The 60,948-nt window shown below is 31.1% G+C and overlaps 1 protein-coding gene across 1 annotated transcript; it reads left to right on the plus strand.

The window, feature by feature from the left end:
- The first annotated feature begins 29,086 nt into the window (after positions 1 to 29,086).
- On the plus strand, positions 29,087 to 54,255 carry REPTOR (repressed by TOR). The gene is made up of 7 exons (XM_088275315.1): positions 29,087 to 30,557; positions 40,153 to 40,333; positions 47,984 to 48,197; positions 49,785 to 50,035; positions 50,637 to 50,750; positions 51,435 to 51,578; positions 53,092 to 54,255. Exons 1-6 carry the CDS (start codon positions 29,793 to 29,795, stop codon positions 51,527 to 51,529), a joined length of 1,620 nt encoding a protein of 539 aa, XP_088131441.1. The 5' UTR covers positions 29,087 to 29,792; the 3' UTR covers positions 51,530 to 51,578; positions 53,092 to 54,255.
- The last annotated feature ends 6,693 nt before the right edge of the window (positions 54,256 to 60,948 follow it).

Here is a 60,948-nt window from a genome sequence, read left to right on the forward strand (position 1 = left end):
AAATCCGGGTTGTCCCTTATTCAAATTCGTGAATTCATACATTACGTAGGTTGTGTGTACATAGCATGTCTTTTTGGTAGGCAAACAATATAAATTATGTTAAATATGAGGTTTTTGTAAGAGTCTCCGAGTCGCGATATAAAATAAAACTTTTATTTTTCAAGATAACAAATTGTAAATCGAAAATATCATTTAAATGGAGATTACAAGATATATTATTTGTTGATTCGGCATTTACTTTGTGGAATGACATGTTGATTATTTTTTTTTAATTAAACACTTTTTAATTTTTACCAGAAGATGAAAACATCTGCAAGTTTTCGAAACTAGTCGTAAATATAAATAAAACTCATTAAAGTGGTATATTCAAGTGTTTGAGATTACAAGAAGTTCAATAATGTGTAATATCTATCTCTATTTGTTCAATAATGTGTAATATCTATCTCTATTTGAATGATATTACAGATAAGTACGAATAATTGAGTATGTTGAGTAACAATTTAACTACCTTATTATTAGATTAAAACCAATATTTTTAGCTTTTCCACTTTTTTATTTGACCAGCGACCGGGTTTCGTAGTTACCGACATCATCAGACTGGTGAGAGGCTATACAAATTGTTATGTTATATATAAAAGAAGGCAGGAGTTGATAACTTCTTTTATATATAACATAACAATTTGTATAGCCTCTCACCAGTCTGATGATGTCGGTAACGACGAAACCCGGTTGCTGGTCAAATAAAAAAGTGGAAAAGCTAAAAATATTGGTTTTAATCTAATAATAAATTAAAAATGCAATTCTATCACGAAGTGTCAGTGGATAATATAAATCTATTTAACTACCTATTATCGAAAGAAAATATGATTAGAAAAAAAACAAAAGAAGACCTAGGAATACTCGGCACGTTCAAGTATTTCGAATATTTGAGCGTGGTCAAGTCAGAAGTCAGAATAATCAACGGGTATTTATGAGGAGACGCATTAATGTGGAAGAGGCGATTATCATTTGAATATACTAATTTTTGTAGTGTTCTTTTCTCTCTGACTACTCCTGCGGGAAGCGACGTGGTTCTTAGTTAGTTAAGGCTATTTTCATTAATTGATTTGGCAGCCACTTTGCGGTAATATTTATCCATTTTAAATTTTACTTGATTTACCAAGTTTAACATGCCTACATTTTATTTAAAAATTATGCATACGGTGTTTTGAATACATTGAAACACGTGTCACAATGGATTTTAAGAAATAGTGGAAATTACCCAGTAAAACTTTTAAAAATAATATTTTCTTTAATATCAAATACATATGTATATTTTTGATAATGCTTTATTTTTGATAATATAATATTGTTTTTAAAGCGTTTTGTATTTTTAATGTTGATAAAAGTGTTCAGAATTTCAAAACATATAAAAACAACTTTTTTTAAATCAGTTAAACAAAGTTATTAAACTAAGAATCGTTAAGTTTTTTCTTCAAATACCTAGGAAAAGTTTTTATTTTGTAATATTATTTTTATAAAATTATAAGATTGTCAATTTTGTTCGCGAACAAATCGAGAGCGCCTGTGTTTTCGACTGAAATTTTAAAACAAAAATAATCTCCACTCGGTAGACAAGACGCAAACGGTAAAGTTAAGGGATATTTTGTTTCGGAAGTTATCCTGAATACATAGATTACCACCCCCATCCGAAAAGAAAAAGGGAGACATTTATCTTTCTACATTGAAATTGCTTAACCATGCAGTTTAATTTCTCAGACAGACTCGAGCAAAAAGAAAACTAGAAAGTAAAACTTAACTTGCGGCCAAGGGTAGTTGGGAGCTATTTCCGAGGGCGGAAAAAGAAAAACAAATGAACATATGGCAAGAATCACAATGGTAAACTAACTTAATTATTTCCCAAAGAAATGTTCTTGTTTTTCCCCGTTTTTAATTATTTCTTAACAAATTTTGTTATTTAAAAAAAATATATATGGTTATATTTTTTACTACAATTTAATACAGTTTCTGTACTTTTATGTGTATATATGGCAAACTTATAATTTTAGTTTCACTGTGCCTCCCAAATAAAAGAGACTGAGCTCTTGTGCTTGGAGAGGGACTTACACTCAAGGTTTATTTTTTTATTTGATTAATAGTTTAAAACAATACTTATTTTATCATATTTATTATATATATATATTACACTCATAGGTTATTTTTACTGTTTTGGTTGACAGTAATATTTTTGAAATCAATATTTATGTTATTTATAGTTTCGTTTAATGAGAGGCACAACATATCAACTGGTGATTGACACCTTTATATCTTAATTTAAGTAATGTGTAGAAATAAAAAATACATAGAAAAGAACATATTCCCGTTTCTGCAAAACCTTGTATTAAAATTGTTAACAGAATTTTTTTTTAAATATGTTATTGAATATATTTGTTCATTTAATTATTGTTTATATCTTATCTACCGTATATTTACACCCTATTCATCTAAATCTATTTAACTGTAAAAAAAAAAATCGGTGCGATGTTAATATGATCGTGTATTACACGAAACTAAGGTGATCAATCCTGCGTAGAGTTTAGGTACCAGTGTAGAATAATAAGAAATATACATATATTGTAGTGAAAAAACACTCATATTTATTATGACCTTACTGGTAATTGAACTCATGTACCTAATGTGACTTTGTATAAATTTGTATAATGTGGATTTTCTCTGTATAAAGTGTGAAATATGCTTCTTTTATTTTCTACATTAATATTATATTTGTGTTTATATTATACCATATGGTTACACGAATATTTTTTTATTTATTTTATTTTCGTAGGTCTACTATAAATGGCTTGATATTAAAAATACGCATCAAATGAGTGCGATCGAACCTGAAAACTACAGCTGAAAGCAGAACCCGTTTGTATAATCAAGCATTATCGAACATTAATTTAATGTAACATTCAAACATAGAAAATGCATGTGTATGTTTTGATTTCTTGTTATTTTCAAATATCGCTCACTCCTTTCAACAACGTCATATATCAAAAATCGGCCATTTTCAGCTGTGCATGTTTTCGGAATGCCCAGAAAATTTACTATATCCCAGCAAAAGCGGCATATTTTTAACTTAATATTTACCCGCTATAGGGCAGAGAGTGTTGTTTTTGCATTTTGAAGAAAAGTTATTGTTTAATTAATTTTTTTTTGAGTAAATATTTTTCAAATGGAGAAAAAAAATCAATTTTTACCTAAAAAGATCTGTTACACAGTAAAAAGTTCAATAAGTGACTTGATATTTATTTTAAATATATTGTATTATATTTTTAAACTTTAAAAATTTTCTCCTGAGAAATCAAGTTTTTTTTATTATTTATGACGTTCTTGAAAGGAGAGAGCAATAAGTGGCTTAATATTTTTTTAAATACATTTTATTATATTCTTCAACTTTAAAAACGATCTTCTGAAAAATCAAGTTTTTTGATTTATGACGTTGTTGAAAGGAGTGAGCAATATGGCGAATACAATGTTTAGTCTTGTAACGTTCAAAGGTCATTATCAAAGGTCACATTGAAATAAAGCTTTCTCATCGAAAGATCTCTAAAATACGTTAATTTTATGATTTTAAATTTTTACATGCAATAAATATAAGGGATTTCCATAGATTGAAAAAGTTTGCAATAACTTTTTCCCAGAATGTATTTTAAAATTTCAAGTACGATAAAAGCAATGTTTTATAATTAAATTTATACACTTTTGAGCGACCTTTTAGCGAGAGTGCTGGCACCATAGGGTTTTTTATCGAATAAAAATTTCCTTTTACACTGTTCTATTTAGTTTTTTTTTATTTGGAAAAAGTTTTTAAAGAACATCAAATTATTTGATTTTTGCTTTTATTAATTTACGACTTTCTATTTCTATTTCAAGTAAATTCATAACTTCTGTTCGAATACTAAAGTGCAATGATAGGGCTTCAAAAAACTGGTTTTAACCATCCTCGGAAAAACACAATATTTATTTGAAAAAAATAAAATATTCATATAAAAAAATATATTATTATAATTATTATTTTTAATATATATGAAAATTATATATATATTATATATATAATTTTTTTTCGTAAAATACTTTTTTAATTAATTAATCCCACTTGTTCACTCCACATACCCAAACCATTCAAACACACTTTTCTTAATTTTATCGGTTATGGTTATCTCAGCCTTATACTCGTATAAACATTACAATAAGTACCTACGTGTATTTACATATAAATCCATCTAGTATTCTATCCACTAAGCTAAGAAATCTAGTGTGTACAGTGAAGATAAAAACAATTAAATTCTTTTTCTTCTTCTAACCCTTTTCCACGCCAAATGGCGCATAGGGTACTGCATCACATCGACGCGTTATCACATTGATCGTCAATTACATGAAGGCAGCATGATCAGTATTGCGCTTCAGGTTCCAGTCCAGGGTGATACTAAATAAATAGAGTTAAAAAACTCTAATTTATGTTTATCCCCCCGGGAATCGAACCCGTGACCTCCATCATGGAAAATAAATACGCTTACCATTGCAATACGCCGATAGACTCTTTAACGTTTTTACTTTTTGACATTTATCTCTCAATTTTAAATTACAAATATGTCAAAATATATCTTGATGCATTTTTAATTTTCGCTTTATTCTTTTAAAATGGTTTTCTTTTAAATACAAGATCGAAATATTTTTCTCTATTTAAAAATTCAGGTATTCATATTTATTTTACCCTGAAAAATTACGAATTATGGTATATATTAAATAATGTACTCACGTTATTTTAAGCCAAGAGTGATGGGATTTCTAAAAAAATTCCTATTTTTGAGAGAAATTCTCCAAAATAACATTTTTCGTATATTTTTAACGGAAAAAATCAAATCAGGGTGCGGTGTAAATACATTTCTAGAATAAATATGATTTTTCTAAAAATAAATATATTCCGATGTTTTTCTCGATTTGGATTTTTCGATAATACGCGTTTGGACAATTTTAACCATGTCCAACATTTGGAAAATACAAGCCAAAAAGTTAATTGTAATCTCTAAAGATTTGTTTTGTTTCAGTGGTTTTCATTTGAAAAATTCAATTAATTTTTCATTATTTGTATTTTTTTTCGTAAATTTATCAAACGCCTAACAGAAGTGAACATAAACTTCTATTATTTTTTGACATCTCATCAAAGATGAAGAAGAATATGGAAGTCTGGGTATTTACGGAGCTTACGACCGTCATAGGCTGGTTTAAGTGATCACTTTACACGTGTAACATTCACCAATTCTACCCATTATTGACAACCACACTACTCAAATTCTTGGAAGTTCTATATATATGAACCAATTTAGAAACCTTGTTCATGAATCTTTACATCTCACCAATAGATGTCTCTAGTGAAGTTTTAGTGATTCATGAACAAGGTTTCTAAATTGGTTCATATATATAGAACTTCCAAGAATTTGAGTAGTGTGGTTGTCAATAATGGGTAGAATTGGTGAATGTTACACGTGTGTAAAGTGATCACTTAAACCAGCCTATGACGGTCGTAAGCCCCGTAAATACCCAGACTTCCATATTCTTCTTCATCTTTGATGAGATGTCAAAAAATAATATGAAAATAACTCCTGTAATTGGAGATAATCCAGATTTTGTGAACAAGTATTTGGACACACTCAAAATGTTGTAAATAAACCTCTATGCCTGTAAATTATAATCAATCTAGTGCATGTTGGTCTTCGGATCGACCAAAATCGCATGTGATAAACATTTTGTGTAGTTTTTAGTGTGTAAATAGTGCTGTGGTTGTGACGGGTAGTAGTGTTTGCATGCTGTGGTAGTAATTGTCCTGACGAAGAGACGGGTACGTTTCGAAACTGGTAGACATAAAAATCTCGGTGAGTGGTTATATAGTAATTTTACTAACATTTTTGTAAAAAAAATGTATAAAAGTTAAAATGCCTAACACAGTAAATGCTTTAAATATTAAAAAAATTGAGAATATTATAATAAATCTTTTTGTTTAAGATGTTGCTAAAGCTGGATATTTTGAAATATTCCGAAAACGGTATTCTTGAAAAATCCACTCACTGCAAATACATTCTTAAGATATTCTTATAACATTTTTTTGTGGAATAACCCGCAAAGCCTATATTTTTAGGGGATTGTCTGCAGGTAGGATAGAAAGGATACGGAAGGTAAATGTGAAAAATACATCACAAATACACCCAGACCAATTGAAAAAAACATAAATCTCTCTTGAATTCATTTTGCGATTGGCGGGAATCGAACCCACGACGTTAGTTTCGCAGTCGAGCGTCTACCCAACTAAGCCACGGCGCCTGCCAATATAATACATATATTTTTGCCATCTTTATATTTTTTTACTAGACTTAAAACGTTCATTGGATGTGTTATTTTTCCACACAGGTTAGCGATGACATTGCATACAGAAACAGCTGTCAATAATTAAAATAAATAAAAAAAAACTAGATTGACCTACCCCGTCTAAAGAGGAGGATTGGATAACCTCTTTAAACAAAGTTCAATGAATACTTGATAATTATTCAAGCAATTTAATTAATATTTTTTTGTAATTTTATTAAGAATATTTAAGAAAACATTGTGCTTTAAGATTTTTAAAAACTTGTGATCTTTAATTTATTGTTTTAATAAACATTCGCGCGATCGACTGTCAAATCCATCTATACTTGATCCAATGGTCGAATGGACAGTGTTACCATGATTTTTTTATGTTAATCTCAGAAATTTTATTTATTTCACACTAACTACTGCGCGCCACAACTGTGCGGAATCGAGACAGCAATTATGAACTGCATTCTTCCGATCATTCACGCCACAATTTGCGCAGTCGATCTGTAAGCATGATACGGCTTTCACATCGTTTGTCGCAAGTTATTATTATTACATGCAATATTTCAAATAACCCCCTCAGGATCAAGCGTAATTTTTAGATACTTCAGTTGAGTAAGGTTCATATGTTATTACTAATTGATATTTTTAAGAATTCATTACGAAATTTTTTGAAGTAAGCGTAAATTTACTAAATATTTTAATGTTATCTAGGGGTAGGATACTCTATTTTGAAAATACCACAAATTATTTTGAAAAACTATATATTCGAAGATATTTATTTTTCTAATTATTTAATTTTGCGATATAACGCAAAAAGAAATGGGCATACTTCACAAATTTTAGAAAACAATACTCAAATCAGTGGTAAAAGTTTTTTTCAGGGTTTCTTTGCGTTAACAACTTAAATCTTCGGTTTTTTTTTATGAAAATGCCCGCATTTTTTCAATTGTTCGAAAATAAAAATGCCTACCTGAAAAAGTCCAAAACTAGTTCAAATAAAAAAAAATATACTCTTAAAAACAATCTTAAGTCGTTGTGTCAATTGTTTATAAGTTTACAAAAATATTTTTGAAAAATAACCAAATAATACATATTATTTAAATATGTACATATAATTCCAAATGTTTTTTTATTTATTTATTTTCAATTTGTTTCTTAATACAAGACCTTTTCAATCAGAATAATAAAAATAGAGTCCGTATTTTTCATTTAGAAATTCTAATCCCCGTTTTCAATTAAGGCTAAATCTGTTTTTGTTTTTATAAATAGTTTCCTAATCTCCGAGTTATTAAAATAGCCCAGGTAGAAGCAAAATATAGCCTTGGAAACTTCCTGTAAATCTTTATGAATATTTATTATTATTACTAACTAACTAACCATCACGCCGCTTCCCCGCAGGGGTAGGCAGAGAGATTCGAACGCCACACCACTCTGTCTTACCAAACATTCTTTGCCTCTTCTACATTCATGCATCTCCTCATACATACCCGACGATTATTACGACTCCTGACCCGGCCGCTTTCAAGTATTTGACATACCAGATTGTGCCAAGTTTTCCTCGGTCGTCCTCTGCTTCTTTTTCCAACTACATTCGCCTCATAAATTTGTTTAACCGTTTTTTCTTCACTCATACGTTCCACATGTCCAGAACCATCTCAACACACCTTTCTTAATTTGATCGATAATGCTTATCACAGCCTTACATTCTTTCCTTATTTCATCATTCGAGCATCTATCAAACATCGTTTTGCCACACATTCATCTGAGGGATCGCATTTCGACTGCATTCAGTCTGCTTTCATCCTTCTTTTCCCAACTCCATGCTTCGTTTCCATACATAAGGGTTGGAACCAGAACTCCATTGTGTACTGCCAGTTTAGCTTCCGCTGATAGATTTTTATTTGCTAAAACTGATTTTAGTGCACCATTCACTCTGTTCCCAGCATTCATATTTATTATTATCATTATTAAATAAGTGTAGTGAATTGCACCATACATAATCTTAACAATATAATTGTGTAATTTACCATATAGTAACGTAAAATTATATTTCTCGCGTGGGCTTGCCTCTTTTATTTGAGAATGAAAACACTCAGATTTCAGAACAACGAGTTTTCTTAAATTGTGAAAAGAAAGGTTTCATGTATAATTAAACGTAATTATGAAATTATTTGTAAACTTTTTATGTCTTCTGTAATTTGATAACTTTTGTTTGATTGGAATTTTTTTTCCTAAAAGCACTTTTTAGGTTTGCACAATTTTCGATTTATTTAAAGGTGCTCTGTTTTTCAAAAACTTGTAGGAATATTTTATTCAGTCTTTAAATAGTATCTAAAACTGGAAAATATATTTTTCTTTCTTTGATATATTTTCAACTTATTTCAATACCTTTCTACAATTCTTTTTATAGTTAAATTACCATTTTCGAATGCTTTTCATAAAATCTAATTATTTCAATTACAAATAGTTTTTCAACGTTAAATGTGTTTTAATTTTAAAGATACCAATAAAACCCAGGAATATGATGAAATTCATGAATAAAATTGTGTTAACGTACACACATGAGAATAAATTAACGTTGATGACTTCTACCACATATCATGTACCATATATCTATATTATGTGCCTACATACGTGAACTACATAGGTGCATAGTTCGCATAAAATTAAATAACATAATTAAAAATGTACTGACATTTTATAGTTTTCGAGTTAAAAAAAAGAGTATGTTTATTGACAAAAAATATTAATTTGAAGTTTTGAAAACATTAAAAATCAATGGAGCAACAATACGATCGAAAACACTGATAACTCTATGTGACAGCAGCTGTCAAGAAGCACGGTGTCCGCCATGAGTAATGTTTGGTACCGCATTAGTTACTGTTACGTTTAACAGAGGGCGTTGCCAATGCAGTAAAAAAAACTGTTTTTTAATAATTTTTCGAACCCTTATCCACACCACAATGGTGCATAGGACATTGCGTCATATAAATGCAGTGTTATCTTGATCGTAAACACATGAAGGAAAGGTGATCAGCCCTCCGCTTCAGGTACCAGTTCAGGGTAATATTGAATAAATATTAGAGAGAAAAAATCACAAATATTTATTTGATTTATCGAATCTGGAACCTCCCGAACGATAACCGAGCGTAGTGACCATTACACTACGGAGGATTTTAATTATAAAAAACATAATTTTATTTGTCCCAGACAAAAACACCCGTCACAGATATAATAAAACATGCGTGTGTTTGACTCCAGCACTGTGTGAACATATCTGGTAGAAACCAAAGAAGATTTTAGATTTTGAACGAACAAACATTTTCATTTTTATAAATAAGTCAGAATTCAACTCAAATGTGATTTGAATGCAGATAACCAACGTTCGTATCGAGGAATTATTCTAGCACTAACAATTAATCTCTTCTTCTTCATCATCTTGATGTAGGCCTTGTGGCCTGTTTTTAAGATTAGCCTCCTGCGATGTCGATTCCCAGCTTTCAACCAATTAATTTAAATTAATTATCAATTCATTTTAATTCCTTTATTGGACAGCAAAATATATGAATCAACAGAACTAAATACATTACCAAGTTTATGTCATCTTTGAATCAGCGAATTAATACTCCTATGATTATGAGTATTGTCATACACTTACAACTGTCATAGGCTGGTTCAAGTGATCACATTATACACGTGTAACATTCACCAATTCTACCCATTACATTACAACCACACTACTCAATTTCTTAGAACTTCTATATATATTGTTCAATTTTGAATCATAGTACTTGAATCACCAGAATTTTACTAGAGACATCTATGGTGAGATGAAATAATCTTTTTCTGAGTAGAAACTCTTTCATAGAAGTTAATCATTAGTGAAATGGTGAACGTTATACATCGTATAACGCGATCTTTTATACCAGCCAATGACAGGACGTTACCCCTGAAAATATCTAGATGACCATATTTCCACCTCTTTTAACTTTTAATCGAATTTTAAAAGCTTAAGATTGCTTTAAATACAATTTTAAGTGCGTCAATTTTTTAATGATTATATATATATATATATATATATATATATATATATATATATATATATATATATATATATATATTTATATTTATATATATATATATATATATATATATATATATATATATATATATATATATATATATATATATATATATACATATATATATATATATATATATATATATATATATATATATATATATATATATATTTTAATTTACTTAATTGCGACTTGCCAAAAGCATGTTGAAATGAACCCACCAAGTTCTTATACTCGACCCTTCAATTGATTTATGTACTAAATACACGAAGTTAATTAGTGAATACCATAATATAATTAAACTTAAAACCGGTACGTTTGAAGACTGTTTTCTTTCTTGAAAGTATAATATATTTAAAAAAAAATATTTTATATAACAAATATTTTGTATATTTTTTTTAAATCTTGTATATATTAGATTTAAACGTTTATTGAAAATGTCAGTACATAATGTATTGAATATACATTAATACAAATTATCAACAAAAAAATTCCTTTCTATTTATATGCTTTCTGTGTCTTGATTTAATAAAAATAAAATAAACAAGTTTGTATTTATAATTTATATTTGATAATTAAATTTAATTAAAATGTAACTTCGTTATAAAATCACTATAAATATTTTATTTTAACTTAATTATGATGTCTACCGGTAGGCTTCGAAACCAGTAGACATTATAATTAAGTTTTTAAAAAATATTTAAAGTGATTTTAAAATAACGTTAGATTTCAATTAAAAGTTTGTATTTTTTTACTCATTATATCGTACACCGGATTATTCACCCTACAGATAATATGTCAATATAAAATATACAGAGGTTTTTCTTGAATGTTTTTTGCATATACTTTGTGGCACATTTTATACACATTATAAAATAAAAGAACATAATTTATATTTGAACCACTTACTTTGTGTTTTCCATTTTATAATTAAAATGTAACTTGTTTTTTTTTTTAAAAAAGAGAAATATTTGCGTTTTTATTATTCACACAAATATTTCAATTTCATACTATTTCTGTGAGCCTAGCGGGATCATTATAAGAAATAAGTATCAAATTTTATTTAAAAAATAAATTTATTAAATACATTAATAAAAATAAAATATTAAATGAGATCTTTATAAAAATAAAATTATCTACTTAGGATTGGAACCCGAGTATTTGTGTATAAAACATTGTCTGTTTTTTGACGAAAATATACACCAAAAATTGAAATAGGTTCTTCACTGACTTCGGTACACACAAGGTACATTTTTCTGGATTTCTAATGTTCAACCGAGTCTTTTGAAATCGTTGACGTGAAAAATAATGTATATTTCAGATTACGTTTGCGCTTACAAAATACCAAACAATCCGTCCTCTGGGACGAGGTTGTTCTTTAGACCCAAACAAAAATATTTTGCGAGGAGGAAGCATTCAACGTCGCCACGAGAGCTTTTTCTATGGATAAAAAGGAATATTCAGTCAGGCGAATTTTATTTTTATTCGGGTCTATTTTCGTGTTCTTGACAATATTGTGAATACGGTGTAAAATTAGAGATGACATAAAAATGCTTCTATTCTTCAAATCGGTTCAACGATTATTTCTCGACGAAATACAGACCTCTCAACACTCTCCTTGCGTCATTCGATATCTTTTCGTATGTGTTGTAAGGAACTGTCAATTATTTATGCCTTAGCGATTTTATGTTATTTTTTATTAAGCCATATCCACTCTCTATATGAAAACTTGGCATGTTTAAGTATTTAAAATATTTTAAAGTGGTCTAGTCAGGACTAATGATAATCAGCGGGTATTTGTGACGAGATGCATGCATGTGGAAGAGGCCAATAATGTTCGCCAAGACAGGGTTGTATGGCGTTGTATTCTTTCTCCCTACCCCTGCGGGATGTGGCGTGACGGTTAGTTTCTAATTATGTGAAATATTTTATGAAATAAATCTTATAATTTACAGTGAAAATAAGATGTTGTCATTATCAACTGACATTTTGCTCGAAAATGTTCCCAAGGAAGGATATTCGTTAAAAAGTCTTCAAACAAAACGTCACTGTCAGTTACAGCGCGACTCGTTTTAGCTTCAAGTAAAGAAGGGTTACTAAAAACGGTTATTTCCAAAAGCACCCAGTAGGTAAAATTCCCGGTGGATTTAGTAAAGTCGCCTCTCCAAGCTTAATACGAAATTGCGTAAATCTTCAAAGAGCGCTTTTTGCTAGGTACTTTTACACGGTGTGCGTAATTATATTACATGATTTTAATTACTGCGAAATCATGACTTGATTCCAAATAAGGAACCCATTCTCATGAATGAATGATACTAAGATAAACTTTATAAAATTAAACAACTTTGTTTTAACCACTTTTTTTAATTATAAGTACACTTTAACCTACCGGTTTTGACAAAAACCTTTTCATCATCATTTTTCCAATTTCTGTTACTAAAAATTCCGTACAGTAGGTTTTTGTGTGTGCCACTTTACGTTTGCGTGCGCGGCTTCATACTGTTTTTGAGTGATTCCATTAGTTGTTATTTGAGGTTGCTACGCAATGCATAGTAAAAATAACATTTAGAATTTTTTACGGAGTGTGTGGAAGTTTTTGGTATGGTAATGAAATTAATTATGAGTATTTTAATGTTTTTAATGTTTTAGAATTTAATAAACCCTGATGATGACAAGGTTCTTGTCGAAACCCGTAGGTTAAAGTGTACTAATAATAAAAAAGTGGTTTAAACAAAGTTGTTTAATTTTATAAAATTTTTAAAATGTGCCACAAAGTATCTGCGAAAAACATTCAAGAAATGATACTAAGATATGCCATATATCACGAGGCCCTGTAGAATCGTCTTACTACGATCAACCTTAAAAAATCGTTGTTTGCTTCTTAAATCAGTTCAGTTCACAACATTTTGAGTGTGTTTAAATACTAATTCACAAATCTTAAAAATAAAAGTGTCTCTGCCATAACAAAGCTTTTCTCAATCCAACAAAGATGGCTGCTGTGAATTCAAATACACAGTGTCATGAGATGAATAATGTATTTGGGAGTTCCAAAAACTTGAGTAGTGTGGTTGATAATCATGTTTCATATGTTAGGATATTGCATACATCCAAATAAAAGGGTCTGTGCTAAATAAAAGCTTTTGTTAATCCTAAATATATGTTTGTTGTGAATTCATGTGTACTGTGTCATGAGATCGATCAATCTAGGAGTTCCAAAATTTTGAGTAGTGTGGTTGTCAATCATGGGTACAATGGTGAATGTTGCATGTGTGTAAAGTAATCACTTAACTTTGACTGGTCATAAGTCCTGTAAATATCAGACTTCAATATTCTTTTTTATCTATGTTGACATGTCAAAAAGCAGTTCAGTTCAGTTTAGTGCTGAAAATCAACATTTATTACAAGTAATAATTTGAAAAAACTAACTAACTAACCATCACGCCGCATCTCCGCAGGGATAGGCAGAGAGAATATAACGCCACACCACTCTGTCTTTGCAAACATTTTTCGCTTCTTCCACATTCATGCATCTCCTTATACATACCTCATACATATTTATATAGCAATTTTTCGTAAAATATTACCTCAAGTGTGCTTCCATATGAATAATTTGGGGAAAGGAAAAAAGTGGAAATTATTTAATAGACAAATGAATTTTCAGTTTTTTTTCTATACCTCATCACATTCTCACTATTTCTAACTACTGGTGGAAGAGAATTCCACGCCATCGGTCCCGCAACACAAGAGACAATTTAAAAAATGTTATTGTTTACTTTTAATGGAGTTTTGTCCGCCTCGGTAGTGTAATGGTCAGCACGCTCGGCTACCATTCAGGAGTTCCCGGGTCGCTTCCCAGGGGGGATCAAATAAGCATATGTGATTTTTTCACTCTAGTACTTATTAAATATTACCCTGGACTGGTACCTGAAGCGGAGGACTGATCACCTTTCTTTCATGTGTTAACGATCAAGATAACACTGCGTTTATATTATGCAGTGCCCTATGCACCATTGTCGTGCGGATAAGGGTTTGAATGAAATAAATGAGTTTGTATTAATGATTTCAAGTATTAACATTTTTGAAAATTTGTTTCTGTTGTATGTGTGAATGACGGCGAAGCGTAAAGCTCAATTCTTGCGATGTATATATATATATTTTTTTTAAAAACCCTTATCCGCACCCCAATGGTGCATAGGGCACTGCGTCATATAAACGCAGTGTTATCTTGATGGTTTACACATGAAGGAAAGGTGATCAGCCCTCCGCTTCAGGTACCAGTCCAGGGTAATATTGAATAAATATGACAGTGAAAAAATAAATAATAAATAAATAAAATAAATAAAATATAAAAAAGTATATAATACTTCTCATATATTACGTTTCTCCATTTTCTCGGAGATGGTTAGTTGTTCGCACCCCGAGTACGTACTTTGGCTGTGTAATGGCGCACGGTCGAGATACCTTCCTTAGTCTGATGGAGCTCCCCACTCGAGTCGACACATTCAACACTTTTCACCCCGCTGACTCGAAGGGTGGGCGCTCCGTCGCTGGACCCTGACTTAACGTAATTATGGACTTGACTCGATTTAAACGAATCAAATAAAATGCTGTTTTTAACCTTTCCGGGAGTACAAAAATTGATGTCCGACTTTCTCTGAGGAGTGGGTGGCTTTTTATATAAAAAGATCTTTTTTTCATTAATTCGATGAATTATGTAGATAGAAATTATGAAATTATTGAGGCAGACCTCCGGAAAGATGGAAAGACAGCTGGGAGTCGACATTCCAAGAGTGACATGCGGAGGCACAAACAGATCACTAGGATCTACAAAAAGAAGAAGAAGAAGAAGAAATTATGTTAAAATATTTTTTTTTAAAACACACCTATTCGAAATATTTTTCAATTATGACAAAATTACACACAAATATCCACAGATGCCGTGAATATACAAGTTACATCCTACTAACTCGGCTGTGCAAACTCAAAACATAGTAAGGGATATTTTTTTTATAGTACGTTTTTTTGCATTTTTGGACTAACTAGATTCTACTTAAGTCCAAAAATGGATGAAAAACGTACTACAAAAAAGTGTCCCTTACTGTGTTTTAAGTTTGGACAGCCGAACTGAGAGACGGACTTTGACGTTCATTAACGTCGATACTCCTTTGAGGAAAATTCGCACTGACGTTCATTTACGTCCATACTCCCGGACAGGTTAAAGAGGAGTGGAGGAGTTATTCCGGACGACGCAGGATTGCGAAACATTTGTCACCTGATAGGGCAAAGTAGAAGAAGAAAAATTATATTTTGTCGTTACTATGAGCAAGTGGCATTGACTGATGAAAAACCTTTGATTTGGGCAGGCAAAATAGATTCTACATTATGATTTTTTTAGATAGGATTTGCATTATTCATTTTTAATTAAATTTTTACTTGGTAAATACCACTTTTTCTTAAAATCTACTGTGACACGTGTTTCGATGCATTCCGAATCATTTTCAAATATTTGAAAATGATGCGGAATGCATCGAAACACATGTCACAGTAGATTTTAAGAAATAGTGGTATTTACTAAGGAAAACTGTAATAAAAAATGGATACATTTTACCACAAAGTGACTGCCGGATCAATTAATAAATTTTACATTTATTATTTGACTAACTAACTAACCATCACACCGCTTCACCGCAGGGGTAGGCAGAAAAAATCGAACGCCACACCACTCTGTCTTTGCAAACATTCTTCGCCTCTTCTACATTCATGCATCTCCTCATACATACTCGACGATTATTACGACTCCTGACCTGGTTCATTTTTCAAATACATTCGCCTCATAAGTTTGTTTAACCGTTCTTTCCTCACTCATACTTTCCACATGTCCAAACCATCTAAACACACCTTTCTTAATTTTATTGATAATTTAATATGTATTAGGTTTATAGTTCCATTGGTGGATTTTGGTAAATTTCAAATTAAAATAGTTTATATATTTATTTTGTTTTTAAAAAAGGGATAATCTAGTGTGGGCAAATCAGGATTTTCTCGAGTTTGCTCATTTTTGGAGAGAAACAACGTAAAACTCCTCAGTAGAAGCTGGACTGTTGACAGTCGTCAACAAGCCTTCCATTCCACAAGAAGGTTTGGCATTTTGTGTCCTACAGTCCGACAGTCAACAGTCCGGCTACCCCTGAGGAGTTTAACGTGGTTTTTCTTCCAGTAATGATCAAATGCTGAGAAATTCCGAACTAGCCTAAACTAGATTATCCCTCCTGTTCCCGACACAGTTTAAAATAAATCTTTTTTTAAGTTAGAAGAAACAAAAATTAGTTTAATGATCTATAAATCTTGTACATAATAATCAAGGTAAATAATAAATGCAACTCCCATCTAAAAACAACGGTTTTTCTACCCTACTTTCATATTATCAATTTCATTCATACCGCGGGTCTCCAACTCCAAAATGGCGGTAATGAAATATGTTCAGGTGTGCGCGGGAAAAATCTCCCGCTTTGTAACGATAAAACGTAGACATGACTACAATGGAAATATTTTTGCATAAATTGGAAAGAGAACAACGTTGATTTCGTTCGTAATGTGACCTTTTCCGAAATTGTAAGAAAAATATACGCCGGCTTGATGTTTATTTTAAGTAAAACGATTTCAGCTCGAATGCCGAGATAAAAGTAATTTAATAGAACTCAACCGCCAAACCAGTGCGAAATTGTGTAAAATAAACTATTCCGGCCTTTAAGAGCGATGTAATTAGCCACGGTACATTCCCACAGGCTGTGTATTGGGCAGAATCGGGCCTGTAGGCGAATATAAATATTTATGAAGACTCATTACTAAACACACAAAAAAGTACGCACAGTTTATTTAATTTAAAATGGTTAGTCGAAATGTTAGCAGCCCCGAAAAAATGTACTGGAATAAAAGCGGAATGTTTTATTGTTTTTCAATTTAATACAAGTATATTTGAAACTGATTGCACGATATTGTCAAAGGTATTAACCCAATTTTATGAACGAATTCATATAGGTCTTCGAAATACTGTCTCAAGGTCGCTACTTTATACAAATTATACGATTTAAAAAAATCAAGAAATATTTACGTTATCATTGATTGGTGTTTCAATTGGTAATGGTTTGCTATAACTACGCAAAATATGAAATATACTTTATGTCCGTTATTCAATGTTTTCGAAATAACGAGTAAAAATGCATCTATTGTAGTCTGATTTTTTCTTGTTGATTTATAAGATGTGTTAAAACACAATAATAAATATACTTACGCAACGCGTAGTACGTCACTGTTCATATATAGCATCTGACGTGAACATCTACAACGCGCGAATGCGCGACACTGTATTATTCTATCATTGGTTATACGTCGCTCTCTTTTGCTCTACTCCCGTGGAGTCGGAATGTATAGTTTTCTTTCACCTTCACTCTACGTTTTATCTTTCTTCTGTCTCATGTAACGAAATGTTCTTTAAAAATGTGACGCGTCCTTGAATTATACTCTTAATTCTCGTCAAATTATCGATTGTCGAATCGCTGCCTAACATTTTTTCCGTTTCATTTCAAATAGGGATTATTCTCGATATATCAAAAACACAATTCAAAAAAGTAAAATCATGTTAACATAAAAATTCAATATCAGCATTGACTGTGAAAATAAAATCTCAACAATATATTGTAGAAAGTAAACACGTTTTAAGAATAACACGTTACGGCGACTGTAAAAATATTTCTATAAATAAATAATGCCAGTGGAAAAACTTCGAATTTCTTATTTTCACTTATTTTCCATTTCACCTGTAGTTCGCATTTTACTATAGTATCATGATATTGGGTACGAGGAAATCTTTTATGTTTTTATGACTGCAGCCATCCAGAGTGATCCAGCAACTGATTCTCTCACTTCGCCCGAATTTATGTCGTCAACTGCGGGGGAAGCTTTTATTTCACAATAAAACGACATTTACGCTGACTAGATATGTCAGTGACCTCAGAAGAGGATCGTTGCTTTGGAAAGCAAACTGCACCCTAAACCCTCCAACGAACGCGACGTATTTATGAAATTTAGCAAATAAAATGGCGAGCCATCGTATGCACTCAAACCCCAGATTTGTCAATTTGTTCACAACATTTTTGGGTGTTGGATAATCATGATTAAAAACTTGAGTTTCTTCACTCGCGAATAAAATAATCTGATCAAATTATATTATTATTTATTAAAACCCTTATCCGCACCCCAATGGTGCATAGGGCACTGCGTCATATAAACGCAGTGTTATCTTGATCGTTTACACATGAAGGAAAGGTGATCAGCCCTCCGCTTCAGGTACCAGTCCAGGGTAATAATATTGAATAAATATTACAGTGAAAAAAATTACTTATATTTATTTTACCCCCCTTGGGAATCGAACCCGGGACCTCCAGAACGGTAGCCGAGCATGCTAACCATTACACTACGGAGGCGGACAAAAATCAAATTATAAGCAGCATAAAATTTTTAAATCGTGTTTTGAGGCGTCTCTCAGTATGTAAAATAATCCGGTTGGGATATTGAATAAATCGTAGTCGTACAGGAGAAAGTGACCAACTGACAAAAGTAAAATGTTAAGGAGGGCCAATGAAGTCACTCTTGCTTGGCAAGAAAATAACCATCAATGCATTTAGTTATTTTTAACAAGTCAATATATTATACTTCCAAGTTTAAAATCCTTTAGGGTTTTTCAGGGCTATATTAAGCTAGTAAGATATCAAATAGTCAATGATCACATTTTTGTAAAAATTGCACTTGCTCACTTTAACCTGTATGACTACGACATCTTTATTTTTTTTAAGTCTGCTAAATAAAAAGTTTTCTCAAACCAACCATAGATGGGACCAGTGAACTCACACGTAAAGCATCTAGACATTTATGATACATGTAGGAGTTTCGAAAATTTCGGTAGTGATGTTGTCAATCATGGGTAATTTTATCGAGAGCACAGTGATTAACCAGCCCATGACAGGTCATATGTAAGCCCTGTATATACCTAGACTTCCATATTCTTCTTCATCTTTGTTGAGATGACAAAATATTGTCAATTTGTAATTACACATCATCATTGGAACATCTATCAATCATCTTTTTGCCGTACATTCATCTAAGAGATCGCACTTCATTCAGTCTACATTCATATTTTTCTTTCTTTTCTTTTTACTTATATCTTCTCCTTATTTTCGAAAACTGTGTGTGTATAATGTACAAATTGTGGGGAAGCGTTTAGTTTGTAAGTTTTTTTATTATATGAAAAAGGTGAATGCATTTTTTAGATATATTACGCTTTTGCATTTCACTTTTGAGTATTGAGACCATCGGAGGGTTAAAATTCGTGGATAGAACAGTCCTTTGTGACCACAAAACGAGTTGTTTACGTGACTCGGTCTGTCTGCTCGATTTGAAAAATTAATTCCCTCAACTCTTAAAATCTATGCAAACTCGCGTGCTTAAAAAAATGACAAACTAAGAATCGTTTCGTCGAATGGAAATAGCTGAGGAATAAACATTTTTCTGAAATATTTAACGGTCATATTTCAAATAAATACAAAAAAAAAAGTTCTGGTAATATTTTTGGTGTACTTGATATTAAAAAAACTCATTAACTAACTTAACCTAACCATCATACCGCTTCGCCGCAGGGGTAGGCAGAGAGAATAGAACGCCACACCAATCAGTATTTGCAAACAATCTTCACTTCTTCCGCATCTCTGCATTCATACATCTAACCATTACGTCGCTTCGGCGCAAGGGTAGGCAGAGAGAAAAGAACGCTACACCAATCTGTTTTTGCAAACAATCTTCGCTTCAGTAGTGGTCAGCACGTTTGGCTACCTAACTGGAGGATCCTGGTTCGATTCCGAATGTATAAATAAATGTTAATAAAGGATAGAATGCCACATAAATCCATCTTTGCAAACAATCTTCGCCTCTTCCACATTGATGCATTTCATACATACACGGCGATTGTTCCGACTCCTGACCTGACCACTTTTCAGTTTTCGAAATACTTGATGGTGCCAAGTATTCCTCGGTCTTCCTCTGCTCCTACATTCAACTTCATTCACCTCATTTTTTTTTTCTTTCTCTCATTCGATTTACATACCCAAACTATTTTAACACACTTTGCAAGAATACAAAACCTTGTATTCTTCCTTTATTTCACCACTCGAATGAAATTTTTTTATTTGCTTCAAAATGACCAAAAAGATTAAAAGATAACGAGATTTATTTTCTATCTGCTTCTATATAATAGCTTCTTAATATTGAACATATCTAGTACCTAAACAGCAGGGTTGATCACCTTTCCTTCATATATCTAACGGTCAAGATAACACTACTTATATACGATGCCGTTCCCTATGCACCATCGGGTGCGGACAAGGGTAGATGAAAATATTTATTTCATAGAATATATATATATATATATATATATATATATATATATATATATATATATATATATATATATATATATATATATATGTGTATATATATATATATATATATATATATATATATATATATATATATATATATATATATATATATATGTATATATGTATATATTAATTATTTATTTTAAACATTAATAAATCGTGCCTTTGAAATGCATTATCATATTTGTAATATGGTAATATAACATTCTCCTTATCATTTATCGTTGCATTTATCGGTAGTCGTAAAGTAGAATAGTATTGCACGTTGTGCAATACTATTCTATTTTACGACTACCGGTTTCGCAATAACCCTTCCTTCATCAGATCAACTGTAGTCTATAATCAACTATAGTTATTACACGAAGTGAACAATGAATGTAAAGGAGAGGATTACATGAAAAATATTCACTTACCTAACTTCTAGCATACTGATTGATGTTACACAATATGCTCCACACGCGTGATGATTGCCCACAATTTCACAACGCAAACACAATTTACAAAGGAATACAAACACTGCACACATAATAATTGAAATTATTTAAATAAAAACATAAATTTTTCCACAGATCTCTACTTCAATCTCGCGTGTAACTTTTCCGAAATAAAAACCGAACCGATATTTAATCGGACCCGTAAATTTCCAACGCTCGCGCTAAGCGAATTAGCGCATAATGAAGTGGTAGGAGTCTCACCACAGACAGGTGAATTCAAAATTCATAAAGGTCAAAATGGTTTCCAAGAAAATTAATAAACAAGTTGCCATAATGAATCGAAAAATTCTTAATCTAAATAATTTAAAAATACATTAATTTACATATTTTTAAAAATTCTTTGACCGTTGATTAAGTTCCTACCGGTATTTCTTCGGCGTAATATTTTTTCTCCATTTAACGCTTTGTTATAATTAATTAAGTATTTCAAGTACTTGTGCATGGGAATAAAGTATATTATAGTATTTTAAAACAAAGTTACATTTAAATTATAAAATTATTTTTTCTTTATACAGAAAAGTTGATCAGCATTCATGCAACTCGCAATCTCTCTATATTTATGTAACATGCAAAAATAGTGGGATTCATCTGTAATTTTATTTGATGTATTTAAACACGAAGTTTTTGTACACCATATTTAAAAAAATAATACAATTCACCCTTAAATAACCGAGTTACGAATTTACAGTCACCTTTGTATATTTTGGGAACTTCTTGACTGAACTTCGTTTGTCGCATGAAATTAGTGTTTAACTTGACTTTCACCAGTGACGGCTATGGGAATTATGTAGGTTTAACAAGTCAAGATTTGCGTAGGGCTAAGGTACTTAAATATGACATAAACCCGTTAAATTATTAATTCATTATTAAATTATACGTAGGTACGTAATATGTACCGTGATATGTTATACTATGCATGCGCTAATATTGAAATACAAAATTTATTATATAATTGCCAGATGTTATATCGCTCACTCCTTTCAAGAATATCATAAATCAAAAAACTAAATCAAAAAGCAAAAGATTTTTCAGGAAAATGTTTTTAAAGTTTAAAAATATAATACAATGTATTAAAAATGAATATCAAGCCACTTATTGAACTTTTTACTGTACAACAGATCTTTTTAGGTAAAACCTGAATGTTTTTTTCTCCATATGAAAAATATTTAGTTTATTTAAAAAAATAATTAAAAAATACATTTTTTTCAAAATACAAAAAGAAAACTTTCTGCCCTGTAGCGGGTAAATATAAAGTAAAAAATATGCCGCTTTTGCCGAGATAGAGTACATTTTCTGGGCATTCCGAAAACATGCACAACTGAAAATTGACGATTTTTTATTTATGACGTTCTTGAAAGGAGTGAGCGATATGTATGTCTCTACATTTTGATATTCTTAACAATCTTTGGAGTTTTTGACTATGTATCACCTTCTCGCACTGAATTAAAATGGCTACATATCAATTACCGCTTACACCTTCAATCTCACCCTTCTTTGAAATATTGTTTACATCCCCAATGCACCTAAATATAAAATATTGTTGAAATTTTAACAAACCTTTCAGATAATGGCCTACTTCTTCATTCTTCTCAGGAGAGGACACATTCCATTCCTCATCATAGCACATCATTCTTCAATAGTTCTTGTACTATATTTTGAATCAAAATAAAAAATTTCCCTTACTGTCCAAGCAGTCATACTTTGGAATTATATACCTCTTCATGTTTTTTAATAAATCTCTATCTTACAAACTTTTAAAGAAAAACAACTGAAATGCAAAATTCACGTAACTCTAGATTTCCTAATAATTTAATATTGCACAGATGTAAAACAACAGCAGCGTTAAATCATTATAAGTATGTGGGTAAAAAAAAACATTCATAAACTTCCGGAAAACTAAAAATCTATCATATGATATTAAGGAAATTAATACAGATTTCATTCAGCGTCCGGCAACGCTAGAAGCCGCACTTCACATTTTCATTTCATACCCAAGTGTTTTCAGAATATATATTGGATTTTTGTTTTTGTTTTTAAGAATATATATTGAAAAAATATTTTATACGTTTTTTACTCCTTACCTTTCAATAACTCTTTTCTTTTCAAAACCATACATTTATCACGAATATTTTTTTTTCAATACGAAAAAGATGTTTTAAGTAAATAATTCAATTACGTCAAATGTTACTTGCGTTTAAAGAAAGTAAAGTTGCTATTTAACGTATGTAGGGCCTAAAACATTTAAATTTACTTGATAATATTGTCCGCCTCCGTAGTGTAATGGTCAGTGAGCTCGCCTAGCGTACCGGAGGTCCCGGGTTCGATTCCCAGGTGGGGTTAAATACATATAAGTGATTTTTTCGCTGTAATATTTTTTCAATACTACCCTGGACTGGTACCTGAGGCGGAAGGCTGATCACCTTTCCTTCATGTGTTAACGATCAAAATAACACTGCATTTATATGATGCAGTGCCCTATGCACCACTGAGGTGCGGGTAAGGGTTTGAAGTGAAGTGATAATATTGTTTTAAGAATAAAGAAAATTAATTATTATATTTGCCCGTTCTACCTCTGGGCAATCTAACATCACCTAAAAGATTAGGTCTACAAAACTTTTTTCACTCCGAAATAAACCAATGTAATATTCAACATTCCTGAAAGTTTACCTAAATACATTTATAACATCCCACTTTCTCGTCCTTCCCGAATCCAATAAAGAAAAAGGGCAGAACTATTCTTTTCCGTACTTTGACATAAACTTCTAATAGATTCTCTAATCACACGCACCTCAGTCTAAGTTTGCTAGCAACGTAAAAGTAGCAAGTGAAATAGAAGGCATTTTCGTGTATTTTCGCAACCCTTTGTCGTACGTTGGTCAGACCGAGAAAAAAAATAGGGTATTCTCTGTAGAAGGGGTTACTGGATTATCTATTTTTGTATATCCACTTTAATGCTCTTGTGGTCTTGTCGGGTAATTAATTGGATACGTAAAATTTACATATTACCATATGAATATATATATATATATATATATATATATATATATATATATATATATATATATATATATATATATATATATATATATATGTATATATATATATATACACATATATGTATATATATATATATATATATATATATATATATATATATATATATATATATATATGTGTGTGTGTGTATATATATATTACTACCGTCTGTCTACTCAGAAAGAAATCTCTGATGACGTATTTAGGATACTGCGTACAACAGAGTTGAGAGCGAATTGCTTGGCTGAAGTGGAAATGGGCCGGTCACATAGCCAGAATGACAGACGACAGATGGACGAAACGCGTTCTGGTGTGGAGACTGAGGAACCAGAGGTCTCAAGGACGTCCACCGATGAGATGGGTGGACGACATCAGGAAGTTTGCTGGAAGACAGTGGATGGGGACGGCGCAGAATCGGGAGGAGTGGAGGCGGAAGGGGAGGCCTATGTCCAGCAGTGGACCTCAACGGGCTGATATGATGATGTACAACAAAGTACGCCTCCATAGTGTAGTGGTTAGCGCGCAAGGCTGCCATGCTGGAGATCACAGATTCGGTTCCTATGAGAGTCAAAATAAATATTACTAATATTTCACGATAATATTTATTCAATATTACCCTGGCTGTTCATCTTTTTTTCATGTGTTAACGATCAAGATAACACTGCGTTTATATTATGCAGTGCCCTATGCACCATCGGGTGCTGAAGAGGGTTTAAAGAAGATGTAATATAATTGTCACGAATCTAAAAAAAAATCATTCGTGCTATGTCGTTAATATGTGGGATGTGATAAAATCCTAAGTTATTTTTTTATATAATTTATATTTGAAGCACTAACTTTGTGATTTTCCATTTTATAATTATAATATATTTTTTTTTAATCTCTGTAAATATTTTATTGTAACTTAATTATAATGTATGTATGTATCAAAATATTTTGAATTTTTTTATATAAATAGTGTTTTAGTATTAATCAGTCTTGATATAGAAGCGGTTAGCTTCGAAATCGGTAGACATTATATTTAAGTTTAAATAAAATATTTATAGTGATTTTAAAACAAAGTTACATCATAATTATATTTTTTATATTTGAATTAAAATACTTGCCTAGAAAAGGTTAAAAAGAGAACAATGAAAAAGACAAATATTTATTTTAGCACTAAAATCCTCGAGAGATTGTTTCGTCATCCAAGAAAAGGTGGGTTTTTCTTTTTTATACCTGGAATATTTTCTCGTTTTTAGACAAATGTCAAATATTATTAGGGGATTTTTCCTAATGGAAAAACCATTTCAGACATTATTTGCTCGGATATCTCGGGGGAAAATTATTTATCTACTGAAGAAACCCTCCCATTCACAGTCTTAAGCCAAACGCTTTCGACGAAATGTCGCATGAATATTTTTTCCTTGTCCACGAAATAAAATTGTTAATTAATTAAATACAACAAGAAATTTGCAATTTGTTTATTAATATTTTTCTCCTCTTCATTGTTTTCATTTTTAGACTTTTGAGATTCGAAATTCACGTCAGCCTGGTTTCAGCGGGGGTAGAATTAACGCTGGTCTATTTTTAAATTTTCAGGAACTTTCAGCAAATCTAAATTTCTTGACGATGAGACGGGAGAATTTTCGTTACTTTATCTTCAAGTTTTCATAACAATATTTCATAAATTTTTCGGTAATAATTTATAACCGAGGGTAAAGACGCGGTTATTATCACTTTTAGTGGATTGGTTCAGTAAATATTGATTTACTACTAAACCATAAATCAATTCAATGTGATTTATTATTTCACAATATTTTTTTAATGTATCCAAATATTTGTTTTTAAAAATCTGGGTTTCTCCACTCAGGTATTGTTTTTACGTTTTTGACATATCAGCATAGATGAAGAAGAAAATGGATGTCTGGTTTTTCACAGGGCTTTACCCTCACTTCATTGAAAATAAAAATGTTTTTTGTCAAAGTTTATTCAAAATATTAATTTTAACTGTTATAGTTAAAATATTATTTTTAAATCAATATTTATGTTATTTATTGTGAGTTTTATTAAGTTAAAGGTACAACAAACCTACTAGTAACACACCTTTATATCTTAGTTAAGATAGTGTATAGCAATAAAAATTAAAATCAATTTTCACAATTTTGCACCGAACGCATATTCAAAAAGAATAATAAAAAAAAATCAAAATAAAAAATACATGTGTGTGTATGTGTAAAGAATATTTAAAACAATTGTATATCGGAAGTACTTGGCAGTTGCAATCAAACATTCATTATACTGAATTAAACATTTATTATACTTTGTGTCACATCGTCACAACAATTATTCGTGAGAACAATGTCCCAACTCAAAATTTGGGATTTTTCAAGAGATTTATTAGATGGAATGAAGTATTGGCAATACGTTAATGTACAAAAGGGCTTAACGCATAGATATGATTTTCTCCCTAACACTTTTTAAAAGGCAACTTTAACATAGATTTAAGTTCTCTACTAAAATTCCTTGGTATAACTTCATTTGATAGAATTACATTAGAATTATATAGTTTTTTCTAATTTATAAATGTGGAAAAAACATAATGGTTGTAACCTTACTTTAATGTCTAAATTTGAATAGTTCATGATGAAATGTTTTAAGGGAAAAACAAGTTAATTCGAGTACAAAAATATATAAATTTAAGAGATTTTGCCTTGAAACCTTTACTGAACATTAATTCCACATTTTATTAAATTGTTTAATCATTTAATAAAACAAAGTAAGCGAGTACTTTAGTGGCTAATAAATACTTTAATAAACCACTTTTAAATGAAATGTTTCTTAACGCATTTGCTAATTTCAAATGATGCTTATAACTTATAACACAATGTTAGCTATTGGCCATTTACCAAATGCAGTTTCGTAAACAGCGACGTGTTACGACATGTTCTTCCTATTTATATCGGCACTTATTTGTAAAATATCGATTCGAAAAGACGTTTGTTTTATATGTAATGTCATGCCATTCATGTACATACGAGAGTATCATTTACGACGCAGGGGCGTTACGTTTTCACCCATCCAAATTTGAGAAAACAACGACTTTAATGAAATAAAAGACTTTTGCACAGTTTAACTTAATTACCCACCTTTTCCTCGTCCGCCATTTTAAAATTAATGATAGCATTCGGCGATATTTTCATTTCAAAGAATCTTGATTTTTGTATTCCGTGTTCTTTTCACTTATTACAAATGAAAAGCTATATAAAATTTAACTTAGTTAACTCCACCCAGTTTTTTTTATCATACATCATCATATTTTTTAACGTTTTGTTTTCCAACTTTTTAGATTTCTTATATCTCGTGTTACTTTTCTATTTAACCTATAAACTGTCCTCACCCATATGGTGAGGATAGTTTATAGGTTAAATAAAAGAATTGTTTGACGGGATCCCGGTGAGTTAGGTGAAGGAGCTCATGGTGCAGGATATTACTACCATATAGGAAATAGTTAAATGAGGATTGAAAAAGAAGTAGAGAAATAAATGGCACTCAGTGTTACATACCTGTACTCACAACAAAAAGGGATTTTCGCAATCTTTTTAAGAAACATTACCTGAAAAATACAAGTTCTTTCGCTAACGATTCTCGAACTATTAAGATATATTAAATTAAAACGGTTAGTAGGTACTATTTTCCAAGCCAACATGTTTAAAAATAATAATAATTTTTAAATAAAAGGATTTGCTTTGAATCGGGATTTAACATTGATCCCGGGATTTTTGGATTTTTCTAATAATTTTAGCAACTTGGTTCATAAAATAAATTTGCTTTGCAAAAGAGGTCTGTTGGGAAGTCTAGATGCTTCTGTATCAGATTCGAGGATAGGACGGTTGGGACAGCTTTCAATGATCCCGGGATTTGCATGCGCACCTAGCGGATTTCGTACGAACTTGTCAAGAAAATTCCTACTTCGTACTATGGAAAATTTTAAAATGAAAATGGTGACTGCCACCTAGCGGTGTTTCTAAAAACTTTTTAATGTCTACATTATTCTTACAAATTATTAAAATCAAAATTGTAATAGCGATGTATACTTTATAAAATATTAATTTTAAAAAAATAATCCTCTCCAAGCATTTTTTTATATTGAAGATAATCGTAATTAAAATTTTGCAAACAAAGGATTCCATAAACTCTTTAAAAATTCAATAGATGGCAATGGTATGTACGTAATTTCATTGAAAACAGTGTCCAGGCAAAACAAATTATTGACTACATATTTTTATAATATCGTGTATGTGTGAGACGACCATAATAAATTGAAACAAATTTAATACAAGTACTGTATTCGATATTTATTCTGAATAATATTTCAAAATACAAAATACCCGCTCTGGCGTGTATAGCAGAATGGTGAAAATTCTATTTTTATACCGTAGTAATAAAGTAATGATTTTCTTGGATCGTGTAAACTAAAATAAATCTTTATATTTTAGAATTCAGTGCTGCCATATGAAAACATTCCAATTTTGCAAAATATTATGGGCCCCTCACCTTGATTGGTTGATTTATAATGCCTGTTCCTAGTAAATACTAAATACGGGTTTCTATTGGCGGAAATGTGGTCGATAAGTATACAACTCGTTCATGTGACCTTTGGTATGTGTTTACCAGTGTTCCCAGTGTTTACTTCGGACAGTTTCCGCGAGCAGTGTTTTGTAGTTTCGCGTCAAGATTTTTCTCCAGATTGATGAAAAATTTCTCGAATAGTCATTGACATGTTACCTATCGATTACTCTGTGTGCATTTGATATTATATTGAACACTCCCAATGCTGTCGATGTTTATACGCTCGCAATTTTAATATTGAAAGTCACGTTCGTGAATTTTTCGCCATACTGATTGTTTTTGTCTTGTGTTTACACTCGCGAGTATGGAAGTTCCAATATGACATTTATTATTCTAAACGCCCAACATTTCAGCGTGTACGTCACGGAACGTGTAGTGACGATCAATAGCTGTTGTAATTAAACGAATTAGTTCGCACAATTCGATCACATGTAAGATTGTCACCATTGTTTTTGTTTTGATCTGGTGTAACAGTGTGTTTTTATTGCTTCACGTGGGTGCATTTATATATCTCGGTTGTTACATCAGTCATTCCGAACGGTGTCGTTCGGTGGAGTTCTAAAATTATATCCGGAACCCGAAAAATGTGATAATAACCCGCGTCCGAAGAAAAAACCCGTTCAAGGTCATTGTTGTTTTGGTACTTTGTTATTGTTATGAGTGTCGGGTTTGTATTTGTATAAATCATGTCGGACCCCACATATGGAAGTGACTATTTCTTAGATTCGGGAGTGGAAGTGAAACAGGAGACATTGGACGGTAACTCGTTCAGCGCTTCCGTGCCCATCCCAGCGCGGAGGCCCACGGAGCTGTCAGATTTGCGCGATTTCAATCTGGAATTCGAGTTATGCGGACAGGAAGGCATGTCATCCATTTACCAGACGATATCGCATCCCTCTATTTATAATAAATTCAATCTCGATATGGACTCGAATAGCAAATGCGAGCCTTTTAAGATGGACGACGACGATATTTTTCAAGTGGACAAAGCGGACTTGATACAGGGGCCGACGTTGGCAGAGTTGAACGCTAACGACAATACTTTACTAGAGGATCTCAATTTCGACGATTTGTTGTTGCCCGAGGAGAACAGTTATTACTTGCACATCGGCGGGTCCATGCTGCAAGCCTTGAAGAGTTCCACTCCGGTTTTGGAAGTGCAACCCGTCACTCCGCAGCCGTCGCCCGTGAGTTTCACCTACCAGAACAGCTATCGGGAGAACGAGACTTGCAGTCCGCTGGGGTACGGGCGGGACAACACGGGGGCCTTCTCTCCGGGCAGCGGGCGCAGCAGCAGCGTGCACAGCAGCGTGCACGGGTCCCCCTGCCTGGGGCTGCAGGAGCTGCTCAGCAGTCCCCCGGCGCCCCTCATGACGCTCCCTCCCCACCACGGCAGCCTGGCAGCCGCCCGCCTCTCCTCATCAGCCCCCACACACCTCAGCCTCGAGCAGGTACTTGATTACATTACTAATAAAGATGTCTCAAAGCTGTAAAGGAATATAGAAGTCCCCATTTTATCTTCTTCTTTTTTGTGGCTTTTCATCTTTCTAAAGTGTTTTGGCCAGTGTGGAGTTATTTTTTATTTACACTTTTTATTATATATTTTTTATTTTATTTTATTTTATTTGTTCGGGAATTGTACAGCTTTACATATAAAAAAAAGTATGTAATAAACAATAGTTACATTAACAATAATAAACATTACATTAGTAAAAAGTTACATTAAAAAAAATAAAGCCAATTAAACAATTCCACATTTATGTTATAATAACTATTAAAAAACATTCAGAGATTTAAAAAAAGGGTATGGTATAAAAAAAATTAATTTTGCAGGAAGGAGAAGGAAAGGAGAGGAAACTCTTTTTACATTTGATTCAAAATAGTATTCCAGTGAGTGGGGTTAGTTTTATAAGTAATATTAGTTTGTTTAGTGAGTTAATTTACATTTATTGTACACCGTTACAAATTTACACAATTAATTTTAAGAAAATTACAAATTATTTTACATTCAAGTTTGTTAGCAGAGGTTAGTAAGGTTGAGATATTAGTGGGAAATGGAATGTTAATGCTGGAGAAGTCTGAAAGGAAGCTCGGGTAACAGTCATTCAACTTGCATCCAAAGTACATGTGATCTAGGTCCAGCTCTTCGAGACATTTTTTAACAACGTCCTACATACAACCTATTATTGGCTTCCTAAATAGCCAATTATTAATGGTAGAAATCCTTCAATGGACCCATTATTTGTGAAAAAGTGTTGTATAACAACTTTAATTTTAACACTATTTTATTATATCATTAAAATTAAAAGCTTGAATATGCCAATTTAATGAGTATTTTTTATATATATACGACTAGTTTCGAAAACTTTCAGATGTTTTCATCTTCTGGTACAAATTAAAACAGAAGATTAAAACATCTGTAAGTTTTCGAAACTAGTCATTTATATGAATAAAACTCATTATAGTGGTATATTCAAGGGCTTCCTTTTAATAAAATAATCATGTCATTTCACAAAGTTAATGCCGAATCAATAAATAATATATTTTATTGTATTTTATAGTTTCGATTGATTTGATTTAAATACCAAAAAATATTTGCATTCCTTTCTTTCAAAATATTATTGCTGAAACACTGTTTCCAAAGGAAATATAACTTCTTTTGTATTGCACAACACATTGCAATAATGAGTGTGCTGTCTGAGTATTGATCCATCCAGTCACCGCTTTAAGCCAAAATGTATTTTTAGTAGGAAAACAGTCTTTTGATCATCATTTTTATTTCATTCTATTATGTAACTGGATTCTGTCAAGTAATCAAGATTTCCAAAGTATTTTTTTTGTATGGCTCAGATAAAATTACTATTACTTCATTCTTTATGCAAATATTATTAAAAAATAATAAAATTAAGGCCCAGTATTCGTCTAGTCGCAAATTAATTTTCTCATAACGCTGTTTTTGCATTGAAAAGTAAGTTTTTCTTCAAAATAATTATATGGTTATGGAAAGAAATATTTATTGAAAGGAAAGGAGTTTGAAAAAATGTATATTTTTTTTTCATTATACAAGATTATTCTAAATAACAAAAAATATCCCATATACAAATTTATTATATAATACAAATTTATTGTATAATATGAGCTATATAATTTAATCACAAAGTAAGTGCTTCAAATATTTTTTCTTTTTAGAAAATTTTCAGTATTCCTGCAACCCGCAATGAAAGAAATCCAAGCACCACCATTCTTTATATCTAATATTTTTTTATTTTATTTTAAAGATAGAAATATTTGTGTTTTTATTATACACATCAGCCTACGTAGTGTAACAATGGTCAGCTCGCTCGGCTACCGCACTGGAGGTCCCGGGTTCCCATTACCCTTATCTGTACCCAATGGTGCGTTGGGCACCACATCATACAAACGCAGTGTTATCTTGATCGTTAACACGTGAAGGAAAGGTGATCAACCCTTCGCTTCCGGTACCAGCCCAGGGTAATAATGAATAAATATTAGAGTGAAAAAAAGAAGAAGAAAAATACTTTTATTTATATTTTCACATTTTAGAGAATATATGAACCCATAAGCTCCAACTAAGAGGCTACTATACAGGACCACAACCCGACCGTTAATGTTTCATCTAGAAAATTCAGATCATTGACCTTATTACAGTGATTTCTAACAATTTTTACATGACACCAAATAGATATCGTACGACGGAGTAGTCACAGTTGTGCCAGACAGGGGTTACTTCATTATTTGAGGTCCCTTCTGACCCGCTTATCTCGCAGCGATACCAATACGTTATTCTTATCGGAAATACTTGCGTACAGAATTTTATTAGAAAGGATCTTTTATTTGGATACTGAGCTGTCCATATGAATTACTTCACATTATTATGTAATGTTTCTTTCAAGGTATTCAACTTTTTGCCTGTGAAATATTTCCTCAAGAATGTTCGGTGGTCTTTTATTTCACTTCCTGTTTGAAATAAATTAAAAATGCCTAATTCTCTTTAATATCTAATGAATGAATAAAATTACTATGTAGAATTCACTTTTTGTTGTTATTAAGTTGATAATTCGAATGCAATTTTAATTCAGTAAAACCTCGATATAAGTAATACAGTAAATACAAATCAATACAGTAAAAGCTCTGTTTAACGAACTTTGGATATTAGACGAAAAATCCAGTCAAAAAATATTTTACGCATTTTCGTTATTTAAGAGAGTTTATAAAAAATCACCAAACTTCAAAAGTGCAAACAAAACTTGAGTCCCTTTACAAATCAGGATTACTGAACGTAAGCATGTCAATGTTAAATAGCAATGTCACTTCATGACGAGTGTCCGAAGACAATATGTAAATAGAAATTTAATTGTTGTTTGCATTGTTTATTTATATCTAAAAACAGTGTTCATATTTTCAAGGAAAAGTTTTATTTATTTATTTTAAACCTATTTTTATATGACGGACTTTCGGGTTTAAGGGACACTACCCTCCCCCTAATAACTCTGTGTTTGATTTAAAAATTAGTACATGAATTAAAATGAAGTTCTACAAATTAAACGCCAAATTGAAAATGCCATAACTAGGCTAAACAACTGTCACAATATTAATTTTTATGTTTTTTTTTTTTTAGTAAAATACAACCTAGTAGACTCAAAAAATCTGTGTTTGATTTAAAGATTAATAATAATAATAATAATAAAACCCTTATCCGCACCCCAATGGTGCATAGGGCACTGCGTCATATAAACGCAGTGTTATCTTGATCGTTTACATATGAAGGAAAGGTGATCAGCCCTCCGCTTCAAGTACCAGTCCAGGGTAATATTGAATAAATATTACACTGAAAAAATCACTCATATTTATTCTTACCCCCCTGGGAATCGAACCCGGGTCCTCCAGAACGGTAGCCGAGCGTGCTGACCATTACACTACGGAGGCGGACAATTAATACATGAATTAAACTGGAGTTCTACAAATTAAACGGCAAATCAATAAATAAGTAATAATTTTCATTCATTCAGCTTACATAATATGCATATTTGTGATGGAAATATTCTAAGCCATATTTGTAAGCATTAAAACATACTATGGCATGTTGAATCATCCTCCACTTAAAGGTTATGTAAATTTTATGACCGATTTTGCATAAATATTTTAGCGTAGGGCTATTATGAATCAGGTAATAAACATAGGGAAAATAATATTATTATTGTTTTTTTGCTTTAATTTTATTACTTGTCTTTGTCATGTTTTGTGAGCACGATTTTTCCTATCGTTTGACATTGCTTGTATTTAATTGTACCTAGGTACTTTATCATAGTTTTTATTTATTTTTTACTAAACTAAGCATTTTACTAGAAAATTTGAACAGGAAATATGAAGAAGATTTTATATCTTCTTTTTTTATTAACATACTAAGGACGTGAAAGATATTTCTACCCGTTCAGTCGATTGATGCTTAAAGATGGAAAGGGTATTTTTACCTTCTGCATTTACCTCATTTCAAAGTAAAAAATTAAGGAATTGTTTAATATTTTCATATGAATTTAATGTATCAGTCTCTTTTTTAAGGTCTTAACTATATGTGCATAATTATAAAATCCCGTTGCCAGCGGTCCCCAGGCGTAAAAAATACCCATCCGCAATGTGTTAATGTATATATATTTTTTTATAAATGCAGTCTTTGAAAACAATTGCATGTAAATTACAAATATTATTTAGAAACCCAATGTGAAATTAGTAACCAAAAATCTTTGTGTTTTGTTAAAAAATCTTTATTAGTTTCAACTAAAATCCATAAATTACATCACATTATAATATTATAATTATTAGTAGATTATGGAAACAGTAGGTATAATCTTTATTTTATATAAATAGATATCATAGCGGAAATAAGGGAAAATTCTTTATTTTTTCTGTTAAAAATAAAAATCTATATTTATGTTATTATGGCGAGTGACTGTACACTTATTACATATTATTTCACCATCATGATTAAATATATTTCCATTCTCTGCAATGTGAGCAGCATTCTGTATTAAAAAAAACATTTCTTGTTTTAAATTTCCTTACCAAAATTAAATTTGAAATAAATATGAACAGAAGACTTATTGTTTTACTTATTTTTTTGTTTTGCTTCCATAATGAGTCCGATTCAGAAGGAAAAGCAATATTAATAAAAATATTTTTTTGGCCCCAACCCAATGGTGCATACATTTCATTAATTTATTCAGCAGTCACTTTGTGTTAGTATCTATCTATTTTTAATTTAAATTCCACTTGATGAATACCACTATTTCTTAAAATCTATTGTGACACATGTTTCGATGCATTCCGTGTCACTACGGTATTTGAAAATTATTTGGAATGCATCGAAACACGTGTTACAATAGATTTTAATAAATTTTAGTAGATACCAAGTGAAATTAAATATTTCTAAAGGTGCATAGATTGTTCTCTTCTAACCCTTATCTGCACCCAATGGTGCATAGTGCTCTGCATCGTATTGACAGTGTTATCTTGATCGTTACTTACATGAAGGTAAGGTGATCACTCCTGCGCTTCAGGGACCAGTCGGGGGTAATATTAATAAATTTTAGAGTGAAAAATCACTTTTTATGTATTTATTTGTCATCCCCCCTTGGAATCGAACCCAGGACCTCTAGTGCGGTAGCCGAGTGTGCTCGCCATTACACTATGGAGGCGGACAAGATTACTTAATTGCAATACTCATATAGATTGGCTTTAATTTTACAATCCTTTTAAAGTACGCCTCCGTAGTGTAATGGTCAGCACGCTCGGCTACCGTTCTGGATGTCCCGGGTTCGATTCCCATGGGGGGTCAAATAAATATAAGTGATTTTTTTCACTGTAATATTTATTCAATATTACCCTGGACTGTTACCTGAAGCCGAGGGCTGATCACCTTTCCTACATGTGTAAACGATCAAAATAACACTGCGTTTATATGAAGCAGTGCCCTATGCACCATTGGGGTGCAGATAAAGGTTTTATTATTATTATTATTAAAATTAGAGTAATATGACCCCAAATCATGGGTAGAGAATAGTTCATGTTGTTCAGTATGTACATTCATCACTTAATGCAGTTTAATGCCCAGACTTCTTTGTCTCTCTTTTAAGATATCAATTAAGATTATATGCTGATTCAAAGCAATGACAGTATGCCTTAACAATTTACTTTTAATTCCTCAAAAATAATATTTATATTTAGTAATAACAGTTCTCCAAGTTTCCACGACTACTCGTGTTTTCCTACTTTCGTTAGTTTTCTGAATCACGTGTTTGGCAGTCTTCCAAAAGCATTGTTCGCTTTGTCTATCTTGTTTCATTTTCTAAGTACTTTCAAATTGTATCCTAAACAAAGCAATTTCTGATGGTGGTTGTGTGCAATCATATTTTCCGAGTAGTTATTAACACACAATAATTATATATATATACACATCGGCCAACTATCCATCACGCTGCAGAGGACACAATGCCATATCACAAAGGTAAAATTCGAAATGTACAAAACGCCGGCACAGATCTTTCATATACCGTTTTGAATTTTTTTCAAAATCAACTTGTCTCAAATTTAAAATTTAATCTAAGTGACATTTTGAGTGTGTCCAAATATTTGTTCACAATTCTGAATTATCTCCAATTATAGGAGTTATTTCTCATATTATTAGTATTTTATTTTTTAACATCTTATCAAATATGAAGAAGAAAATGGATGTCTGGGCATTTACGGGGCTGATGACCGTCATAGGCTAGTTTAAGTGATCAGTTTACACTGTGTAACATTCACCAATTCTACCCATTATTGACAACCACACTACTGAAATTCTTGGAAGTTGAATCACTAGAACTTCACTAGAGACATCTATTGGTTTCTTCTCAATGCTTCTTTTCATCTCATCAATAGATGATTAATTTCTTAAGAAAATAAAGTCTTAACGCATTGTTGGCGGGCAGTTTTTTCATCAACCCCTAATCACAAGTAACCGCAAACCTAACTCCGATCGTACAAATGTTTTTTGGTGTCGCACACTGTACCAAAAGTAAGCAAATAGAACACCTATAAGTGTCTCCCGTTCTCTACCATACAGTATGTTAAAGACAATTTTAAGTGTTTCCCGCAAACAATGTTAATTTATGTATTAATTTTAAATCAAACACAGATTTTTTGAGTCTACTAAGTTGTATTTTATTAACAAAAACACATAAATTTTTTTAATGTTAATCCAATTTTTTTTACATAAGTACTATTAAATAGTAATAAGTATCAGAATTCGATTGAGTTGGCTGTATGCACATACTAAAATACTTACAAGTGCAAAGGGTTGATGTCATGGTGTGTGCAGGCATGTGATTATGCGTTTAGCTAATGCACCGTAAACAAGTAAATATCGATTATGGTGACATTCCAAAGTAAAGGTTTAAATAGGTTTTATCTCCATGTATAACTTACACATTACAACAACAACAAAAAGATAACGATGCTGGAAAGATGACAGAATCTTTGCCTGCTTTTGTTTTGATTATTGCATAGTAAGTGGTTAATACATGGTTTTGATGGTAGTAATAGGACTGATGTATACCATGGGGTTTTTTGCCGTTAAAAAATATCATTCGATCCACAATTTAAGCCATATGATATTTCTAGAATCAACTTAATCTTTCTGTCGTAACTTTAACATCTGATTGTCACCTGATGTGCACTATCGTGATCATTTTTCCCCTCTCACTCGTGATTTCAATTCCAAGAAAATTAAGCAGAAAGGTTCTGTATAGTGATATATATTTTTTATTTCTAACTATACCATATGTAACAATGTGTAAATATTTTTTTAAATATTACCATTTCAGTCCGGTTTAATCACCTGTTATAACAAGCATTATTTGTTTTGAGCGTTAAGTGTTCTAACTTATTTTTTAAAATAATTTTTAAAAAATTATGTCAAATGTTGAACCCTTTCAGTCACCTCTTTTATGGAGTATTTGAATTTAAGTTAAATTAAAACTACAACAATTTTAAAATGTCAATCTTTTAGGGCGGTACAAGTTACGAAATGGTGAATATTTTTAAAACCCTTCAGTCAATATTCGAGAGAGAAAAACACCATATATCATGAAAGTTGGTAAATTATTTTTTAATGAGTGTAGAAAATATGGATTAATGGCTGCATTTATTATAGATATTCCTTGTTTCTAAAGATATGCACTCTATTACTGTTATTATTCTTTAAAAAGATGCAATTTAAAATGTATTCTTTTACTAGAATCGTTCGAGTTTATTTAAAATTTCGCTATAACTTATATCAAATTAAATAAAAGGTCATACAAAAAGGTCTTCAAAACTTAAAAAATACTTTTTTTAATGTTTTGAAAGAAGTGCTTCCCCATGTTTTTTTCTGAATCAGCACCTGTGCTTACATATTTATTCATTTATTCAATTGTTTTTGATTGACGCAAAAGATAAGTAACTGCTAAACAAAACAAAAAACAAAGCCATGCTTTATATATATATATATATATATATATATATATATATATATATATATATATATATATATATATATATATATATATATATATATATATATATATATATATATATATATATATATATATATATATATATATATATATATATATATATATATATATATATATATATATATATATATATATATATATATATATATATATATATATATATATATATATATATATATATATATATATATATATATATATATATATATATATATATATATATATATATATATATATATATATATATATATATATATATATATATATATATATATATATATATATATATATATATATATATATATATATATATATATATATATATATATATATTCATTCAAACCCTTGTCCGCACCCTAATGGTGCATAGAGCACTGCATCATACAAATGCAATGGTATCTTGATCGTTAACACATGAAGGAAATGTTATCAGCCCTCCACTTCAGGTACCAGTCCAAAGTAATATGGAATAAATATTAGAGTGAAAAAATCACTTATATTTATTTGACCCCCCTGGGAATCGAACCCGGGACCTCCAGAATGGTAGCCGAGCGTGCTGGCCACACTACGGAGGCGGACGAATCAAATAAAAATAAGTACTAGTAAAATTACTTAGGTTGTCACAGCCATGAGAGCATTTTTCTGGGTTATGGCCCGTGCCGTTAGCACTTATAGCCAACATTTCAAATAGTATAACAGCGTCCAACCTCAGGACGGGCATTCAATCCAGACGAAACTATCAACGATATTATCTTCTATATTTACCTAACGGTGCGAAGGGTACCACATCCAAATTCTCTGATATAGGAATTGAATGTACCATATTTGATGATTACTTACATGTGCAAAAGGAAATGCAAGAGGAATAGAATGCTGGAAGAGGAAAGAAAAATGTTGCACTAGCTAGGGCACTCGGGTTTGCATATCTGAACTCGTACAAACTACCGTAAATATTCCAAGCTACCATTCATGTGTACAAGTCCCTTTATGTCGATTTCACTGTTATTTTAATATTGTTTTCAACATTTTAAAATTTAAATAATCAGTCAATGGATAAAAGGGATCAACAATTTGATAATGGAGGTGAGTAGATATAAAACAGATCGTGTCGTTTGGGTGTATTATGCATCAGTGCATGACTCACGATGAACTAATAAGTAATAAATACGTACTCATTAAGCAATGATTGTAAATCATCCCTCAGTGTAAAAGAAGCAGAGGAAGACCGAGGAAAACTTGGCACAATCAGGTATGTGAAATACTTGAAAGCGGCCGGGTCAGGAGTCGTAATAATCGTCGAGTATGTATGAGGAGATGCATGAATGTAGAAGAGGCGAAGAATGTTTGCAAAGACAGAGTGGTGTGGCGTTCGATTCTCTCTGCCTACCCCTGCGGAGAAGCGGCGTGATGGTTGGTTAGTTAGTTACTTTTGTGTACGTTGAAATAAGTAAATTAATTATAAATATGTTTACAGATATGGGCTCGCCGCGAGCCCCGGAAACACCTTCTATCGACTGGATCTCTGGCAGAAGCGGGATCCACTTCTTCCCTCTCCACCGGCGGACTGCTGAGTCCCCAGGCCCCTGACGACCTGTCTCAGGACGAGGACTCTGATGATGACAGCGACAGATACGAGGACTTCTCTTCAGACGGCGGTGAGCCAACACCCTCAACACATTGTTGTCGGTGGCTTTTTCATCAAAACTAACCCTAATTATTCTCAGACAGTCTGCCGCCTAACCCTCAGTATACTAATCACAAGTAACCGCAAACCCGATTCCCACCTGTATAATGTTTTTTTTTTGGCGTCTCTCTCACTATACCCATAGTAAGCAATTTTAGCTTTCTTATTTATTTATTTCATAGATACATACATTTTTTTTTTACTATATGTATTACGGCTCTTTAGACATTGTATTGAGCCTGTATTGAGCCAAAATACTTACACGTTAATACAATTTTAATTTTATTTTATTAGTATTTCTTTCTTTTAAATTATTAGATTATATACAATTACATACAATATATACAATTACAATTTACAGTACAAAGGTTTTACAATAAAATAATTACACCTGGACTTTAATTAATTCACTTTCTACCTTGTCCCTTCCAACGAGAAGCAACCATCGACGGACACTGTTCTTAAAGACATGATCACTACTGGAATTCTTAATGGTTACAGGCAGCAAATTAAATATCTTTCGCGCAAGGAATGAATAGGTTTTTTGCGCAAAACTTGTTTTAACGGATAGTGCTTATAAGCGTCTCCCGCTCTCTACCAATATGCTGTTTGTGCGAAACGCTTATAAGCATTTTATTTGCTTACTTTTAGTAGAATGCGAGAGATGCCATAAAACATTGTACAGATTGGAATCGGGTTTGAAGTTACTTGTGATTAGTATGGCAACCCTAATTAGTATACAATATCTATACTAGGTCAGGGTTGATGAAAAAATGGCCGGACAACAATTTATAAATACAAATTCCGAGCATTCTATGTGCCTTAGGTAAATTTCAAACATGAAATATGAAGCCAAGAAAATTAAGTTGCGCTGCCTACAGGATATCTATTGAAGAATATCATTGTAACTGAAGATATTCAAGTCTACCGATTCTAATTTCATTAATTGATTCGGCAGTCGGTTTCTGGTAATATCTGTCCATTTTAATTTTAGATTTACTTGGTAATTAGGACTATTTCTTTTTAAACACGATTGATCAAAAGATATATTTAAGCGCAGAAATAGTCTTAATAACCAAGTAAAACTTAAATTAAAATTACCGATTCTACCCCGTGCAAGCCTAAAAATGCCACCTATTTCACTTTTCCCAATTTATAGCCTTATGTATATTGTACTTATCCCTATCATCTTATCTGATAATAAATACACAGTGTCATTTTTCATATTTTGATGCTGTTTACTACTAATGTATTTCTGATACAGTTAAGTTGTTTATTTTCCGTTACACTCAAGTACAGTTGCACCCTAAATTATATATCATTCAAGTTACGTTAATTCGCATGTTTATAAATATTACAATCTTGATAATTGATAAATATTGAGAATATAGCTACAAAAAATTACTCCTCGTTACTATATTTCAAACATTTAATGTCCAGCTTGCTGGCACATTTTGTATTTTTCTTCTTCACATTTATAAGTTCAAAGTTTGACACTTTGTATCTTCAAATGGCATTGTATGATGTTAACTCATTGACTGCTTCAAAACTCATTTGGGGCTGAATTTTGTGTTTGATCAAATGACTTAATGTAAAATTCCAGTTACATAAGTTACAAAATATGGCTACTTTTGATTAAAATGCAAAGAATATTTGATAGAGTAATATTTGTTTTAGTAAATAATAATATAAGTTATTTATATATATATTTTATCGACCAGGATAAAGTGCAAGTAAAATGATAATACTTATTATTATATTTGTGTATTTTATTGTATTAGACTATGTTCATTTATGTTCATAAAACTAAATAAAGATACGAAAAATAATATAAAAAATGGTATTCGGAAAGCATTGCTTGCGTAACTCGGGGTATTACTGTATTGTTATCTTTCCCGCCTTGATAGAATTATCTAGAAAGATAAATCTTTTATACAATAATATTTATGTTTTTTTATTTATTTTTTTACACACACCTCATGTGACGATATTCTAGTCATAATATAATTCGTCATCCTTGAATTTTGTTTGTTTGGATTATGTAACAAACTTCCTCTTTCTGTAGACATGAACGATTCAAATACCAAAATCTTCAGCTTTAAAAGCTGTTTTGTCAATTTGCAAAAAAGGAAGTTGAAAATGCAATTAATCTTTGTTATAATTGATCTTAAAATTTACACACATAAATGTCATAGAATTAAAGAGAGTCAAACATAGAATCAAAACAATATTATTTTTAGATGTAGCTAATTAAAATACTAATTGGTGTTTTAGTAGGGGTAATTGTTTACCCTATTTACGAGCTGAGAATGTAGTAGACCTAGGAAAACTTGGCATGATGGTCAAATACTTGAAAGCGGTCAGGTCAGGAGTCGGAATAATCGGCAGGTATGTATGATGAGATGCATGAATGTGGAAGAGACAAGGAATGTTTGCAAAGATAGAGTGGTGTAGCGTTCTATTCGGGAAAGCGGTGTGATGGTTAATTAGTTAGTTTAAGTGTTAACCATACATTTCTCTCGGAGCGTTATACATGTTTTCACAAGTCTTTGTTGCTCTTTAAGATAAAATACATGAACATAGCCCAGTTTTGCTGTGCCGTCAATCATAGTGCTGATATTATGATCCAATTTTTCTTATCAGAAATCACTATTTTGTGATATCACCCAACTATATGCCAATAATCTAATGTATCGCAGATGCTGATTTATTTAAAAACTTGTGTAATTCACACACCAGTATGCCATTTGATAAAATTTACATAGTGCATAAAATCAATATTTATATGCTGTGTTGAAATTGATTTATTACATATTAACACTCTGCTTACACGTGCATTAGCTATAGCTTTATTTCTTGTCTTTGTATAATGGCACGCTTATCTCTACTTAACACGTGCGCTGCTTTATTTATTTTATATTAAATATAACATTATTCAAACATGTTTCGGCAGATAAGCTCTTCACTAAATTCACATTTGGATCGAGCTAACCCTCAATTTTCATTTATCTGACGATCGTACCGCATACCTTTAATGAGGTCACGGATTTTACTTTCAAAGGAATAAAAAATAAACCTACTTAATATCAAACTTAACCTGTAGCGCAGGACTGAGTTTTATATTTATGGAATAACCTACAAAATCACTATCTTAGAGGCTTATCTCCAGGTAGGATAAAAAGGACAGGGAAGGTTGATATGAAAAATATAACACAAACACCCAGATTAATTTTTAATAAATATTTTTTTTAAATATGTATGCCTTCACAGTTGAACGTCTGCCCAACTATGCCACCTCGACTGTCAATTAATGACGGTTTTAATACTATCAATTACAAATGTTTAATGTTATCAATGGTGTTATTAAGTGGGGAAAGAGCCAAAAGCCACCCTGATCATGGCGGGTTTCAACTACAACTGAATTCCTTTTTACAAAAAAAAAATCTTAGATTTATTTGAAAATAGTATCGAATTGAAATATTTGTATATATCGTAAAAATATAAATATTTATTTCAATATTTTACAAAGCCCCGCTACTGGCTCACGATGCCTCAAGGAATTGAGACATCAATGGACACAGAGGACTAAATTATTGCTTCGGATGAATTCTCGAAGATGAAAATCAAGAAAGGCAATAAGGGACAAAGTTCAAATAAGGAAAGATATGCAACTTGCAGAGTACATGATGTGGTTACGTGGGGATGGAAAGGTAGAATCTGAAATTCACCGGGGAAAAAATGAGCAATTTTCAAAGAACTCACAGAATCTGTGGTGCTCCTTAAACTATTTAAGCGCCGCCTTAACCAGTTCCCTGATTATCCTGAGCGTGACTCGGGCAAGGAGTTTGTATTGCATTTGACGAGCGCGAGCACTGCTCGGGTAAATTGTAATCGACTTGTCAGTCCTGCTTTGCCCGAGTCAAATATTGACCCGTTCGTTTTTATTGAATAACCCGAGCGATGTTCGGACAGTCTTGTTTTGACTTGTGAGTGACAATTTCCTGCACTGACAAATTTTCTCCAAAAGATAACAGTTAAGTGATCAACAGACAACCCGCCAAGAGAAAGTATAGTAGGAAGTATCATTGTCTAAAGACAAGCAGACCAACCTGTCTAAACCAAGAAGATGAAGCTTCTTATAGTGAAAATGTACTTATCAGTCCTTTGCCAATTATATGTGATTAGTTTATAAAATTAAACAACTTTGTTTTAACCACTTTTTTATTTTTTTCATTCAAACCCTTATCCGCACCCCAATGATGCATAGGGCACTGCATTATATAAACACAGTGTTATCTTGATCGTTAACAGACGAAGGAAAGGTGATCAGCCCTCCGCTTCAGGTACCAGTCCAGGATAATATTAAATAAATATTGGAGTGAAAAAATCACTTATATTTATTTGACCCCCCCTGGGAATCGAACCCGGGACCTCCAGAACGGTAGCCGAACGTGCTGACCATTACACTACGGAGGCGTCTTTTTATTATTAGTAGACTTTAACCTACCGGTTTCGACAAGAACCTTGTCATCATCAGGGTTTATTAAATTCTAAAACACTAAAAAATTTAATAAACCCTGAAGATGACAAGGTTCTTGTTGAAACCGGTAAGTTTTAGTGTACTAATAATAAAAAAGTGGTTAAAACAAAGTTGTTTGATTTTATAAAGTTTATAAAATGTGCCGCAAAGTATCTGGGAAAAACATTCAAGAAATATACGTGATTACTGTTTATTTTTTATTTGTTGCAATTTGCAGCAAATAAATCATTATCAATATGTTTCTATTGATCAGAGTTTTATTGTATTGAAAAGTTCTTTAAATTAAATTCTTTTGATTCTTGCATCATACATACATAATTCATGCAATCCTTGCCATGTTCTGTACATGTATCTACATAACATAAATATGTATGTTATATTTATCTCCCATTCAAAGTGGATTATTCTGGTATTTGTCCTTATCAAACCAGTTTGACCAACACACACTTACTATCAGTTCTTTTGAAAATGTAATGAACTTTGACACCCTTAACACATTTCTCTTTCTCTCCCTTCCAAATCCATTTTCCGACCAATTGTTTTTTGTCCTTAATTAAGGGTCAAAAACTATGCACACTTAAATAAAAATTCTTAGAAGGAATTATAATTTTGCATAAGGAAACAAATCAATTTCTGCAAATCATTATGAGAATAAGTCAAAATGGAGACTAAATTTCCACTCGCCAGCCATGTGAATATTCATATAAACAAATGCATTAACATTTTTTTTTGTTTCGCAATACATTTTAAAGCACCCAATAGAATAAATAAATCTGATTTTATTATTCAATCAATCTGCTTAGCATGTAACAGGTTTTTGTTTATATTTTTTAATAATGCTTCAGTATTAACAAGACCTTCTTCTATTATCTTAGCTCAAAAGAGATATTACAATCTCAAGCACAATGTGATATAATTGAACTGAATTTTGAATAAAGTTACTAAATTGTGATGAAGTTATCTGCAATAATAGTGATTTGTAAAAAAATATTAATTTTTTTTTCTATACACATATAATGCACAGCGTTTGAAATTTATAGAATGTCTTAAATTTATCTTCTTCTCCTTCTTCTTCATCATAGACCTTGTGGCCTGTTTTTTAGAGGGATTAGCCTCCTGCGATGTCGATTCCCAGCTATTGACCCATCTCTTTGGTGGTCAGCCTGGGAGTCGTCTACCATGGGGTTGGCCGTACAGTGCGATGTGGAGGAGTCTGGATGGTTCCATTCTCCTCACATGCGCATACCATTGTCTCCTTCGTTGCCTTCCCCACCTAACGACATCTTCGATCTCGCATATTTCCCTGATCCTAGCGTTTCTTATTGTATCTCGATTAAATTTATCAGTTTAATTTATATGTTTTCTCAGTGGTCCTTTTATTTTTCTGATTACTATAACTCATTATGATTGGAATGCAAAAAAGGGTCAGAATATCTGAAAATATATAAAAATACAGATTTACAGTAAAAAACAATTTCTGAACTAATAAATGAGTATGTATTGCTCTCTACATTAATGACATTGCATTATACCGCACAAAAGCTGTAATTATTATTGAAAATACATAATATTAATAGTGAATGTAGCCTATGGTATAAAATTAGCTAGTTATGGAATTTTGTTGACTGTTGGCAATGACAAGTGGCAGGCCAGCTGAGGGTGAACAAGAGAGGTTCTACTGTATTTTGAACATTCTATCCCCGATGTAAAAATTGATATATCATTCTCACAGCCTGCTATTGCACATATCGGTAGTTTATGGTGAAGATAGTCCAAAAGAAGTTTCTGAGTTATCTCTACATGAGATAGTACGGGTATAATCCTTGGCTCTACCTGACCGAGTTTGCTTGGCCACAATAGTTTAGAGACTAGTAGGAATGTGTATTTGATTACGCATTTTTATAGATTGTTGCACGGTATCATCGATAATCGTGAAATTGTGCGGAGCATTGGTCTGTATGTTCCCGATAGTTACCTAAGACAGCATCGGCATAGATTGTTACACATTCCTATTACAGTACCAACCTGCCGATTGTTATGTCTATAGGAAGAGCTACCGCTATGTTGAACAATATCACGCCAAATATTGATCTATTCCATGTGTCTGAGGAGGTATTCCGAAGCTGAATTCTTCTACATCTTTAACAAGAGTCTTTTTACTAACTTTGTAATTTATGTGTTTAATATTTACGCCTTAACTAATTATAGAATTTTTTTCTGGTTTCCAATAGTAATAAGTGTCTTTATTACCAATTAAATTAATTTTTGTAATTTTTTATGGTATATTTGCCCATTTATACGTATCACACGGATCAGTGTATCCAACTCTCGCCATCAGTGTACGCAATAGATTGACGCGTTTGTATGTCGATGTGCGCGATCACAGATCCGTGTAGTGGGCACCCACCATGCGCTAGACGCATAATACACGGGTCTGTGTTGTAGGAATGCAAAGTGTTAAATGAATGTTTGTAATGTATATCGTAGTCATACAGGAGAAAGTGGCTATGTGCATTGTTTTACAAAAACGTGATCATTGACTATTTGATATCTTACTAGCTTAATATTGCCCTGAAAAACATCTCAACGGATTTTAAACTTAGAAGTATAATATATTGACTTATTATGACTATAATATATTGACTTATTATTTGTCCGCCTCCATAGTATAATGGTCAGCACGCTCGGCTACCGTTCTGGAGGTCCCGGGTTCGATTCCTAGGGGGGGGTCAAGTAAATAAAAGTGATTTTTTCACTCTAATATTTATTCAATATTACCCTGGACTGGTACCTAAAGCGGAGGGCTGATCACCTTACTTCGTGTGTTAACGATCAAGATAACACTGTGATTATATAATGCAGTGCCCTATGCACCATTGTGCAAAATTATTATGATTAACTGCATTGTGATGTTTATTTTCTTGCCAAGCAAAAGTGACTTAAATGGCCCTGCTGAACATTTTACGTTTTGGTAGTTGGTCACTTTCTCCTGTACGACTATGATATGTTAATTACTGAATAAATTTATTTGATTTGATTGATTTATCTCAACGCCCTGCTAATTTTGTCGCTTGTCTCCAGAGGACGGCGAGGAGGACCAGGACGGGAAGAGCGGAAGCAAGCAGCGCCGGATGACCAAGAAGGAGCGCTTCTTCTGGCAGTACAACGTGCAGGCCAAGGGGCCCAAGGGGCAGCGCCTCGTCCTCAAGAGCAAGCTTGAGGACCCGCACGTGCTCAACGAGGTCACCGACCCCGTCTTCAGCCCCAGCTGCAGCGTGCGCGGGATCAAACACAGGTGACACCGCTTGCTACATTCTTAACCCGTTCTCTACCTTTAGCGGATTTACACGCTCTTCAGTGCCATGCTCGCCAGGCCGGCCGTACAAAATTAGCGCTTAAATTCACATATTTGTTTACAACATTTTGATTGTGTCCAAATACTTATTCACAAATCTGAATTATCTCCAATTATAGGAGTATTTTTCATATTATTCTTTTCATCTCACCAATAGATGTCTCTAGTGATTCAAGAACAATGTTTTGAAATTGGTTTATATATATATATATATATATATATATATATATATATATATATATATATATATATATATATATATATATATATATATATATATATATATATATATATATATATATATATATATATATATATATATATATATATATATATATATATATATAATTATGTATGTATACATATATATATATATATATATATATATATATATATATATATATATATATATATATAAATATATATATATATATATGTATGTATATATATATATATATATATATATATATATATATATATATATATATATATATATATATATATATATATATATATATATATATATATATATATATATATATATATATATATATATATATATATATATATATATATATATATATATATGTATATATATATATATTATATATATATATATATATATATATATATATATATATATATATATATATATATATATATATATATATATATATATATATATATATGTATATATATATATATATATTAATTTGAAACACATGTAAATATCTAACACTACACAGTATTCATATTTGGCAAGTCTTCTTAATGTCCATATACGAAAAATATATATACAATTTAGTTTTTACTTTTCTCAAAATGTTACAATCTACCGGGAACAGTGGAGGGGTGGAGACACTGCAACCTGTATCCACTAATACCTTGTGATAATAAAAAGTTCCACAGATAAGTGATATCGCGATATTATGTAAATTATTATGTGTGTATTTTACTGAATTATGCAATTTAGAATACAAATCACAGATAATAAAAAATGCTGACATCTGCCAAAATATAAATCCAACTTTCATCAATATAAATACCTTAGTAAGAAGATCTTGAAGAAATGTTCAAATATTTTCAAATTTAATCACCTTATACGTTTTGAACTTACAGATTTGTACCTTTTTTTACCAATTAAAAATAAGTTTTTTGCTGGTATATTAGAGTATCATGATGCTGCACAGTTTTTATAAGATTTATCTTAACACATTACTTGCGGGAAACGCTAAAAAGCGTCTTTTACATACTGTTAGTAGAGAGCGGGAAACGTTTATAAGCATTTTATTTGCTTACTTTTGGTAGAGTGCGAGTGATGCCAAAAACAGTGTACAGATCTGAACTGGGTTCGTGGTTACTTTTGTGTTAGTAATAATAACAATGTGTTAATGCTTTCTTTGACCCAGATGGTGCATATAACACAACATGGGATAGATGATAGAAATTGTTATAAAACAGACAGTCACGGAGTGTCAAATATTGATTATGTGAATTTTATATTTAATTTTCTCATTTCTTCCGCAGTGGAAAAGCCCGGAAAGGGGACGGCAACGACCTGACACCCAACCCGAAGAAGCTGTTCATGATTGGCAAGGAACTGGACGGGCTCGGGAGGGTCATCAACGACATGACCCCCGTCAGCGAGCTGCCCTTCAACGTCCGCCCCAAGACACGCAAGGAGAAAAACAAGCTCGCCTCCAGGGCCTGCCGGCTCAAGAAGAAGGCGCAGCACGAGGCCAACAAGCTCAAGCTGTACGGCCTGGAGCATGAACACAGTAAGCGCTGTTTTATTAATGTGTAATACAATATCTTTACATGTAATGTCGCCTCAAAAAGGTACAGTATAAGCCCGACAAGTTCTAGTGAACACGGTAAGTACTACATACATATTATATTCATGTGTAATTAAATATCTCGACACGACATGTCGCCTCAAGAAGGCGCAGCACGAGGCAAATAAGCTCAAGCTGTACGGCCAGGAGCATGAACACGATATGTGCTGTTTTATTAATGTATAATTAAATATCTGCACGTGACATGTCGCCTCAAGAAGGCGCAGCATGAGGCAAACGAGCTCAAGCTGAACGGCCTGGATCATGAACACAATATGTGCTGTTTTATTAATGTATAATTAAATATCTCTACATGACATGTCACCAGATACTTACTTTGTATGTGTAAATACAAAAAAGGAACCATTTTATTATATGAGTAAAATGCTAGTGCATATTGTTATCAATGTCACGTTTATGTAATAGTTTTTAAAAAAATCACAATAAAATTATTTTTATATGTTTGATAATTTTGTAATCTAATGTTTATAATCACAATTAAAACTATTTCACTGCGTAATGTTTTTGTTGTGTATATTTACAGAAAGACTCATTAATGGGATATCCCATATGAAGACTATTATAACGAGAAAAGTGAGTTCGTCTAACGTCCAGAACTATGAAACCCATATTGACAAAATCGTCAAATCCGCAACAAGTAAGTACACACTTGCCATTATTTCATAAGTCAAACAAAGATATTGTTTTAATTACATGGTATTAAGTCATTGCTTGAATGATATTTTTCCTCTTTTGAATTCTGATTTACATGTGAAGATAGACCCCAAGAGCACAACTCTAAAATTTAGACTGAGATTTACATACGATATGTGATAATGATGCCGTATGTAAAAAAAAACGTGTCAAAATAGATTGTAAGAAATAGTGGTATTTACCGAGTAATTTTTTTTTAAACCCTTATCCGCACCCAATGGTGCATAGGGCACTGTATTGTAGCGACGCAGTGTTATGTTAAACCTTAATTCCATTAAGGCAAGGTGATCAATTCGTCGCTTCTTGTACCAGTCCAGGGTGATATTAAATGAATATGACAGTGAAAATCACCCATATTTATTTTGACCCCCCTGAATTGAATTCTGGACCTCCAGCACAGTAGCCAAACGCGCTGACCACTACACTATGGAGGTGGACAATAAATAATAACCTTTATTATAGAGTTTCATACTTATTTCCATGTTATCAGAAATTCGAGCCATTTTGATCTTTTGCATAACCAATGTCGTTTCCCTCCTCATTCACTATTTGCTTTAGATGAGTGCTCTAAGTATTTTATTTTTCGAATTTGACGATATTGATTTGATTTTTTTTTTTTCGTTTTCAGAAGTGAAAATTGCGGGACATTCATCAGAGTTTGTGAACCGAGTTCTGGAGAAGGTGAAGGGCGGTGTTCCAGACGGGGGACTAAACGAATTTTGAAATATTTCATATGATTTTGAAATTGGCTCAAAACGATGTGATTATAACGGTAAGACATCATTTATATATTGTATTTAACACATTGTTTGCGGGAAACACTTAAAAGTGTTTTAAACATACTAAAGGTACTTGTAAGCATTATATTTGCTTACTTTTGGTAGAGCGCGATACTCCAGAATACATTGTACAGATCGGAATTGGTTTTGCGGTTAATTTTGATTAATTAATTAATTATTTTACTCATTAGGGTCGGGGTTGATTTAAAAACTGCCAGATAATAATGTGTTCATAATAATTTTTGATGATTTACGTAGTGACTTTTTTGTAAAATACAACCTCAATGGCCAACCAAAATGATGTACATAAATATAACATAAATTGATCAGAGTGACTAACATAGAAAAATGCCTGTTTTTCGGCTTAATATTATGTATATCAAGTCTAGCTCGTTTTTTATACTTTAGTGGTTATATTATTGTGGTCCGCCTCCGTGGTGTAATGGTCAGCGTGTTTAGCTACCATGCTGGAGGTCCCGGGTTCGATTCCCAGGGGGGTGAAAATAAATATTAGTGATTTTACACTGTAATATTTATTTAATATTACCCTGCACTGGTTCCTGAAGCGCAAGAGTGATCACCTTGCCTTCTTGTAAGTAATGATCAGGATAACACTGCGTCAAATCGATGCGGTGCCCTATGCACCATTGGGTGCGGATAAGGGTTATAAGTAAAGGTTATATTATTAAATTAAAATATATTATTGAGTTATCCAGCCATCGGAGGTTGTAGAGTGCCATTCTTCAACATCTTCCATGGCCCATCAATCAAACTGTAAAAGAAAAACAAGAAAATGATTAAATATTTGGGAAAACTAATGCGTTTTTTTATTAAATCATTTACTTTTTCTTATTTGTGGTGGAAAAGCTTTCCATGCCATTAGGCCTGAAGCAGCGAAGGCACTCTCATCAAATTTATAGTGCTGGTTGAGAGCTGAGGTTTTACACTTTTTCGTGATAGTATCAGCTGTTGAATAAATTTAAAAATTACATGGATTGCTAACTGATAGTGTCAAATTACAAGAATTCATAAATACTTTTGAGAGGGAAAAAGTATTGGTATAATTTTTTACAAAAAGTCTATTTTGGGATCTTGAAAATTGGGAAGATTATGAATTGTCATTATTCTAATTAATGGACTTGTTCTCTACTCCCTCGTTAGATGTACTTTTTTACAGCATTTAATTGATATTAATTAAACAATGAGTTAGTTCTTAGATATCTTTGTTTTGATCAAAGCAACCTCTTGTTTCAATTCCATTAAATTAATTTGTATATTTTTTCTTAATATTTTTGTAGGGTATCTTGTCGATATCTCGTTACATATCGGACCAAATATTCTCCTTTCTACCTTTTTTTCCATTACATTCTTATAATAACAATTTTGGAGAATTTATATTGTGACATTTTCGTAAAATACTACCTCAAAGGCGCTTTACTGCGATATTATATGATTAGTTTTTTTAATCTTGGACAAAACAATAATAAAACGATATTTATTTTACAGAATGGAGTCTGAACATCATGGAAATCTCAAGACTATTTTTAATCTGATTTTTAACAATGGAATTAACGTTTCATAATATAATACATACTAAATATCTTTTACGTTTGCATAATAAAATGATATAGCTTAGTTTAACTAGATTTGTACACATTATATGTATCACTGTACTCAGTACTACTAAGAATTGTGTTATTAGGTTTACTTCATTTTAAGACATTAAGTTTTCTTTTTTTTCATTCATATCTTTATCTGTTAAGCACATTTTTTGTTATTTTGTATTCAATTCATTTATCTGAACCAGGTATTTATGTAAAATATAAACTACGGGCTATTTAGAATTTCAACTAATTTAATATTAAGAATAATGTATATTATAATAAATCTAAGATTTTCTTTCATTTTAAAATAGCTCATAGAATTTAAATTAACATATTTACCAAAACCAAATATATATCTGAAATATTTTCTTATTTAATATTGTTTTTTTTGTTGTTAATTTAACTAGTCCATTAATTACAAACTATAAAATATTAAGGGGTGTTAAAAACGCATTTGAATCTTATTGTACCATTATATCTACTTTTGTTTCCGCTTATGCATCAATTATTCTACGCCTTACTCATGTTTGATGATTACAATAAATTAAAAATGATGACAGTCTCTGCAATACTTATATAATAATATATTGCTTTCAAAATAGCGTATGCAAATATAAATATGATTTAACATACCAATATTATTTTATTTGTTATTATCAAGTTGTATGATGGAATTCAATTTCATTTTGAGTTTTATTTTAATTGATTAGGTTGAATAATAATAGTTTTGGATAATTTATGTAAATCCATTATCGAGAAATATTACCTCAAGGGCAAAGAATGGTTAAAAGCCATTAAATAATGAAAAGAAAATATTATTTTATTTTCGTATTTAAAGTCAACATCTAATTATTTTTAAAAAGACAAAACCAAAAAATGATGTTTCAAAACTCGTATGTCTATTTGAAAAATTTCAACTGTAAAATTCACTAAAAGTGAACGAAATATTTTGTGATAATCAATAACAAAAAAAGCAGTGATAAACATGTTCAAATCTTACTAATTGATGTTGTATTTGTGAAAAAAAATGAATATAGAAATTGATATTATATTTGAGAAAAACAAATGTTAATCTATTTTTGCAATAATAATATTTATCATAAAAACTTTTTTGCTGTTTCTATTTTTGTACATCCAGTTTTTATTGATTTGTGAGAAATATGTGTACAGTAAAAGGTCATTAATTAGAATTTAGCCGTAGTTCGAAATTCAGGACCCTCCTTTGTTACAAACTTTAAAAAATAAAAAATAAAAAATTTCATTTCGCTGACAAAAAATACATTGTAATACATACATAGTTTATTAAAATTAGTGGGCTCTTTATTTTTAATTTTATCATTTTATTTTTTAATTAACGGCCTTTTACTATAATTTGTTGAAATATGGTCTTTTGACTAAGTGTAAATTATGATTCCAATGTACAGAAAACTTAACCTGTTGCGCATTATGATATCGCACCTCATCCTTAATGAGCTCATGTGACAACAGTCAAAAGCGTTAAATAAAATTGATGACTTGATTGTTTTGGTGTAAAGATTTCCTTCAAAATTTTGTATTAGTGAAATAATCGACTAAAAGATTGTGAAACGCGCTTGCAAAAATAGCAGCAAATGGCAAACGTAACGTCACAGGCCTATCGCACGATATATTATAATTTTGATAATCTTTCAACATACACCTTTTAATAAAAGAAAAAAGAAAATAGAGAAACCTCAGTATTTACATTGGTATGCTTATGACATGTAATTGGCTTGTTAAAGTTTTTTTTTTTTCACTGTGACTTTTAGCTATTTTTCCAAAACTGAGCAGCCTTTTTTCTTGTTTCTTCACTCGATAAATACTATTTGTGTACGAGTTTGAAGAGCCATTTGTTAAATTTTCTGTGAAGTAATATTGCCGAAACCTTTACCTGTAATTATACGTAAACCTGTAATAATTCATTGTGTATTTGTATACAAGGATTAGTACATATGTACTTGAAATATGTATAATATTTTTTATCAGCTCTAAAAATTCATAAAATAACAATTAAAAATAAGAATATTATATATGAAGAATATAAAAAATTATTGCTTATTAAGTTTATCAGAAAATTATCAGAAAGGCAACTACTAGTATGTTAATGATTATTTTTGTTTGTTGTTTTAAATATTGTTTTTACATACCTATGTATCGGACGTATTTGTATTATTTCAATGTCATCATGTCAAATTGTATATTATGTTAGAATATGAATGAAAACAGATGTAGTATTTATATTTTTTTATACCAAAAGCTATATTTTTAGAATTTTAGCTTTGTAATTTTGTGATAGGTGATCAGACGAGTAACAATGCCTCTTATCTTGGTTAAGATTTTTTTAAACTCTTCATAATATATTTTTTATACTTATTATCAATACCAACGAAGAAAAATATATAAGTCAATTGAGCCACATTTTGGAAGTTATGAAGAAATTATTTCAACATAACAAAATTGACGAATCATTTTTATTTTTAGTTTGTCTTTCTTTTTTATTATTTTATATTTAACGCATTGAATTATTTTCATAACTTTTCATTTAACATATCTGTGGCTTTTGGAATAAGTAGCTTCTATAAAATAAAAGTTTTCATTTTTCTATATTTTATCAAAATCCAGGTATATGTCATAGTGCACAAATGTACCAATTGTGATAAATTTAAACAAATTGTCATCAGAATGCAGAACTATCCGTACTGCATATAAGGAAATTTTACATGGGAGGCAATTAAAATTTTTAAAGGGATTCAATCATTTAGTAGTATGTATTTTCTTTTGAATAATTAGATTAATGTTTGGGTAGCTATTTATTTAAATCAGTTGGATAAAAAACGCAATACATATATGAATAAAATCATAATTGGCTTGTATGCAACTTTGGATAGTTCTGCATTCAGGTGACAAAAAGTGATGACTAAAACAGCTACAGAGTGAAGATAGGCGTTAAATTTATTACTTATATTCGTATTACATATAAAATAGTAAAAAAAAAATCCAGATACGTAAACTAGACCGTTTGTTTAACTAGTTTGTGCACTATGACACCGAAGTACATAATGGTCAGTCATGTCCGCAGTTAATTATTTTAATTTATTATGATAAAACTTATTGAATAAATGGCATTAGGTCTTCACGCCAGGCCGATTTTGTTTGTGGGGCTATATTTGTGTTGGCCGATCAATTACATACAGTTCGTATGTAATTGGAAAGGGAATTGGACTGAGATATCAGGCATATTTATTACTAGTCTCTTATTGTATTACAGTAATTTATAATCTTAGTATAGTTTTGTTTTATTGTATTGTATGTAAACCACATTAATGATCTAAAATAAGTGATATGATAATTATGTTCTAGCCGTAAGGTATATAAACTTAGTTTTTATATAAATTGTATTTATACCTATATTGTAATGAATAAACAGTAATATTAATATAAGATAAGCATTAAATATGATGCCGTCAATGTGATGTTAATGTACCTTCAAATTAACCGTTTACATATTTATTAAATATTCACTTTAGTTAACGTTAACTCTTTATCGTTTTGATAGTTTTGAGTTTCTCTTATTTGTATTCGTTAAGATTTCGTACTACTTAGTTTCTAGCTAGTGTTGGTATTTTAGCAACTCTTACATTTACTTATTTTTAGTGTTGAAAATTGCTTCTTCAGAATATGTTTATAAGAATCTGATCCACATTTTGTATGGAACCTTGCACTCATAGATATTTGAAGAATCTGCAGTTTTATTTGTCAATTTGTTCTGATGATATATTTTTAGGTAAAATGCTAATAACACTCCTTATCATTCATCATTCACTTTTGTATAATACCACTTTAAATTTTAAGTGTTACATATTACACAAAGTGAACGATGAATGGAAAAGAGAGTGTTATATTACCATACCACAAAGTTAACAAGGCTTTTGTCGTACAAAATAGAAATGCTAATTGGTCACATAAAGAAATGTAGTAAGTTACTACAGCAGTTTTTTTTTATTTACTTTTATTCCACTTAATCTGAACGCCTCAAAGAAAATTCAACGTAATTAACGAATGACCATACATTAAAATCTCATTAATTCTAAGGACCATAATTAGATTTCATTACAATTCGAAATTCGCCTCCTTCCAATGATTTTCATATAAAGCTTTTCATAATTTAGAAAGATAATTTCCCCAAAATTTGAGAATATAGACAGATTTTTTGTTTGTTTTTTTAAGTTATCAATATTTCTAATTTTATTTGCTGATTTTAGTAATTCGTTAGTAAATAAAAATAAAACTACTTAAGAAATATATTTACACTGTTTTTATATATGAAAAAATATATATATACTTCATGAAAAGTTTACTTTGGATATTTTCATCTTATCACTAACAAAAACAACTATGAAATGGTTGTTTTTATGAAACATCTCAATTTAATAAAAGTAGTTTTATATGCAGGGTTACTATATTTTTCTCCACAGAACACTATAATTAACGGTATAATACACGATCTAACTGCATTTCGAAGTCAAATTAGCCAATATAAAACGTTTGCCAGTAAAGTGATGTTATGTTCATGTGGAAAACAGATACATATTTATGCTAACGCAGTTGAGAGTACAACCCGTACACGCATTCTAATCACTCCACTACTGAGGCATTCTTCATACATCGATTTATATATTTGATAAATATAACTCGATATTAAGTATGCTATTTAGGTATTCCAAGCCATTAATATCACTCGAAAATGCATAATTAAATCAAATTTGCAACTTGAAAATAATTAATGTGTTCTGCAATATTCAATCGGAGAATGCTATACTTCACAAATTCTCAACTGTGGGTACCACCGTCAGCTGAAATTCTTTAAAATTACAACTAACACATGAAAGGAATCCAACAATAGTGCATATATACATCTTTCTAAAATTAATGCAATATGGTGAATGTAATACAAGCGTATTATGTGATTTAAGCCAACTGAATGCCAGGTCGTAAGCCCTGGGATGCTCAGACTTCCATCTTTTTTCGTATAAAAACGATAGATGCTCCGCCTCAAGTTATGAAACGTATAATGCATAAAAACTAAATTTATTTCATTGTTTTCCATTGGCAAAATTCTGTTTTGTAATTTCCGTGCGATTGTTATATTTTTATGTTTGGCAATAATATTTATTAAAGTTTCTATTTTGAATGTTGAAAAACCGCATTAAGTATGTATTCTATCTTAAATATTAGTATATTGTACGCTTATTTGTAAGAGACGTTGTTCAAGATATGCGATCCCAATAGTTATTGCATATTGCGGAGTGACCAAACCCATTACTCAAAGGATCGACCTTATATTGATTGTGTAATTAGGAACATAAGATTCTTTATATTTATATGAGCATTAATGATTAATACCTTTTGTATACATAATTGCCAGCTTTCCATACAAGGACATGTTTATTGCTGGCCAATAAATATTTGTACCACTACTATTTATCAAACATTTGACGGGTATACAAATAATGAAAACATTAATTTTATTAAATGTGTGGTATTATCAAGCACCGGTAGTGTAAAAACTTAACTATTTTCAGGAACGGATGTTATCATTCATAGTCCAATACTGCAAGTACCGTAAAAGCTCGGTAATTCAAACAACGATAACTCTTTTTTTATTTGAATTTTGTTGTAATTTAATAACATCTTCTAAATTTGTCATAATATGAATGTTTACATATTTTTTTTTTAATTATTATAAATAATATGATTAACCTCAATATTAACCATATTAAAAATTTGTTGATTTGAATTTCGTTAAAATTTGAAAAATATTACCCAATTCTGGTCCCTCCAATATTTTTTATCATGCAAAACATTAAAGATTTCAACAAAATCTAAAAAAATGTTTTGCATGAAATTCTGAATAAAATCACATAAAACTAATGATTTAATTTTTTTTTAATAATATAAATTTCTTTCCATAACATTTCCATGCCTCGCTTTTGTTTATGGAAAATTAGTTTATTAAAATTCACAAATACAAATTACTTTAGAAAATATTAGTGCTTTCGATTTCAAATTTAAAAAAACTTTTGGTGTGTTGGGAATTTTGATTATTGCACATTAAAATGATTTCAAATTCTGCCATATTTCATTGAAGAATAAAGCAACAGTTTTGTATATTTTTTTTATTGAACAATAAATTATTATTTAGTAACAAAATTAAAATGTACTTGTTAAATGATATTACAACCGAAAATATTATATATGTTTTAAATTACAGTTCCTGCACATTTGTAGTATTGGATATTGAATGATTATATTTTTTCATATTAATTAACATACCAAGAATAAAAAATTTAAAAAAGAATACCAAAAAAAATCTTAATGTACATTTACTTCTCTATGAGTACTATTATTTTTATATATGTTATGCATTGTAATGTATAAATATAATACACATCTTTATTATGTTTCAAAATTTTGATCCCAGCACTTAATTGTCACTACACAATTAGGAATATTTTGTATATTATAATATTATGGGTGTTAATGTGTATTTTGTACACATAAAACGTCAACACATTTATCATTTACTCTTATAAAATATTGTATGTAATAATGTGTCTTATTCTTGCCATTTTGGGGCATTTTAACAGCTTAGCGATAGGGTTACAATTTTGCTGTGGGTTTTGTTTGCAATTTAAAAACATTTTTCTTACAAAATTACTAAAGTGAACACATTTTGATTTTACCTCTATTAACTTAAGTATGTAATGTCATTTTTGCACATTTCTTATCCATGCTCAGCGGTCAACCAAGATACTTTACTTGTTATCGCATTCTTCAAACCCTCCCCGCACCCGATGGTGCATAGGGCACTGCATCATATAAATAGTGTTATCTTGATCATTAACACATGAAGAAAAGGTGATCAGCCCTCCGCTTCAGGTACCAGTCCAGGGTAATTAATGGAATAAATATTAGAGTGAAAAAATCACTTATATTTATTTGACCCCCCCTGGGAATCGAACCCGGGACCTCCAGTATGGTAGCCGAGCATGCAGACCATTACACTATGGAGGTGGACAATCGCATAGTTAAAAGTAAACTGTTGTTTATGGCAACGTGTCCATGTTTGATATATATTGTGTCACCACAAAACTTAATGAGTTTATATCGTTGTTTCGGAGAGTTCCTACCGTATTGTGTTAGCAGACCCATGCAAATAAAATACAAGAAAAGAGAATTGCAATTCACGTATGAGGGGTGTTAAAGCAAAGCGCCACTCTACAGTAATTATCATTTCCAATCTATCGTTTCAACATTTGTTCTTCACATGAAAAACACAAAAAAAGAATTACTGTAATTAGAAGATGGTAAAATGCTTTTATTTTTGGTTACTGAAAATTATTTATGCTATTCACATGGAGTAAAAAAGAAAGAAATTGATATAAATTTGGATGTTTTGAAAAAAAATAGTAAACAAAATAGGGAAAATCAAATTTTCAATTGAAACTCGCTAACTATATCTTAAGATACATATATATTTTGATTAAATGTTACATTCATACAAATTTTAAGAACTATTATATAATAATCAGGCATTTGCGTGCAAATGACCAGAAACCTCTGTCTTATATATTTAACTTGTTATTTGCCTTATCCATACTTAACAATAAATAAAACATTTGAATTAATGTAGTTCCATATTGATTTTAATACTACGTAAAGCTTCAGGGTAACCAAAGAA

Source organism: Brachycentrus maculatus, unplaced genomic scaffold, assembly GCF_059751285.1.
Source record: "Brachycentrus maculatus isolate JH-2025_06_01 unplaced genomic scaffold, ASM5975128v1 h1tg000841l, whole genome shotgun sequence".
Lineage (NCBI taxonomy): Eukaryota > Metazoa > Arthropoda > Insecta > Trichoptera > Brachycentridae > Brachycentrus > Brachycentrus maculatus.

What these genes read in the sequence shown, in the direction of transcription:
- REPTOR (XM_088275315.1), top strand. Translation starts at nt 29,793, where the DNA reads ATGTCGGACCCCACATATGGAAGTGACTATTTCTTAGATTCGGGAGTG. An exon ending in CACACCTCAGCCTCGAGCAG is followed by an intron (nt 30,558 to 40,152) that starts GTACTTGATTAC and finishes ATATGTTTACAG; the next exon opens with ATATGGGCTCGCCGCGAGCC. An exon ending in GGACTTCTCTTCAGACGGCG is followed by an intron (nt 40,334 to 47,983) that starts GTGAGCCAACAC and finishes GCTTGTCTCCAG; the next exon opens with AGGACGGCGAGGAGGACCAG.